Raw genomic sequence first — 60816 nt, 5'->3', positions numbered from 1 at the left:
GCCAAGGTCATGGCCTTAGTGGACCCCGATTTAAGTTCACGGCATCTCGCGGACCCAGGCAGGGCACGAGCCCTGGGTCCTGCGACCACTCCTCCTTAGCATCCCCTCTGATTGTACATTCTGGGAGGAGGAGTGGACTGAGAACCTCTCCCGGGGCCTCACTCTCTTTCCTTGGGAGGTGTTGATGCCACATTTAGGTTTGGGGAAGTGCTCGGGCCCCCTGAAGCCGACGCTCCATGTTCCGGGTTCTGGCCGCTCAGCGCGCTGTGCTGGGCCTTAGGCATCACGTGTCACGTAGCTGTGAACACAGCAGGGCTCTGATCTGTGCTGTGCTCTCGCTCCCCCAGGAGTCCCGCCAGGAACTGGAGGTTACGTAGGGTAGGATGCAGGCGTTCCTGGGTCCCTGGCAGTAAGCTAACAGCACAAAACCTCACCCTTAACCTAGAATGGTTATTAACATATTAATTAATATTTAAAAACTCGTTATGCCTTGATGATGGCTTCCTTAAGCTGCTTTTATATTAACTGCAGCCATCCAGGAGCAATAACCGTACTTATGTGGCGAAATGGAGTCATTCTACTTAATTACCGAGGAGGTTTAACAGTCAGTCTTCAAAGCCCACAAACAATCAGAGAGTTGATGTCATGTCTTCTTTTTAGATTTTCTTTTAAATTGGATGCTGTGATGGTTAGGAAGTCGTTTCTTACATTGAGGAGAAACCTTCCTGTCAACACCCTGCTTTCCTCCCACTATGCCAGGCTGGGGCACCTGGTCCGGTCAGGCACAGGGCCCTGTGAGAGCCTGTGGACACAGTGCGGCTGGGGGGCACCCTAGCACCTACCTTGCACCTTGGGGGTTACACCACCGGACAACCCCACAGGCTGGGGCCCCAGGTCTGGAAATGCTTCTCTGTCTCCCCCTGGCAGGGTTCTGCCTCTGAGCCCTGGGCTGCAACCCTAGCGTTCTGTCTGTGGTTAACACCAGTCTTCCGGGGGGCTGTGCCTTCAGCATTTTCAGGTCCCAGGGGGTGATCCTGTCAGGCTCTGTCACAGCGTCCCTCCTCCCTGTTACCTGCAGGCTTCTTCCTGAACCCCTTTCCGCCACACCAGCACCCACCTCTGCAATGGGTCACGCAGCCACCAACCACCCACTGCCTGTGGGGTCCCGTGACAGCAGTAGAGGCAGCTCATGGTCAGTCTGTTGGGACAGTTGCAGGTGGGGAAGGCGATGGGAGAGAGGCCACAGCAGGCCCTGCTTATGTCCCTCCTGCCTGTGAGGACGGGTGCCTGAGCACCGCTGAGGATTTTAGGATTTCTGTCACCTTCCTGAGGGGCTGGAGGCACAGTGTGACAGGGACCCCTGGTGGTCTCTGCTTCACCTGCCTCCTGCACGCGCCAAGGCAATGGGGATGCTCATGGTGACATGGAGGCCTCAGATGAGCCAGGAGTGCTGGGGCTGAGGCAGAGGGGGCCTGGAGTGACATCTGTCCAGGAGGCCAGCAGAACGTGTGACAGCTGATGCAGCCTGCCTGTCCGTGTCTGCGAAATAATCGCACCAGGCTATCCCTTCTAGGTCCTGGCCCCAAGGAAGCCCTCTGGGGCAGGGACGGAGTCCAATGATGTTGAGAGATGGCATTAGCTTACTGTGCTTTAGAAAGTATGACGAGGTGACAGGCGGGGAAATGGGTGAATCCCTCCCGTGGTGCTGATGATGGCAGGCGTGGCTGGAAAACTTCAGAGCCCCGACCACTCTAAGGTGGTTCCCTGCAGCGCTCAGGGTGGGGCGGGCAGAGGCTGGTAGCCGCCAGGTGCCAGGCACAGTCCTTTTAAACTACAGTAAGTCCCCTACGTATGATCCTTCAGCTCTACCATCTCCCACTTCCTTTCCCCCCTCCAGTCAGTACCTCCTCTTGCCTCTTCACTCGATGCCGGCCCCTGTGTGCCAGTTGTTGTACCGTACTACTGTACTCTTCAAGGTACTGTACTGTAAGACTGAACATGTTTTCTTTATTTTTTGTGTTTCTTTTTTATGTATTATGCGTGTGAAAAGTATTATAAACTTATTACAGTACAGGACAGTATAGCCAATTGTGTTGGTTGGGGACCTAGGGTAACTCTGTTGGACTTACGAACACATTGGACTTACAAATGTGCTCTCAGAAGGGAATGGGACCCTTTCGTATGTAGGGGGCTTACGGTAACAAAGCTGTGTCCCTGGACGCGCACAGGCCAAGGCAGGCGTGGAGCTGTCAGGACCGAGGTCGTAGGCTCGTGGAGGATGTTCAAGGTCGGGGCACAGCAAGAGTGAGGTTTCCAGTTGGGTCTGCACTCAGTCAGGGTAGGCTGGACGTAAGGCTGGATTCAGGTCAGGGGTCAAGAGAGGCTTCCACGGGAGCTTAGGAGAGAGGTCAGGTTAGGGAATAGAGCTGGAGTTTGGTTTGGGGGAAAGGATTTTTTCCTGGATGAGGGTGCAGTTGGGATTATGTATGTGTCAGGGTATAGGATTTCCTCATTTGGGGGGTACCATCTAGGGACCCAGACAGAGGCCAAGACCAGGCATGACATGCCCAGAGTCCACTCCAGCTCACCCTCGGGGAACACCCAGAAGTCTCCTCTTGCTTCTAGCCCAGTGTTCTGTGCTTTCTCTCTCCTTTCCCTGTCCCCTTTCCTGCCCCAACCGTTTTCTGAGACTAAGGGTATTAGGGGCTGGTGATGCCATGGAAGCCCTGAAACTGAAGGTCCCCAGTCACTTCCATTGCTGCCGGTGTGGGCGGTGCGGCACCATCTCCAAAGGACAGTGATCTTGGGCTTCCTTCTTCTCTCTCTCCTGCCCACAGCCATGGCCACCCACCCACCCCTGCCATTAGCTGTAAGCCCTGTCCACAGCTCAGGTGGAAGCTTGGCCCCAGATCTTAGGAAGGGGAACTTTGAACTCTCGGGTTGGCTGCACTTGACTTATAGCCACTCCTGCGACCTCCGAGGTCTTAGGCAGAAGCTGCTCTGTGACAGGTCCCGTCGTCACAGGAGGGGAACATAGGGCCACTCCTGTCTTCCCCTCCTGACCCTCACTGCCCAGCTGAGGTCCATGCTATTCCCCTGGCTCCCTCATCAGGGGCTGGATCAGGGTAATCCCTCTCCCAATTCAGATCCAAACATGTCCTGTAGGGGTTGTGTTTCCAAGCTCAACCCAGGACCCTCTCTGAGCAGACCCTCCTGCCCTGGGTCTCCCAGTGGGCCTATCCCTTCCTCCCTGGGGGCTGGAGCCATGCTTGGAGTGTTCTAGTACAAGAGGAGGTGGCCGAAACCAGGAGAGTGACGTGGTGTAACCAGGGTCTCTGCAAGGGAATGGTGACGTGTGAGCTGTAATCCCCCGGGCGTCCCTGGTGTGTCTGTGTCACAGTAGCGCGTGCACATGCCACGCTGCGTATCCTGGTGGGGGCGTGTGTGTCGGTGTGGGCGGGAGAGGGAGCAGTGTGCAGTCTGACGCTTCTTTCTTCTAGTGCCCGTGGGCTGGCTCAGCCCAGCCCCTTCCCAGTCCCACGTGCTGGCTGGGGTCTGCCTCTCCACCCATATCCCCACTTTGAGCTCTTTCTGTTTTGCTCTTCCATAATTCCTCCAAAAAGGATCTTGGTCTTCCCTCACACTAACTACCTTACCTCTTGTCACGGGACTCTCGGCTGTGTTCACCCACTGTGCATCCTGGGGTGGGGTGTGTGTTAGGGAGGTTGACTACAGGGTCCCACAGCCTTGGATCCCAATCCCGTTCCGCCATGTACTGGCCAGATGGCAGCGAGTCACATGACTGCTCTAAGCTTCCGTTTCCTCATCTGTAAAATGCGGATAATAATATCTCCTAGCTGGAAGTTCAGTTGTGAGGATTAAATGAGACACGCACGTGAAGGGCCACGCACACTGTAGGCGCTCAGTAAGTAGCTGGTATTCTCAGCCTTACCTGTGCCTGCTTACAGCTCTGTGGGGCCTGTACTGTCTCAGGCTGGGTTCTCAGCAGTGAACCCTGAGATGAGAAATCGTGTACAAGTGGTTTATGAAGTAGGTGCTCCCAGGACAAGCCTGTGAAGCGGAGGAGGGGGCAGAGGGCCAGGAGGGAGAAGCCAAGCTGGTGTGTGGGAGCGGAGGACGGAGGCTGGAGGATGTTACACAGAGGAAGTTCCCCTCCACAGGCAGAGGGAGTTAAGGGACGGGCACCACTGAAATGGCGAGTAGGAAGAGAGGCAAAGTGTCAACACCCTGGTTGCTCCCGGAGTGGAAGCACCAGGGAAGTGGAGTTGGTCACCCAGATGGGGCTGGGAGTCTCCGTGTATGCTAATCTCTAGGTCCGCCCATGTTGCTGCACATGACATTATTTCATTCTTTTTTATGGCTGAGTAATGTTCCATTGTACGTATGTACCACATCTTCTTTTTTTTAATTTTGTTTTAGAAGGCTGATATTTTTTATTGAGTGCAGTGACTTTATGAGGTAGGCGCTATTGACCCTGGTTTACAGCTGGGGAGACTTACTTTTTTTTTTTTTAAGAAGATGTTGGGGGTAGGAGTTTATTAATTAATTTATTTATTTTTGCTGTGTTGGGTCTTTGTTTCTGTGTGAGGGCTTTCTCTAGTTGTGGCAAGCGGGGGCCACTCTTCATCACGATGCGCGGGCCTCTCACTATCACGGCCTCTCTTGTTGTGGAGCACAGGCTCCAGATGCGCAGGCTCAGTAGTTGTGGCTCACGGGCCCAGTCGCTCCACGGGACGTGGGATCCTCCCAGACCAGGGCTCGAACCCGTGTCCCCTGCATTAGCAGGCAGATTCTCAACCACTGCGCCACCAGGGAAGCCCTACCACATCTTTACCCATTCATGTGCTGATGAGCACTTAGGTTGCTTCCATGTCCTGGCTATTGCAAATAGTGCTGCTGTCAACATTGGGGTGCATGTATCTTTTTGAATTACAGCTTTTGTCTTTTCCAAATATGTGATATCACTTATATGTGGAATCTAAAAAGTAGTACAAATGAACTTCTTTACCAAACAGAAACACACTCACAGACAGAGAGAACAAACTTATGGTTACCAAAGGGGAAGGCGGGGAGGGAGAAGTTGGGAGTATGGGATTAACAGATGCACACTACCATAGATAAAATAGATAAACAACAAGGACTTACTATATAGCACAGGGAACCGTATTCAATATCTTCTAATAAACTATAATGGAAAGGAATAGAAGAGAAGAATATAGATGTATACATATACACGTATAACCGAATTACTTTGCTGTACACCTGAAAGTAACACGATATTGTAAATTAACTATACTTCAATAAAAGTAATACATACATACATTTTTTTTAAAAATGGCCAAGGAAGGTACCCGGGTGACTAAGCCGAAAGACAGCCTCACAGGACCTCCAGCACTCTGTCGGGGGCGGGGGGGAGGTAGAGAAAGCCAGTTTGTGTTCCCAGCCCACAGAGGGCATGCTGGGGAGAGCGATGGCACATTCAAGTAGGTCTGGTGTTGGTCACGTACTGGAGCTACAGAATAGGGGTCTTAAGCATTCCAGTTTCTTTCTTTCCCCTTCCTGGCATGGGGCAGGTCTGAGATCCTGGCTCCATGGTGGGACCACGTGTCTAGTGCTAGTCAAAGCGTCACGAGCAAAAGTGCCTCTTCTAGGACAGAGCACTTAGACCCTGAAGTGAAACCCTCCGCAGCACTCGCTTCCCTCTGCTGCGTCGTTCACGACGTTCTGGATGGTGGCTGCTCCATCGGCCTGGGTCCTGGAGGGAGGACGGTGATGACGTGGATCAGGGCCCGTGGCTGACTTGTGATGGACACGTAACACAGTGAGAAATACGTCCCTGAGATGTGGGGGCTGTTTGTTGTCATGGCGTAACCTAGCTTATACTGGCTGATACAGGCTTCATGACTAGAAGCCAAGATGGGACTCAAGGACTCAGCACCTCAGTGAACACCAGGAGCTGGTCACACCGTCTGAGACCAGTGAGAGAACAACGGGCAGCATGGGTTCCTAATGCCTTTCCCTGTGCCCCCATGAGAGGTGCCAGCCGCCCCCTGCAGTTGGCTGCCGTCTTTGCAAGAAGGGAGTAGAATGAAGACATAATGAAAGAGGAGAGTGTCCTGAGAGCCTGAATTTTGGAAGACTGAGTATTTATGCAAAAGATATTGAGTTAACCTGAAAGAGACTGTTTTAAACAGGAAAAGGCTGAGCTATCTTTAATTGATGAGTTAAAGGATCTCCCCTACTCCTTTCCCAGGCATCAGTGGGAATACAAGTGCAAGAGCAAGATGAGATGAGTCATAGAAAATAAAGGTCTGTGCTTTTGCACATCTGAATGTATACAATTCTGCCATTTTGTGCCTGCCCAGCTCAGTTCTGCCCGACTCCAGAGGCTGGGCCCTACTCTCCCCAGATAGCTCACGTTCCCTAAAACATGGCTCCACGTGCCATGTGCCAGCCCAGAGTTGTGGCAGCAAGAAAGGTGGGAGCTGGGTGGGGGGACATGAGGAGACCATTTCAAGTAGCTGGTTAAGTGCTTTGTTTTAGAAAGAAGGAGACCAGGGATAAGACGAGGCAGGTCCTCCGCGCCACAGAGCCAGTGCAGGCCATGTGGGAGCCTCGGGGTGGAGGCAGGAGCGTTCCCGCCACAGAGGTCCTGCCCTCCTTTCCCTTTGACTCTGTCTCTGAGCATCACACCACCATCTGCCACTAACGTCCAACCAGAAACTGGGTCAGCCTTGACTCTGCATTCAGTCCCCAGGCCCTCTGGCCTTGACCGTGTGCTCCAGCCCTCTAGGCCTGTCCTCTCCCACCCCATGCCCAGGAGGCTCGTCACCTGGTCTGCCTTCATGTGGTTGTTACATTTCTCCTAGTTCTCCTTCCTGCAGGGTCACCACGGGCTCACCGTGTCCCCCAGCTGAAGCACCCCACCTCCACGGTGGCACCCCACAGCTCTCCTCTCTCTGGGTCCCAGTAGCTGCTCCCTCCCCATCTCCTTTCTGACCTGGGCTGGTAATGGCTCCCCATGGTTCCAAGCTCTAGGGTACAGCACCATTCTTTAGAGCTTTCCTTCACCCTGCTCACATCTGTGAGACAGTCCATTGATTAAACTCTTCTCATGGTGCCGAGTCTGAGGGTGCTATCTGCTTTCTGCCAGGGTGTGGCTGATAGATCCTTGGTGGGAGGATTCCTGTAAGGATGGAGATAATGGATATAAGGCACAAAGGTCTAACCCCGAGGACACAGTTGTCGCTCGATAACTAGAAGCTATAATTAACTGTAACCTACTAAACACTGTCGAAGAGTCATTTATCTCCAACCTGGTTGCCACTTTGCTAGGAGAGGTGGCCATTATCTCCCTCCTGACCATTTTAGTTGTCCTCCTTGGTCTGCCTGCCTCCTAGGACAGAGCACTTCCTTCCTAGAACAGAGCACTTCATTGAGCACCTTGGTGGAGTCCAAGCTGCTCAGCCTGGCCCACAGGCCCTTCCTGCCTGTCCCTGCCCAACACACACACACACACACACACACACACACACGCACACGCACACACACACACACACACACACACACACACACACACGCGCGACACCTCCAGGTGGGGGACTGTGTCCTCAGCTCTCTGGGCTTCCCTCTGCTAGTGTTCTCAAACCTCATGCCATGGATGGATGTTAACCACAAAGATCAGTGTTCTGGCTTTCAGCACTTCCCCCAGCAGCCAGCACAGGCCCTGGCTCACAGCAGGTGCTCAATATATAATTGTGGAAGGAAGGAAGGGAGACTAAAGTTTAATGGCATCTTCTCTGTGCCAGGCCCTGGGCACATTACCTTCTGTTGGCATAAGAGTTGCTGGCCTTTAACAGTGGTAACATAGATGTAGTGGTTTTATGACTAATATTAGCCATAACTTTCTAAGGGGTGTTAAGATTACAAGGTTGGGATTGTAAATAGTTGGAATTAGGACTAGAGCAGGATAATAGATTTTGAATTGAACTCTGCAAGGCCTCTTAGGGAAGTTCTGGAGATGCCTGTTGTCTTGGGTTCCAACCTCACCCTTGTCTGGGGCTGAACATGGTGAAGGGTAGAGGTGAGAGAGTGAAGGGATTTGGAGGGGAAAGTTTCTGGACTGACCCTTCTGCTAGAGAGCCTGAGCTGATTTGAGGACTATCAGATCCAACAGGGGGGCCTTTGCCAGGCAGCTCCAGAGACACACAGGAAATGCTGTGAAAAGCCAAGTGCTGGGAGAGAGGGATGGAGGCTGAAGATGGTGCCCGGTGGGGGGGACCTGCCCTTATGGGATGCTCTTAATGATGCAGCTTGGCCTTGGGGGTGGGGATCAGAGCCCCCTGCCCAGCCAGGTCATCAGCCAACTGTGGGATTCAGTCCCACTCTCAGGCAAAGGGCTTTGCAGTAAAGTAGACATAGGCCCAAGCACTCCTCTTCATATCCTAGAAGTAAGCAAAGCCTATAACCAACACCCCAACCTGTGAGTCTCAAATAATGGTTAAGACTCTGGAGCCAGACTGTCGAGGTTTGAATATCAGCTCCACTCCATACAAGCTGTGTGACCCTGGGTGCATTACTTAACCTATTCTGTGCTCAGTCTTCTAATCTGTGAAATGAGACTGATAGAATATTTCCCTCATACAGCTGTAAGGGTGAAAAGAGTTAGTGGGGTAAAGCTTTTGGAATAGTGCCGGCACAGAGTAAGTGCTATAGAAGTGGTGGCTGTCACTTTTGTACTTATTGTCTGGAAGCTCAAGGGAGGAAAAATGGAGATTGGAACTGGCTTCATGGAAGGAGCAATGGGTTGGGGCTTTGAAGGACTAATACAATTTCCCACGGAGGACAAGAAGGGCCTTCAAAGCTGAGGGCAGAGTTTGAGTTGGTAATTAGTTTGCCCTTTAGGGGAACGGTAAGGGCGTGAGGTGATGGGGGCCCAGGGAGGGAGAAGAGATGTGGTGTGAGATGAGACCAGGCTGAGGGATTGGGCTCTCCCCTCGGGGTGCTAAGAAGCCTCCAGAAGGCTGTTACCAGGGTCAAGGCATGGGCAGAAGTATGTTCTGGAATCAGTCTAGGGCAGTGGAGAATAAGGGGCTGTTGGGTGAGGGAATTATGGAGTAGGGGTGGGACAGGGAGGCCAGTTAGGAGGCTTGCCCCCAGCTTTGGTGAGGACAGGGGCCCCCGGAGTGTGGAATGGAAGCAGCCCTCTGAACTGGGATGGGGAGGGTGCTTCCTGGTGCCCAGGCCTCCGACCCTTCTCCCTTTGCTTGAGGCGTAGCCCAGGGCTTAGCCACTCTTCTGCGGAGCTGCCCTCGTCTGCTCTGGTCCTGGGCATTCTTTCCTTCCTGGGTTGCAGGGTGAGAAACTATCTGTTTCCGCAACTGTCACTTTTCTTCATAACCCCCAACAAGACCCCTGGCTCAGTCTACTCGGAGGGCTTTTCTGCAGACAGTGGCAGAAGTCACAGCGGAGACAGCCACAGGTTCCCAGAGCCCTGACAGGCCGGCTGCCTGGCTACAGCTCTGCTGGCCCCTGACGTGGAGGTTGAGACCCCACTGGGCCTCGCCTTCAGCTACCCTCCTGCAGAAGGAGCCCACCCTCACTCCTCCCAGACCCGCCTGACTGTGGGCCGTAGACCCTTATCCAACAGGAAGAGGCCACCTAGCCAGGACAGCCAGGGCCTTCTTGGCCCCAAGAGGACACTCCGGAGGGCCCCTCTCCGGTCTGGGCCCCACCCAGGTCTCTAGGCCTTAGCCCAGCCATGCAGGACCCACAGGGGCACTGCCCTATGCGTTGGAAGGCAGCCTGGAAAGGGGCTGTGTGGACCTGGGGCCAGGCCACCTGGGTCTGATCCTGGTGCCACCACTTCCTAGCAGTGTAATGCTGAGCCTCTCTGGGTCTCAGTTTCCTCGTCTGTGAAATGGAGCTAACAATACCTGGCTGATCTGTCATGAGGCCATGAATGGGTCAGGACCTGCAGAGTTGTAGCACACAGTTCCCCTGCGTAAGTGTTAGCTCACTGTGTCTGTCATCTTTTTGTGCTCTGTGGCCATACAGGGACCCGATGATGCATGAGCAGTGAACCTCTGGGAGAGAAGAGCATTGGGTGGGATGAATCAGGAAGGTTCATCTTACACCACTCTGGACAGGACTGGAAACCTCTCCTCAACAACTCTGGCAGACAGTGGCTTACCCTCTACTTGCATACTCCCAGCGATGGGGAGCTCATTCCCGTTTCAGGTTGCTGGATTTATTGTTAGACTCTCTGAAGTTAGCAAGTTCTTCCCTGTATGTCCCAGGCCTTAGCAAAACATCTGGATCTCATGGCCCCATTCCAGTTCAGGTGTCTGTAGACCTCCCTTTCACAAGTGTTTTGGGGGAATCTCTGGGAGTACGTCACATGCTTTGTACTCACAGGGGCAGCCAGCTGAGCCAAAATCCTGGCCAAGATTTCACTGCCTCAGCCACCACTACTGTCACCTTGGAGCTCATTGTGCCAGGCATTTGCTGCTGCCCTACTGCCAGTCACATGGGAAATGAAACCTGTGTCTTCTGGGCCTCCCTTTCCAAGTGAGGGGTGCCCCGCCTCCAGCCGTGTCCACCTAGGGGTCCTACAGCTGGTGGCTTGGCTTCAGGGTATAAGTGTAGCGACTCAGTCTGTGATGGTTTTCTCCGTAAAGGGCACAGCACACGCGTGCTCCCCGGGTGGCCAGCTAAGCTGTATTCCTCCCCCAGCTGCAGGGCCAGACCCCACATCCCCACTGGGGCTCTGATCTGGCTGGGCTCGCCCTCATTCCAGCCACCATCACTTCTTTGGGTGAGCTCTTAGTACCATTGCTCTCTGTCAGGGCCCTGGAGTCCATAGAAAATGATTGTATGTGGTCTAAATTCAAGGCCTTTTCCCAGTATACTTCTTGGCTCTTACGTAAATCTTGGATGAAAATGCTTCCATGGGGATGTGCCTCAGTGCTCCCATCAGAAGTATCAGAGGTAGCTCTTGCCTCCCCCCCACCTCCCGCCCCTCCCCTGCTCTATTACACTTTCCCTACCACACAGCTTCCTCCCTTGACCTCCCTGTGGCCCTCATTCTGCTCTTTGGACTGGTACAAAGAAAGTCAAGTCTTAATGATAGCAATAATAATATTTATTGAGTGCTTACAGCGTGCCAAGTCTATTACATCCATTGGAAGAATGCCTACTAGCTGTGTGACCTTGGGCAAGTAACCTAACCTCTCTGGGTCTCATTTTCCTGATCTGTAAAGTGGGGAAATAATAACTACCTTCTTCTGTGTAGTGCAGATCAAATGAATGAGTAACAGTAAAGTGTTTGTTTAGAATAGTGCTTGGTACGTAGCAAGTGTTCAAAAAAATGTTAGCTCTCATTATCAAACAATTTAATGACTTAGGTGCTATTTATCGTGCCACTTTCCAGGCAAGGAAACAGTCTGTGAGAGGTGGTGTGACTTTCAGAAGCCACACAGTTGGTTAAAAGAGGGGCAAGGGTTATTTCAGGACCCACTCTCCGGACCCCCAACTATTGAACTGCTTCCCCACACAGCCCGCTCTGCAAACATTCTCTTTGCATTTGGTCTTCGTAGCAAAATGCCTCCAGTTCTTCCAGCTGTTGCCCTCAGGTTGTTATTGTTGAACAACTTGTTTCTTCTCCCTTACGCGAAAGGTGAGGCCACATTCACCGAAATCCACAAGGAAGCCAGTGCTGGGCGTGGGGGGAATGTGGCTGGGCAGGTGGCGGGGGAGCTGGTCTGGGAGCCCAGGGGCAGGAGCAAAGAAGGTTTTGGGGAGACCACGGGAGCCATGTGGGAACGGCCCCCTTAGGTGCTCCAAAAGCCGCCTGGGATGGGATGGGGACAGTAGAATGACCCAGGAATTAGAAGCCAAAGAGGCAGCCTCCCTGTCCCATGGGGTCCCTGTCCTCTGACAAAGGGGCCTTGCTAGATAGAGGGGCCCAAGCCTTGTGACCCCCAAGAAGACCCAAGGTGGTGATGGGGTGCCTGGCCCTAACTCCTAGGCCGCATGTTGATGTCTAAGAGTCTGGGAAACAGCCCCCTCAAGGTGTGACCTGGGGCAAGACCCCCCACTCTGTGAGCCTCAGTTTCCCTGTTAACCAGAGGTATGTAGCCAAAAGTGCTCTCAGGGGGCCTGCTCACTGCTAGGGCTCTTTTGATGCTGTTTGCTGTCTGATGGGGCCGGGCTGATGTTGGGAGGCAGCCTGGACTCCAGGAGGGATGGGGCTCTGGAAATTGGAGACCCAGGTTCTAGCCCTGCTTCCACCTCTGACCTGCTTTGCCGTTGGGCCTAATACTTAAGTCTCTCAGAGCTTGCTTCCCAGACTGGAAGAAAGGGGAAGAGGAAAAATGACAACACTCAAAGAGTCTTTCCAACTCTGGCGTCTTGTCAGCTCTGCTTTGCTCAAGGTCTGAAGACAGGCTGTGAGAGGCAGCTGAGGAGGGGTGCTTGGCCTCTCCACAGGTTAGGTTCTCTAGGACTACATCTCTGTAAACAATATTTGTTGCACACCATCTCCTGGCAGGCACTGTTGTGGGCACTTGGATGTATCAGTGAACAAAAAGATCCCTGGTAGAGACCCCCGTTAGGCCAAGCATGGGTTTGGAGGCACTGAGTTATACTATATGTGAAGGAAGCGACCTTGATCTTCCAGGAAACCAAGTTGGAATCCCTTTGTAAGTCAAGGGAAGTCCCTTTATGACGCTCCTGAAAAAAAGAACCCAGTTTTTATCAACTGTGTTTGCTTAACAGGAAGGGACCAGAGCCCAGCCAGTTTCCGTGCTGTTGGAGGTGCTCATTTGCATTTGGATATGCTATTTATAAACGCACTCCTATTCATTAAAGCAGGTTCCCCAAGGCCCTCAGCTGCTCAACAAGGTGGGGGCTGGCCTGCGGTGCACCTTCTGCGTGAAAGGTGCATTCACCGTGCAGGGCTTTGCACAACCTCACCAGGTGTGCAGAGAAGGGGGCGGGGCCGGGTCTGGGACCGGCAGGGCTGGGAGGGTGGAGATGAGGACAGTCTGGTGAAGGGATGCGGAGGGATGTGGTGGGCGGGTGGGGAGCCCCGAGGGGGAGGCTTGAGCATCAGGGCTGCACTGGGCTTCAGGCAGGCCCAGGGGTGGCTGGGGAAGTGTGAGCCTTCTCTCCCCAACCTTGTGGACCATGGGCGGGTGACCATCTCCAGCCCAGGCCTCGCAGCCCCCCTGCAGAGAAAGTCTGCGCTGGTCCTTGTGGGTGCACCCTGGTCTGCCTGGGAGGCTCCCACCTGTCCAGGGCAGGACAGCAGTGACGCGGCTGGGTCGTCCCTCTCCACCAAGGCCCGCCACCCTCTAAGCGCACATCTTTCTAAAGGGATTAGGCTTCACACGGGTCAGGGAACAATTTGTTATTCTGCTGGCTAGAGCCAAGTTTCCCTTTGAAAAATGGTTACTCTTGGAGTCGGCGATTACTTCAAAATAAATTTACCAAAGACAAAATTGTGCCTCTTGGGTCAGTAAATGACTTGCCTGTTTGGGGCTGAGGAGACAAGGTGTTTATTAAGGACCGCCTTCGTTTCCTGTGCAGGTTTTTCAGTTTGAATAATTGTCCAATTAAATATAATTTGGAAGTCAGTGCTAACCCAGTGCCTTGATCACAGGAGGAAGAATCACTTGGAGGCGTGCATTAATAAATCCCTGGGAGCCCCATCGCTCCCCAGACCCCTCCTCTGGTTTAATTTTGAGAAATTTTTTTGTCTTCCCATGGTCTATATGCCTCCCATTTGGAAATGAGCTGCTTTTCCCCAAAGAATTCCTCGGCCTCACTCGTTTCCATCTGTCTGTCTGCTTCTCTCTAGCAAGAAGATACATGAGGCTTCTCCTCGGGATGGTTCCTTTATGGGCCTGGGGACTTGTGGGTTCTTCTTTCATTCCTCCAGTCAACAAACACCTACTGAGAACTTACTCTGGGCCCTGCCCTGCGCTGGAAAGGGGAAAAACCAGATGTTGCTCTGGCCCTCAAAGATGACTCAGCCCATTGAGAGAGAGGGACCCAAAAATGGGCCTGAGTGGTTCAATGTGGTTCGTGCTGTGTTCTGCTCCCAAGGGGGCCCTGGTCAAAGGCTTACCTGGAGAAAGTGACAGCCAAGTGAGGCCTAGAAGGACAAAAAGAGACAGCCTTAGGAAAGGAGAGGGTGCATCAGGAATGTGCAGAAACGCAGAGTGGGAGGGCACTGAGCGGGATAGCCCTAGGTGCTTTGGTGTGGCCAGGTGCAGTCATGTGGGGTTTGGTAGGAAATAGGCAGGAAAGGGCCGGAGCTGGGATGTGGTGATGCCTTGAGCCTAGAGAAGGAATCTGGAGTTTATCTGGATTTAAGGGTAATGCCAGGCTAGGACTGGGTGAGTCCAGCAGAGCCCCTAGGGATTTAAGGAGGCATTGCTATTTAAGGCTGACCCTACATTGCACAACCAGAGGATGAGTGCATTCTTAAATTTTGCACCCTAGTCTGGGTCTTGGGGCAATGGAAGGTTTCCAAGAGAGAGAGATGGGAACAAACTGTTTTAGAAAGATCATTGGCGGCTGTATGCTAGAACTCATCCTCCCAGCCCAGTGCAGCCCAAGGGTTAGGGTTAGGGTCAGGGTCAGGGAGGCCAGTTAGGAAGTGACTGCAAGGGTCCCAGGGAGAGGAGAACACCTCAATCAAGGGGAGGCAGGGAGAATGGGGGAGGGGCCGTGCTCAGGCAGACCAGACAGGAGGAATCACGATGGGCCTCACTGGGAGAGTCCACAGACTAATGAGAGACGCAGGCCTTCTGGAGCCTGGGGGGTGTGTGTCACTGTGGGCAAAGCTGCCACCTGCATGGCCTCAAGATGAAATCTGGTGGAGATGGATGCAGGGAGACAGCCATGCTCCCTGCAGCTCAGCTCAGCCAGGAGGCTGGCAGCCTGAAGCGTAGCATGGCCACTGGGCTCGGAGGTCTTGGCTGGGCCTGGTCCAGGGTCAGGGTCAGTGATAGGGCCAAGCTCAGGACTGAGCTGGTGACCAGAATTCTGTTCAACCTATTCGGGCTGGTCGAAGGGGAGACCCCAGGGTCATGGGCCTAAGTCAGAGACCCCTGGCCACCACCCCGTGAACTCCTATCCCTACCGTGAAGAGCTGATCAGAGTAAAGTCCCCTTGAGGGCTGCGGTCAGGTTTGGTGGCTTTTCGATGCTCACAGCCCTACCACCTGACCTTGTGGCCCATTTGAGGCCCAGGAACAAAGGGGAACGAAGTAAGGACTTGGCGTGTGTCCCTCACCACCGCCCTGCGACCTGTCCAGAGCACTGCTCCAGACCCAAGGCTCCACCCTGCCCCAGGCTCTCAACCCATCCTCCTGGCCCAGTGCAGCCCAAAGATGCGAATTGCCCTGAGAAGGTCCATCTAGCTGGTGGGCTTGCCCTGCCTGTAGCCCCAGTACCTCCAGTTGGCGGGTCTGATTTTCCCCAGAATGAGCCAGAGAGGGCTCTGACCTACAAAGGGGTCCTCAGGTTCTCTGGATCACTCCTCCATATTGCAGATGGGGAAACTCAAGTCAGGAGATGGAAGAAAGTCCCTCGGGGCCATACAGAGAGTAACTGCAAAGCCAAGGCCAACCCCAGGGCTCCCAGTGGCCAGCCAGGGTGTTTATACAGCATCTTAGTCTCTTTGGGCTGACAGAACACAATACCACAGACTGGGTGGCTTACACACTATAGAAACGCATTTCTCACAGTTCTGGAGGCTGGGAGTCCAAGATCAGGGTGCCAACGTGATCAGGTTCCAGGTTCCAGAAGACTGCGACTTCTCGCTGTGTCCTCATGTGGTGGAATGGGCTAGGGAGGGGCCCATTTTATAATCACCTCCCAAAGTCCCCTCTTCCTAATTACCTGGGGAATTAAAATTTTTGCATTTGAATTTGGGGGGAACATAAACATTCAGACCGTAGTGTACAGTAATTATTATACCACTTGCCCAGCCTAGGGATGTAGTGAGGGAGATGGGCGGCAGCCCTGGGGTCCCCACAGGAGGATCCGTCCTCTGGGAGTGGCTTGGGGAGGGCAGCTAAGGACCCAGAGCATTTCTGTGGTACTGCCCTGGTCAGCTGCATCTGATGGGGTGAAATATCCTCACACAGGGGCCTGTCCCCAGTAGGAGGAGACTGATGGGCTCAGAGGTGTGGTCATGGGCTTAGAAACTATCTGTCCTGAGACCAAAGCCTGACCAGGCAGTGTCCAGGCCAAGCTGCAGGCCTAGGGAGAGGATATTTTTGTCTGGGAGCCTGAGGTCACTTCAGTAGAGATGATGGTGAAGTGAGGATGCGGTCCGGACATACTGCGTGGTGTCCTCTGGAGGCTGGGGACTGGATCAGAAGGTGGGGTGCTGGCGCTGGCTGGGCCCCTGCGTGGCCTGCATTGAACAATCATTTATAGAGCATGTTGGTATACTGAACACTGTTCTAGGTGGCGGTGACACTGTAGTGAACCAAAGGGGCAAACAGCTCTGTTGGCATGGAGTTTAGCCTTTAGAGAGGGCAGATAACCAACCAACACAAGCAAGTAAAACGTAGAGCGTGTGAATTATGATAAGTGCCACGCAGGAAAGTGAAGTGGGGAGGGTGCGGGGGAGCCTAAGGGGATGGGTACCGTTTTACATGGGGTGGCCTGAGGAAGTTTCACTGAGAAGTTGACATTTGAGTGGAGACTTGAAGGCGGTGAGGGGAAGAGGCTTGAGGGTCCTTCTGGGCGTGGGAACAGCAGTGCTAAAGCCCTGAGGTGGGCATGTGTGTGGCTTGTTCAGCAAAGAGGTCAAGGCTGGAATGGAGCGAGCAGAGTGGGGAGCGTTTGGGGATGGGAGTCACAGAGGACAAGCTATAGGAAGCCAAGGACACCAGAAGACAGGCTGAGGGCAGCGCGGGGTGAGTTCAAGGGTCCCTGGAGCTGTCCTCCCAACCCAGGAAGGATTGGCGAGGCCCCATCTGCTGGCTGTAGTCACAGAGCCTCCCTACGGGCCCGCCGTGCCTCCCCAGCTCCCCCAGGAAAATGCTGCTCCGGGCCACTCTGCTGACTTCTGTGGGAAGGCACACAGGGGTGGTGAGGAGGGTGCAGTGGCCCCCATCTGCTCTAGCTGCCACCCCCATTCTTCCTCAGCCCCACCAGGAAGGAAGGAGCGGGATTTGTCTGCCCATATTCACAGCGATGGAGGTGATCCAGGTTGAAAGAAAATCAATAAGATGTGTCCATTTATGTGGCACAAAGGAAGAAAGGTCTGCAGACAGAAATAGGCCGGGATTCACACGCAGGTGACTTAATAAGACTTTTCGCCAGTTTGAAGAGGACGGTAATTTAGATTTGCCTTTGAACGTCTCTTTTTTTTGTGCCTCAATAACTCTCGGGATCAGCCTGCTTAGGAAGCAAGGGAAAGGAGATTGGCCGCCTTCTTAGAAGACAAGCCCGTTTGGGAAGGCCGCTTGCTCGGAGAAGTTCAAACACCGGCCTTGAGAAAAGATGAAAGTGCCGCTTCAGCACATCCTTGGCCCATTGATCATGATTGAGGCCTGGGCCTGGTGCATTTGGGCTGGAGCGGGACAATGAGAACAAGGCTGGGCTGCCGGGAGGCCTCCTCTGAGCCGCTGTGGAGCCGGAGGTGCTCATTACCGGCTCTGGGGCTTCGTGGCCAGGTGGGGGGCAAGAGGCAGCGAAGCCCTGACTGCAGACTGCAAGCCCCACAGGCCCCGTGGGCTGCCACCCAGCCTTAGCCCCGGAGGCAGCTCAGCTCTCCCCGCAGGCGGTGGCTTCCCTGGCTTTTGGCAGGCAGGACTCAGGCTGCCTCTCTGGCTCCAGCTTGGCCCACGGGCAGACCCAGTTCATCCCAAAGAAGTCTGGAATGCCTGAAGGAAAAGGCGAAGGGCCGAGGCCGGACTCCTCGGGGCTCCCCTGAGGAGGTCACGGCACCAGCCACCTCTGAGGCTGGGTGTCGCCTGATGGGCAGGGCTGGGCTACCTGAGTGGGCTCTCCTCACCCTTCAGGGGCAGCTGGGGTCCCGGGGTCTTAGGAAGCTGGGGCGTTGGGGCGGTGTCCCAGCCTCCAGGTAGATCCTGTGCTCCTCTCCCCAGACCCAGTTCAAGTTTTGCCTCTCCCAAACACCCTGTCCTCAGTGCCTCCATAGGGCCCCGTGCTTGCCCCACTGTGGGCCTCATCACCTATGCTGTCACTGTCCCATCCCCACCCGCAAGCTCCTCAGGATGAGGACAGCCCACAGCCACCACACGGGGCCGGGCACAGAGCAGGCGCTGGAAATGTCTGCCACTCTGGTGCCTCTTCATTTGACCTCCTTTCACAGCCAGCAGGAGGTCCCCACGTTCAATGCAGTTCCTGATCCACCCAAGGCCATGTGTGGGGAAGGTTAGCAGCAGACCCAGCACATGATGCCCGTCTCTAGCCCCAGCCCAGTGTCTTCTGCTTCAGTGCCCTGGGCCCTCTCAAGGTCCAGCAGGACTGTGGGAGGGACAGAAGTTGGAGTCAGGGGACTTCCTCCCACAGCCTGGTTTGCGTTTAATCCTGAGCAGGTCTGCCTTAGCTGTGATAGAATACCATAAACTGGGTGGCTTATAAAGAACAGAACTTTGTTTCTCACGGTTCTGGAGTCTGGAAGGCCAAGATCTGGGCGCCTGCATGGTTGGTTCTGGAGAGGGCCCTCTTCTGGGTTGCTGACGGCCAGCATCTCACAGGGTGGCCAGCAGAGAGAAGAAGCAAGCTCTCTTGTGTCTCCTGTAAGGACACTAATCCCACTCCTGAGGGCTGCACCCTTGTGATCTCATCTAATCCTAATTACCTCCCAAAGGCCCCACCTCCTAATACCGTCACACTGAGGGTATGGTTTCAACGTATGAATTTTGGGGAGACAACAAACATTCAGTTGATAGCAAAGTCCATTCCCCTCCTTCCCAGTTTCTTCCTCTGGAGACACGCTGGGCTGGTCTCTGTGCTGTCCAGTATAGTAGCCACTAGCCGCTTGTGGCCATGGAGCACTTGAAATGTGCCTAGTTGGAATTGAGATGTGCTGTCAGTGTAAAAGATTATACACTTCAGTAATAATTTTATGCTGATTACATGTTGAAATGATAGTGTTTTGGGTTACATAAACCCAATAATAATATGGGGCTAAGGAAAATATATTATTAAATTAGTTTAATCTTTTCAGTGTGACTACTAGAAACTTTAAAAATCATGTATGTGGCTTGCAGTGTATTTCTGTTGGACAACACCAGTCTATGTGGGTTCTGAGCATGAATGTTCTAGAAATCTATGATGAGATATGGGTGGGAAAGTGCTTTGAACAGAGCCAGTTTTCACAGGGATAATACAGGCAGCCAGGAGGGACCAGGCCTGCCTCGGAAACGGTTATTGCCCAAAGCTGGGCCTTTTGGATATCTCCTTCAGGCTTTTCTAGTACCAGAAGCCAGTGACCACTGTCATGGATGAGGCAGTGCTTTCAAGGGGTCTCTCTCATTGTGGCCTAGGGTGTCATGGGCACTTCCTTCTTTCTCTGAGGTTCACGTGCTGTGCAATACTGTTACTAGAACAGGTGACCAGGACCTCGTGGTCTTCACGAAGGGCCTGGGGACCCGGGCTACGGATGAGGAAGGGGTACTGGTCTTAGAGTCGGGGTTCTGCCTCGTTCCCAGGCTTCCCTGGCCTCTCTGTGTTTGCACACCACTCCACCTCCTAGAAGGCCCTTTGCTCTTTTGCCCACCTGGTGACTTCCTGTTGAAGCTCATTAGCACCTCCTCAGGGAGCCCCACAGATGGAGTTCTCTGATCCGTCTGTACTGTGATGGACCAGCATTCCTATTTGGCTGGAAGCACCCCAAGAACAGAGTCTGGTCCCTGTGCTCCAGCACTCACACGGGACCAGGCACAGAGCAGGTCTACACATTGAAGGAGAGTTTGAGTGAATGGACAGAATCTGGTTCCAGATCAGCCTTGGAATGGGGCACAGTGCTTAGTGGGGACTGGGCAGGTGATGGATAGAACTTGGGGGTGATGCAGAAAAGCAGTGTGAACTGGGGGAGGCGGGGGAAGACTGAGAGTCCAGGAACTTCTATTAACAGTCTTCGAGGTGTGAGGTCCTCCCTGGAGGGGATGACACCAAACAGGCTTAGGGCAGCCTGGCTGAGGGGAGTGGGAAGGTTAGGTCCTGCCCCCTGGCTTCCTGGGAAGGCCAAGCAGGAGCCAATAGAGGAAGTGGGGGATTTGGTCCAGGATCTGAGAGGGGCCTAGGAGGTCCTGCAGGCACCTAAGGGACTTCAGAAAGAAAGGGGCTATAGAGACTGGGAGAGAAGAGCCCCCTGTCTGGAGATAGGGGCCTCCTCCTGGCCTGGGAATCTGGAATCTGGAACAGGAGGGTCCCTTGAGAGATGGAAATGCCAGAATGACTCTGATGAGGGAGACCTTCTGGGGTAGGCTGGGTTGTGGGGTGGGACAGGCCAGGGTGAGGCTGGGCTGGGGGCACTAGTCCAACAAAGGGAGAGGTCAGGCCTGGGGGTGGCAGGGGGCTCACTGGGTTCCAGAAGAGAGGCTGCTGGGACTGGAGGGAATGTTAGGACCCTGCAGTGGCTCCAGACATGGCCGTAACATGGACAGGTACGTTGGCAAGACCGTGGGGCTCCACACTCTGCCACTGAGCTGCCTCAGGACACCTGTCAGCCTCTCTGCACTCCTACTAGTCCTGTGAGCTGCGAGCAGCATTGAGGCCTCAGGCAGGCAGACCCGAGGCCCACCTGGGTCCAAATGCCTGGCTGTAGCTGCAGCACTGGTAGCTGATGGCCCCGGATGCTACCTCCCTCTCTGAGACTTGAACTTCTCATCTGCACAGTCCTTGGGGTTTGCCACTTCCTGCCCACCCTGGAGGGCCCAGGCTACGGCCTAGCCTTTGCCTCTTTGGGGAGGGGGCTTCAGCATCTCAGCCAGCAGGGGCAGATCCCCAGAGCTCCTGAGGGTAGGCAGATGAAAGTCACTGCCCCCACTCCCTCCCCCAGCCTCCCGGCCAGTCACTTCCCCTCTCCTCCTCTCCTCAGCAGAACTGTAAGAATTATTATTTTTTAAATCCTCATTGGAATGCTAATTTTGATTTTGAGTGTCTGTCATGGGCTCTTTGAAGTTTTTCAGACAAAATAAGTATCTCCTTAACAGAGGGGATTAGCGCCTACTTGTTTAGAATCCTCAGACCGAGAGTGACAACCAATTTCAGAATCTGTGGGGTTTAGGGAGGCTGCAGGAAGAGGGGCCGCCTCCCTCCCTGGTGGTCAGCTTTCCATAAATGGCTTAATGGGGTTAGAGTTTAACCCCTCAAACAGGGATCAGAGCCCCCAGCTTGAAAGCCAGTGAGCAGTGAGGCAGATCTTGCTATTTAAATCCAGCAGGGCTTGGTTAGAACTCTTTCATTCTCTAGAGTTTAAAGAAAACAAACCCACTTCCCTTGCAGAATGTAGGGCCCGCTCCAGACATCCGTCCCAGGCTTCCTCCCCAGAATGCAGGCCTTCGTGCCGCAGGTAATTCCTGGCCCAGGCTCGGCCCAGGCTGGGAGGCTCCTGGCGTTAGAATTCCGTTCAATTCAGGAGTACTAATGGGCCAATTTGTAAAGAAAGAAATGTAATGAGTTATCACAAAGCGCAGCAAGGACTCGACAAACCGGGCACTTCCCCTGCATCAAGCATCCCAGCGTGCTGGCAGACCAGCCGCACTAGAAGTCCTGGGGGTCCCCTGGGAATGCAGCCCTCCCTCAGCTGCACAAGCAGCGGCAGCCCTGGCCGGTTTCCTTCCCCCTTTACTCCTCCCCCAAGTCATAGTCCTTAAGGGCCGGGTGGCTGAGGGTGATGGTGTGAGGTATATGGAGGTACAAGGAGTGGGGAGACACTTAAGGATTTATTTGCCAAAGCAAAATTATCATTCAGGACATTTTTAAAAAGAGCATTAATACCACATGAGGGCCTGTGAGCCCCCGCTGGACTGCAGCATTTCCCCGGGACTCCCATGGCTAGCCCGCACCCAGGATCTGAGGCTGCGGCTTGGTCTGTCATTAAGCCTGGGGTCATGGATGGTGTTGGGCTGCCGCATCCATCCAGTCTGTCACACGAAGCCAAACTGCACCCAGCCTGGACTTGTGGGTGGGCTGTGGGACCTGCTCTGCAGAGAACAGGTGAATGACACGCTGTGTCCATTCTGCTGAGATAACAGGCTATGAACTTGAGTCATAGACCCCTAGGCGGGCAAGACCCTCCTGTTCTTCTTTCAGATGTGCAAAATCAGGTCCCCAAAGGGGAAGTGAGCTGCCGGAGGACTCACATTAAGGCACTGGCAGCTGTCACACGGTGGACGTGATGAGCTAGGACAGACTGTCATTGAAGCTGGTGAGGGGCAGTGGGAAGGGCTGGGCCTACAGGTTAGCCCTGGAGGCCTAGAGTGAGGCTCTGGGCTCAGCCTGGCCTGGCCTACTCACCCTGCAGGCTGGAATGCCTGGAGTCACCCCCACTCTTCCTTCCCTGGCCACCCACTGACCTGGTCTAGCCCAGGTCTGGGGACCGGGAGGACAGAGATCTTGGCCAGCTTGGGAAAGAGGGCTGACCCATGCAGAGGGTCTCTCTGGGCTGATGTGCCCCTATGGTCTCATTCCTGCCCCTTCGGCCTCTGCTGCCCGCACTGCTGGCCTGTACCCCAGAAATCTGTCCCATCAGGCACATCAGGAGGTTCTTCCAGAGCTGCAGGTCATGGGAAGGTCCCATCACCCACAGATGGGACAGGTGGAGGTCTGGCCACTGTAGGGACTGCTTTATCTCAGAGACATGTGCTCCAGACTGGTCCTCAGTGAGGTGCCAGGTAGCCTGGTCCTGCCCACTCAGATCCTGCCTCTTTTCCTCCTATTTTTGTAAGCTACCTAAAGATCCCTCAGGCTCAAGGGAGGTCCACCTGGAGCCGCAAGTTCCACAGAGAGGGCCACAGTCATCTTCCTCATACGAATAATAAATAACAATAGCCAGCACAGCTAGTGTTTACTGTGTGGCAGGCACGATTCTGAATGCCGTACATTAACTCACCAAATCTTAACAGTACTATGATGAGATACTATTGTTATGATTCCCATTTTGCAGGTTAGGAAAACTGAGGCCTAGAGAGGCTAAATAACTTGGTCAAGGTCACCAAGCTAGTGAATGACAGAGTAAGAGTTCACATCCAGCCAGCGTGGCCCCAGAGTTTGTGCTCTAGCGGCCACTGATGGCTGGAGTCCAGTAGAGTCCTGAGATCCATCCCTGGCATCTACCATGAGGGCAGGTTGAGTGTCCAGAGGCTGAAATTTCCCTGTGCTGTGAGAGATGAGACACAGGGAGAGGGCAGTGGATGCAGGGCATTGACTCAGGTTTGGGGAGAGCCCAAGGAGCATGGAGCTGACAGAAAAAACACCTGCCATGTGCCAGGCACTGTGCCTGGCACTCCACCCACAGTATCTAATAAAAGTCTGCAGCAGCCCTGTAAGGTAGGAATGACTGTCTCCATTTAACTGATGAATAAGATGGAGACTCAGAAAGGTTAAGTTACTTGTCCATGGTCACACAGCTTGTAAAGAGCATAGCTGGGTTTCAAACGCAAGTTCATATGGTTTCAAAGGCGGGTCTAAGGCCATCGTGTGCCAGAGGGTGGGGTGCGGATGGAGGGAGAGGGGAGGGAAGGGGAGGACTGAGAGTGACGTACCTGGGCAGCCGTTCTGCAGCTGGCCAGAGCTGGGTACGCCGGGAAGTCACACTTAGAGCCAAAGGATGCTGAGTCAGACTGGCTCACGGCCAGATGGGGATGCTTAAGAGCAGCAGGGACCCTTCCTGCGTGCGGGGGGGGGGGGGGGCTGCAGGGAGTGACCTCAGCTCCTAGTTAGGTCATTGCTCTGAGCTTCCTCTAGGGCAGGGGGGAGGTGAACTGTTACTAACCAAGGGGGGAGACTGCACCCTATGGACCAGGGTGGGGCAGGGGGAGAGGCCAAAGCCCTTGCTCACATCACCCCAGGTTTTCTAACTCCTGGGGGTTCCATCGCTGTGGCAGCGTCCCCCACCCCTGTGTCCTTTGTGTTCCCACACCTTCTGGGTCACCACCTGCCACGTCCCAGGCTCCCACATCCTGCGGCCCGTCCTGGGAGCGGAAGGGTTACGGCTTCTGCTGCTGAGTGGAGGCCGCTGTTCCCCAGCATTAAGCAGCTTTAGTGTCTCCTACCCCAGCCCTGATTTAAAATTCATAAATGCTAATCCTTCATAATTTACGGTTTAAAAGCAGCCCCACTCACAGGCCCCATGGCTACAGCTCTGTCAGAGTAATTATGCCGCCAAGCTGAAATTGGACTACTAACTGAGATATTAAACAGGGGGGGAAATCCTCGCGCTGGCAGCCGACCCAATTATTCCAAATAAGCAAACAGATTAGTGAGTAATTTTCCAGTTAAATTTGGTGATTGGTGCCAGAATTGTATGTTAAATATTCAGAAGTAAATAGATTAAAGATGAAATGTGCCCCCCTCCTTTTTTTCTGAGCTTAACTTACTGTGTATATTAAAACTTTTTCATGAGGAGAAAAAAAGTAAAAATGATAATTAAAAAATCCAAATAAACCCCTCTGGGCCTCCCCAGTGCAGCTTGGCAGAGGCCAGAGCCGGGTACAGGCCCCTCCAGCCTCCTTGACTTCCCAGCCCTTCCTGGGCAGGGCCGGCCAAGCTGCCACCAAGCGCAAACTCCAGCCCTCCCCAGGGAAGGGGGGGCACGTGGGATTCTGGGCATCTGGGTGGGCTAGGGACCTCCCCGGCCTGGTGCACTGGGGTTGTATTTCTTTACAAAGAGAAATCACAAATCTATTAGTTCTACAATCAGAGCTGAGAAAACCCGGGCAGGGGTGGCAGAGGGAGGGGCAATTCGTGGACCCGCGATGCCGCGGGGGTGCTGGGTTCCTCCAGGCACAGAGCAGCCTCTGGTTCTTAGGGCCCCGTGCCTGCAGCTAGGTCCCCAGCCACCATGCTCCCCCACCGTGCTTTCCTGGCCTGTCTGTCGCCTCTGGTCGGCTGTCCTCGGGTTGGGGGTTACTGAGTGGAGGCACACACACCTGCTGGGGCCTCCCCACTGCTTAGCCTCCTACACTCCTTCCTGGCAGCCTGAACACTCCCTTCTCCACCTCCTCCTTAGATTCTCTGCAGCGGCTTAACCACAGCAGAATACCCGATAGGAAGGGGCCTGTGAGTCATCTCCTCAGAAAAGCCACTGTAGAAACGGAGGCCCAGAGAGGTCAATGGATCGTCCCAAGGCACGCAGCAATTCAGAGACAGAAATGCATCTGGAACAGGGCTCTTTGGCCGCTCAGCCTGTTCATCCTCTCTCTGCTGCCCCCTAGAGGCCCAGGGCTGCTGGCACAGGCTCACCAGGGCAGGTGCAGAGACCTGCGCAGGAATAGGGGGAGAACAGGGCAGGAGCCCCTGTGTCAGCCCAGAAGTGAGAGGCTGGGTCTGCAGAGAGGACAGAGGGTGGAGGGGGAGAAGGTCGTGGGCCCAAACTGGGACAGTCAAGCAAGGGGAGCTGAAAGAAGGGGCCTGGGGACGGTAGTCTGTGGGTAGGCACGGGCGGGTAAAGCCTGCAGGCCCCAGGAGGGGGGACGGTTTCGGGACCAGGACCTCCTGTCTGGTTCCACCCCACCCCCCTGCCCCTCAGCGTTCCAATTCCAAGTCCCAAGACCAACCTTAGGCACAGCTTCCTCCAGGGCAGGCCCCCATTCCCCCTTTCTCTTAAGTAACCCCTTCCATTAGGTTCCAACTCCCAAAGCACTGAGAGGGTAGATGGGGGAAGGTGGGGAATCCAGGGGCCGAGTCACTCTCTGCAAAGGTCCCCTTCCTTGTCCTGAGGAAACTCCGTGGCCCCAGCCATGGGGGACGACTCCCTGTCCCCTGGGAGCCCCCTTGTCTCTCCTTCAGCCTCTGAGAGGCACACCCGAGGGCAGGGAGGATGGGGTGGAGGGTGGTCCAACCACCTCTCTCCAACACGACCCACTGAGGCTGCAGTCATAGGAAGGCCTGCCCAGGCCGCCAAAACAGCGCCCAGATAAGCACAAGACAGGCAGGCAGGCATCAGGCCCACATCCAGTCAGAGGAGGATGGTGTGAGGACACAGAAAGGACATGATCTGTGGGACCCACCCAGCTTGGCCTTCTCTGACCCACTAGGCTACTGGTTCTCACACAGGGCAAATCAGGGCCCCAGAGAATCTTTTACAAAATACACACAAGCCCTCCACCCCCATGTGGAATCCCTTAAAGGTTATTAACAAACCTACCTAATGAAATTGCTACTCCTAGAACAATGATTTGCAATTCTTAAAAAGTAGCTGAACCCTTTCTTCAAACAAAATCTTTTGTATAAGCAAGGCTATTATGCAAAGCAGATAACAGAACTCGAGTTAAATGTCTTAATTGCCACTCCCCTACCCCCTATTCTGAGGCATCTGGGAGAACCCCCAGAATTCCACCAGGGGGCAGCCACCTAGGCACCAGGAATCTGAACCTCTAGTTTGTGGTTCCCAGGGACTCCTCCTGAGGGGCTCCCGTCAGTGGGTACAGCCTGCTGAATGTGGCTGAAATGCCTGGGATGGTCAGGGAGTGAGTGGGGACACAGCCAAGTTCCTCCAAGTGCTACTGAGGACAGCTGCTGCGGCCAGGAGGGCTGAGAAACTTTATAAGGTACCTTTCTGAGAGTTCCCCAGAAGGAGGGGCCAGTTAAAACTAGAGAGTGAGAGGGTCCTGGCCTGAGGTCCCAACCCTCTTGGTCATCCATTGTGCAGGTAGATTCCTTTCTTGGCTTCTTTCCTTTGGGGACATAGCAACATAGTCCTTCCCTCTCAGAACTTCACGGAAGATGGGAAAGGGGCCTGAATCATTATCTTCACATCCTGGGCTCCAGCCAGTGACCAGGAGATGAAGGGTATGCAGACATATTCAGTCGTCATCTGAGAGAGAGAGAGAGAGAGAGAAAAGGAAGGAAGGAGGGAAGGGAGGGAGGGAGGAAGGAGAAAGAAAGACACCCCCCCCATATAAAAGAACAATAAAAAACACTGATTGAGTACCTTCTGTGCCTGGCCAGCACGGAGACATGGCAGTGTTACTTAATTGTCAGCCTTCCCATCTGAGGTGCACCCAGGTCTGCCTCATGACCTCTGTTGACTGAGAGAAACAGTCCCACCTTCTTCTACCAGTGCCTGGCTGAGCTGAGCCCCAGCCCTGGTAGTGCACTGAGCTCATTTCATACACTGTCTTTTTCCTCATCAGGCTGGAGTTGCCCATAGTACCCGGTCCTTCCAGTTCTTCCTTCTCACTGGTCTTCTCTGGATTTGGTATGAGCATAACTTTGCATGACAAGCTAAAGATTATCTCCTAACTAACTTCTAGTAGTTTGTTGTTTTGTTTTATTTTGTTTTTAACTGTTTCAGACTTAAGACTTTCCAAAGGGGCCAAATTTTGTTTTCTGTCAATATTAAAATGAAATATAAACAACCAAAGGAAACAGAACACAGTTTTTGAACAGAGCTACACCAGGTGCAGGGATTCTGGGGCTGCTAAGGCGCTTATGTGCACAGAATCCCCAGCCCTTTACTCTACAATTCAGGTGGGGACCTGAGGCCCCTGGGGTCAGGCAGGAGAGCCTGCATGGTCATAGAGTGGAGCCTCTTGCTGGCTCTCTGGGGGACATTTCCCCTACAGTGGGAAACTCTTGCTACATGGGCAGTTTTGGTTGTCAGAGAACCCACACTGCCAGTCCCAGTCCCTGTGCTGAAACATACAGAAGGACACACACACCCATGTATGCACATGTAAACTCCTATAGAGACACGCACAAGAGCAAACACACACATGCACATATGTACACACACACACACACGCACACACGCACACATACTAGGAATCACCCTAGGCCTTTCCAAACACTTGGCCCCTGGGAATCAGGCCCCCAGGCTGTGGTGAGTTAGTAAACTGCTCTCCAAGGGAAAAACAGGCCCTGATTTGTAGTGTTTGCCAGTTTCCTCGATGGCAGATTTTAAGCTACCGACAGTTTAACAACTGACTTGCAGAATTCCTGCATATTTAGTAGTTGGCTCTAGCAGGCTGCAGGACCCTGTGTCTTCCATCCCAGGCCTGGCTGCTGTTGGAGTGACTGTTTGAGGGGGTCTGAGGGGACGGAACCGGGAAGGGTGTTGGCCTGGAGCAAGCTAAGTCTCAGGAGCAGGCTTTTGAGCTCTAGTGAGTGCGAGAGGCTTCAGAGGACCCAGTTAGCCCCTGGGGGGAGGAGCTACAGGCAGGAGGATGGTGGTGCTGGACTGACCAGTGGCATTCTCACAGCTACCCCAGGAGGCAGTGTGCTCCCGGTCCCTGGAGGTGTGGCGTCAGGGCCAGAGGCCCAGTCAGCTGGGACGTGAGGAGAGGTTCACGCCTCCGCCTCTTACTCCCTCCGTGGAGCCCACACTCGGGACTTTTGCCCTGAATCACAGCACAGAGTAGTGAAGGCTTAGGTTGTGACGGCTCCCGCCTGGGGTGCCAGGGGTAGGGAGCAGGTCCAGAACTCGTTCCCGGGGAGGGGGTCAAAGCTAGACTGTGCTCCAAGCCCCTGGCACATGCGCCACTGTCCCAGTAGCCTTCACACACAAAACACAGATTCATAGATAGAAGAATTCCAAGACAGCAACCACAGAGCATTAAACCCCAAGCATGGGGCCCTTCTGAGCCTGGGCCACTACGTCCAGGACACAGCTGTCTGTTCAACAGCCAGGTCCCACGGATCCACATCCAAATGCCTCTTCACCAGGCCTTCTGCACAGTCATTTCCCTCCTGACTAGTTGGAAGAGTCCCCTTCAACTCCAGGAGGGAGTCCTTGCTTACTGGCCTTCTGTGACCAGAGCCCGCTTCCTCCCCAGCCCCGCCTGTTGCCCCTGCACCTGTGCCCTGGTTGTGTCAATCTACTTACACTCTGTGGCCCTTTTCTGTCTCCCAGCCTTTGCCTGTGCCTGTGCTCAGCGCCCTTCCCAGCGCCACCTGCAAGCTCTGAGTCAACACTTCCAAGTTCATCTAGCTCGTCACCGGCCTCGTGAAGTCTTTCCTATCTCCAGGAAGAGGTAAAGAGGCTTCTTTTCTTTTCTCTCCTTGTGCTTTATCCTGCAATAACCTATTGTGGTACTTATTACATTTGTTCACTTATTTATTTAATACATATTTATTGAGCATCTATTATGTTCAGTTACAGCCTCGCTAACACTCTCGTTTGAAGGTTAACCAGCCCCCAAAGATCACTGTCTACTCATTTCTATATCTTCAGGGCCTAGAAGCAACTAATAAATATTTGTCTAATTAAAGAAAGAGGGAAGGAAAGAAGGAAGGTCCACCTGAGGCCACTCCTGGCCCCATCGTCTACTGGTATTTGAAGCCAGCTTTTTCAACCTGCAACTGGTGACACAGCCTGGGAGGCATGAAGCAGTGGCCTGCTGGGAATGGGGTGGGCATTGGGGAGGCAGAAGCAGAAGAATAGGTGGGCAGGGGCTGGATCATGAAGGGCCTGGAATGTTCTGGTAAGGGTTTTGCGCTTTACTCTGTGGATGATGGGGAGCCATTGAAGGGTTCAGACACTCTAGTGACTCGATTCCATCTCACTGTGACTGCCGTCATAGGATGGACTGGGGACAGTGACATTCACTCCAGTGCTGACATAGGTGGGTGAATAGTTTGGGCTCAGTGAGGTTAGCTGCCAGGGCATGAGAGCTGCAGGGTGGGAACATTCCAGACTCAGAGGGGTCAGTTCTTTACCACGGTGGTCCCCAATCTTTCTGGCGCCAGGGACCAGTTTCATGGAAGACAGTGTTTCCACGGACGGTGGGGCGGGGGCTGGTTCAGGCGGTAACGCGAGCGGTGGGGAACGGCAGAGGAAGCTTCGCTCGCTTGCCCGCCGCTCACCTCCCGCTGTGCGGCCCAGGGGCTGGGGACCCCTGCTTTACCAGTTGCCCCCCACCCTATTTCCACCAACTGGGAATGCATCCTCCTGAGGCCAACAAGGACCAGAGCTCTTCTTTCTCCACGTGGCTTCCAGAGCTCTTCAGCCTTGAGAAGTCATCAGGAAATAGCATGGGATGTTTGGCCATAGCTTTTTTTTTTTTTTTTTTTTGCGGTACACGGGCCTCTCACTGCTGTGGCCTCTCCTGTTGCGGAGCACAGGCTCCGGACGCGCAGGCCCAGCGGCCATGGCTCACGGGCCCAGCGGCTCCGCAGCACGTGGGATCTTCCCGGACCAGGGCACGAACCCGTGTCCTCTGCATCGGCAGGCGGACTCTCAACCACCGCACCACCAGGGAAGCCCCTTGGCCATAGCTTTGAGGGATTTGTATCTAGTTTCTGATTATAATCCTCAGTCCGTTGTGTGCTTTTAGAAAACATAACATAACCACAGATACACTATACAAAATATGCACTCATGTGCCACGCCCACAAGTGAGCACACACATACACTCGAAAAGGGCACGTCACACATGTGCACACATGCAGGCCATGTGCTCTGGGCACACATGGTAGCCTAATGTGTACCTATGCACATACTTGGGGGTGGGGACAGGGACGGGACGGCTCTCATCGTCATCGTTGTCACCACCCAGCATCACCACCCAGCGTGACCACGCCCCCATGCTCCTGCTGATGTCCCACTGGCCTGATCCCACCCTGACCTCACTCCCTCAGTGGGCGATTCTGACCGCATCCTGTTCCCACCGGGATTTCATGCGCCCAGATCTCACTCCCTCAACACCCCGACCCTCCAGTCTCTCCCCCTCATTGTTTTCATCTGACCGTGACCTCACCTCCCACACCAAAGTGACCCGTCCCTGACTTCACGTCTTGACCTCACCTTGACCTCATGTAACTGATTTTGTCCTCATGACTCAGACCCTCATGACTAACCAAGGGGGCATTTCAGTGCAGGCCTTTCTCTGAGGTGATCATGGAAGACGTGGGCCTGGCCACACTTCTATGTCCTTCCCTTGCTCTAAATAAGGTCACATTTTCCTCAGCTGTCTTAAATTGTTTTAGAAAGGAGGCCGATATAAATTAAAATCAATAGGTAACTATATATGCAAGTCTCCTCAATCATTACACACACAAAAAAATTTTTTTTAAGTATTTCATCCCCTCTGGCATCCCGCCCAAGGCATCATGAACCTCTTCCCTTCTCGTCAAGGTTCTGTGGGCCACACGGCTGACCACGCTTCCATGAATTCTTTTCCTCTCATCTTCCCTGACCCTTCCTTCCTCTCTGGCTGCTCGTCCTCACTCCCTTCTCTCTCTTCTTCCTCCAGTGACCTCCTAGATGTCAGTGTTCCCCAGGACTTTTCCTCTCATTAAACACACCTCCTTACAATCTGGCCTGGCCCTGACTTTCTTCCACTGTTGAACTGTACACTGAGGGCCCCTCACCTCTGTCTAAAGCACTGAGCTGTCTCCTGGGCTCCAGACCCTCATAGCCAAGAGATTCCATCATCTTCACGTGATGTCCCACATTCAAAATTTATCCCATCACTTTCTACCCCCAACAATCCCTGGTCCAAACTGCCCTTTCCTCCTGTATTCGGCGTCCTGGTGAATGACACTAACCATCACACAACTGCCGGGTAATTCTCCTACTAGGCCCCCCACTTCTCTTTCTCTTTTCCTTCAAATACAAAGTCACCAAGGTCTATTGATTTTACCTCTTTAGTGCCTCTTGAATCTGGTTCCCATTCTCCACTACCATCACCACCCTGATCCTGTCTGGTCTTCCTGTTTCTGCTCCACATGCCCCCGATCCAGAGCAACCTTTCTAAGACAGGAATCAAAGCATGCCTTTGAACTGCCTGAAACTGTCAACGGCTCCCCCATTGCCTACAAAGTAAAGTGCATAACCCTTACCAGATATCCCAGGCTCTTCACGATCTCACCCCTGTGCACTATTTCTTCTTCCTCTGCCTCTCCCACCTCTGCAGCTCTGCCCCAATCACCCTACTCCTCAATGCCCACTCCACCCACAAAAGGCCACTGCTTCATGACTCTAACACATAGTGGTCCGTTGCTGGTCCAAAGTGTTGACTTTAAACATCAGTAGAGATGGGCCTGGGGAGGTATACATTCATGTATTCACTCAACAATCATTCCACGAGCCTGTTTCATTCCAAGCACTGGGATGGGCACTGGGGTTACAGTGCTTAAAAATCCAAGGGTTCTTCCCTGGAGGAGCTCACTGGCCCCCTGGGGGAGATAGAAGGGAAGGTAAGCAAGTACAGAATAAAGAGGAGCCACTGAAGACAGAAAATCAGAGTGTGATGGAATCCTGATTTGCTTCAGACTTTGGGCATCAAATGCAGTGGAAAGGGCAAGAGTGGATTTGGGGAGGCCCGTCTGGAGCTACCGCAGTCATCCAGCAGAGAAATCACGGGGCCTGGATGGGCGAGGAGGCCACGAGAATGGAGGGGTGTCCAGAAAGTGGAATGGGCAGGACTGGGTGACTAATTAGCCTGGGGTACAAGGGAAGAGTCTAGGATGACTGCAAGGTTTCTGCATCAGGCAATGAGGGGATGGTGGTACCACTGGTGAAGCGAAAACCAGGCAGGGTGGGGAACAGGTGTGAGCCTCAGCCCTACCCTGAATCCTTGATATTTATCGTTGCTGTTGTTTTAGCTAATAATCTGGAACACTACTAGAGCCAAGCACGTGCCAGGTGCTTTACTTGCTTTATCTGATGGTATCCTCACGTTAAACCCTTAAGGAGACGACTAGAATCCCCATTCTCAGTAGATGGGACGACTGAGGCTGAAGAAAGTTAAATAATTTGTCTGGGTTCACATACTTGGCGAGTGAAGGAGCCAGGATGCCAGTCCAAGCCTGGATGACTCCAAACAGCCCACTCTTAACGGCTGCACTATGTCACCTTCTCAGCTGGTGACCCCTGCTTATGGGTGTGAGCCTGTGGGGCTGCATCGGCCTTGTATCCAGGGCCACTCGCTGTAGTTTCTGCCTCTATTCCTTGCTTCTCGCTCTAGGGTAGAGCTTGCTTTTCCTTTACATGGCTCTCGATCTGTGTAAGGACAGGCTCCAATGCTGGGCGCTCACCTGAGTGCCTGGACGCCACAGTGATTGGTGAGGGTAGGGATCTAAAGGAGGGCAGCAGCCTGGCCTGTGGGCAGTGGCCTGCCCTCTGGTCACACATACCAGAGCTGAGAGCTGTGTCCTCCCAGGCCTTTTCTGCACACTGTCACCTGTCCTTCCACTGTCTGAGCTGAACCCCTGGGACAGAGGACAAGGCATTTCACGGGGTTTGCAAAGGCTGGGCTGGGGAGCTGGCCTCTGTGGAGTGGAGAAGCAAGGCAGGCAGGGGGCGCCACAGACCCCTCTAGGGTGGTGGACGCCTGGGAGGTTGTACCTGATGAGCTCCCCTGAGCAACCAAGCACTGGAAAATCAATACCGTTTTCCACTTTCAGTGCTGGGCTACTACTTCTCATTACATGTCGCGCTTCCTCTGTGCTGCTGGGGACTGAGACGTTTCTCTGGCCATGGTCCCAGCCCTAATCTCTGTATAGGCTGACAAGCCTGGTGAACACATGGCTCTGGGGCCCCTGGTTTGTTTCACGGTACCTGGGAACCCGGGGCCTGTCACCTAGCCCTTAGCTATACGCGTCCCTGCCTTCCCTTCTCTCTCTCTCTCTCTCTCTCTCTCTCTCTCTCTCTCTCTCTCTCTCTCTCACTCACACACACACACACACACACACACACACACTCGACCCTGACTCATGTCATCCACATTTTCCAGATAGTGGAATGTGTCACCATACAAGCACCCACTTTATCATTTTAACCTTTTTGAATGAAAATTTTTCCTAAATCTCCTGACATTAAGTAAAGACTAGGGCTTCCCTGGTGGCGCAGTGGTAGAGAGTCCGCCTGCTGATGCAGGGGACATGGGTTCGTGCCCCGGTCCGGGAAGATCCCACATGCCGCGGAGCAGCTGGGCCCGTGAGCCATGGTCGTGAGCCTGCACGTCCAGAGCCTGTGCTCCGCAACGGGAGAGGCCACAACAGTGAGAGGCCCGCGTACTGCAAAAAAAAAAAAAGACTATATCTTTATCTCTTTTTGTTAAAATAATAAAATTCATTATACAAAGTCTGGCAATTATAGGCCATTATGAGGAGAAATGATTTCATTCAGGAGTCATTAATGAAGAAGAAACTACACACAGGTGTGCATGCATATGGAGTCTGTAAGGATTTGCATGTGGGCACCAGGAGAGGGTGTGTTTATCTCAGCTCAAGCATCATCTCCTCAGGGGAGGAAGGAGATTCTGTGACCTTCAGGGCCCAGAACAGTACCCAGACCACAGCAGGAGCTTAACACATAAAGTATTTGTAGAATGAATTAATGAACATGCTTCAGTGTCAGGATAGAGCTCCTCCTAGCCTCCATCCAGGCCCTTTCTCAGCTCCAACTCAGCTGAGAATCGGGAAGGAAACAAAGAGCTCTGAATAAAACACATGTCCTGACTCTTACTTTGAGGAGAGTCTCCACGCTGTCAGCCAAATCTATTTCCTCTTCTTTTACAAATAATGTATAAAGTTTGGTTTTCTAGTCTTCATGCTGCAAAGTTGATTTCCTGGTCTCCAAGCTCACCAAAGATTAGGAGTAGCACAAGAAGTGAAGATGCTAGGGACAGACACCCTGGCGGCTACACACACCGTACACATCCACACCGTACACATCCACACCGTACACATCCACACCGTACACACAGGGCTCAGAAACCATGGCGCTGGGGCATTCTGCGCAAGGACTAACAGCCTTCAGAGCCTCTGAGTGCATCTAGATATTCCACTTTCAAATATAACGGTGACCTTAGGCATCTCAAGTAGATGAAATCCTGTCTAGAATGCCGTCTTACAGAAGGCATCAGAGGCGTATGATATTCGAGGTTTATTCTTCCCAAGCGGCTCCCCACCCTCACCTTTCTCCCCTCTCTGGCCGAGAGGGCCGCCCTAAACTATGTTGGGGACAGAGAGGAACCCACCTGTGTTGTCTCCAGTGACACAGGATGATCTGGAAAGCACAGCTGTGGCTCCTGGCCCTCCCCATCCCCTGCGCCCTCCCGATTTTAGATTTTTCGCCTCCAAACTTGCGCCCCAGTCGGGTGGATTCTGGCGCACCAGGAGCAGACCGGACTTCGCAACAATGATTAATTGAGCCAAGCACTTTAAGAATGCTTATTTGCACACAGTTATGAAGTGTCACATATGTCTCAAATGCAAGCGGCTTCCATTAGAAGCGGAACGGCAGAGCAGGAAGCACGAGCAATATTTCCTTAAAAGTTCATCGTAGGCAATGGGCTAGTGTGCCAAGCCAAACAAATCCAGGCAATAATGGAAATGTAGCATGAAATTACTTCTGTAAACAACAACCATTCATTATGTGAACATTTTTCATAAGCGAGCAGGCAGGGAGAGGGGCAGGGGCTGCCGGTGAGAGGGGAGGGGGCCGTGGCGAGCACGGCCCATCCACCCACTGGAGTTTCCGGGCGGAGCTTTCTCGGGGCTCCCCGTGCCCATCTGTCTTCGGAAGAATGCCGAGGCGAGGCTCCATCCTGCCCGGCTCCCGCCGTCAGGTTCCCTTTCTTCATTAAGCGGGATTGGCGCAGGCAGAGGGAATGTATGATTTAAGGAGGAAAGAGAGGCCCACTACTTAATGTTGATTTGGCGGAGTGTATAACCCCGGAGAGAAATGTAAATAGCAGCCTGCAATAACATGACAGCCCACTAATCATATTTACAAACGATATTAAATCTGTCCGCACGCAGGCCTGCCTGTGGATTGGCCCGGCCGTAATTGTCATTGTAACCAGCGCCGGCTTATGGGAGGATTTAACTGCAGTGATATAAGGTGAGTCGCGGGCTTATTATGACTTTATTATTACCCGGTTTATGTTTATTAAAACAATTTGTCATGCAGAGCAGGAATGGAGGAATGGGAGCATTAAATCGTGCCATACTCAACCTGGAGAGATGACTCCGGGGATGAATGGTAGCGGGTCCCAAGCCTCAACTCGGTTGCCTCTGGAGCTGGGACCCGTTGGTACCAGCTGCCCAGGGCCCTGGCCTGGCCGAGGAAGACCACTCCACCAGAACCTCAGAGCCCTGCAATGCACGGCCGGGGTCTTTTCTGTGGCTCTAACTGCCTTTCAAATAGGAGTCAACTCAGGGCAGCCATGGGAGGGATCTGAGCCTGAGTTATTGCTGGACATTTGCAGGAGGGACCACGAGAGCCAGGTTTGGGGCTCCCCTCGCCCGCAGGAACAGAGCCAATCCTGCGAAGGCTGCACCCAGAGAGCCTGCAGAGGCTCAACACAAAAGGTCTTGGAAGAAGTTTAATAAAAGCTGCTTTATTTTCTCTGGGGGTCCTTATTGGTTATTATCGAATTCATTTCATCCCCAATCTTCATTCTTTGGCAAGGCAGAGAATGGGGGCGGGCTGAGAGGAATAGGTCTAAGCGACTGGTAAATAATATTCCCTTTCCCCAATCCAGTTATCCAAGGACAAGTGGCATTGGGAGGTGGGAGGCCTGAGGTGGCAGCTCCCGAGGTCACTGGGGCTGAGGCCTTGTGTGCAGACATGAAAGTTACAGGCACCAGTTCTTGCTGCCAACCCCAGCATGCAGGAAAGGCCCCATGTGCTGGGGATGCACCCATGATGCACTAGAGCTGAGCCTGTGGCTATCACAGAAGCCTCAGAAATGTGACCCTTGGTCCGAGTGCCCTGGAGAGGAAAGGCCAGTCCTCAAGAACCAGGTGACTACACATTCAGGGTCTCCACTAGCCCTTACAGGGTCTCTGTGTATCTTAAAATTAGGAAAGGTTCCCCTTCCTCCAGGCAAGGGTGGGCCAAGCAGGGCCCACAGGTTGTTGAGCAGAGCAAAGTCTGGATTCCAGCCCTCATTTTCTCCCTTTACCCTTGTGCAGTGAACAACCTACACAACTGTACGTGCTGGCCCTACCCCCTGCCAGCAACATCGTGGTCTGAAATGCTACTGTTTAAGCAACTTACTGTCTGCACGTCTCCAAAGCTATTAACGTTTTGGGCAGTGAAGCAAGGCAAGTCTCCAGAGGGGGCGATGGACAGCAATAAAGGATGTTCCCATCATCACTATCTACCGGGGTGCCCACGGATCTCAGGCATCATGGCAGGTGAGGGCAAGCAGGACAGAAACCATTCAGGCTCCCTTCCGGATGCCTGGGCAGTGCTGCCTGTGGGCTATGGTAGCAGCTGCTTTGAGTAAAGGGTGCTCTGGGACATGGTGCCACATTTCAGCCTCCATTCCCCAAGGGTATGGGATACCTGGCTCCCAAGTGTGTGCAGCACCAGGTGGTGGCCTCAGGTTCAGAGTATCTCTAGAAATGTCAGCACACCCCTCTGCTCCCCCCATTCCTGCCTGGCCAAGAGGGCTCGCTTGGGGATCCTGAGTCTGGGCTTTTGGGCATTGGAAGTGAGCTCGTTGTGCAGAATTCAGCCTTCATTCTGGACACCCTCCTGGCAGGTGGGCTTCTGGCCTCGGCTTACACACCTCCTGCAGTGGGGAGCTCACTCTCTCCTGTGGTGGCCTCTCTGGCAGTGGAAACCTTTCCTGGAACACCCCTACCCCCAGGAGGACTTTGAAAATGAGGCTTGTCCCCAGCGTCCCATTAGCTGCTCCTCTGCTGGCTGTGCAGCTCCCCTGCAGGGGGACTTCGGGGCCCCTCCTTGTCAGAGTCCCGCCTCCCGGAGCTCTAACGTCCCCTGGAGTCCCCACTGGAGTGTGGATCCCATGGTCAGCACTCCCGGCTTGCCCTCTCCCGTGAGTGCAGTCCAGATGGAGCCAGAGTTGGGCCCTCCACGCCAGACCTGGCTCTGGGGTGGCTGTGGGGAACGCTTGCTAACTGTGGGTCCAGCCCCCCAAGCCTGGGGAGGCCAGTGGGCCTTGGGTTCCCTTTGTCTCACTTAAGAAAGGAGTCACCAAGCGGTGGCTCAGGGGAGGAACAATAAGCCTTTATTGCAGCTGCCCTTCTCCATAAACGCTCAACCTGCCGGCCGGCCGGCAGGAGTGGCCGTGCTGGCAAATTAAAAGTCTCTAAACTTTCTTTATGTCTCCTTGGACACTCCAGCGGCTTTAACACTGCACTGGCCGGCCTGGCTCAAAGATAAAGAGGCAGGCTGGGGTCAAGGAGGATCTGCCTGGGCAGTCCCTTCCTGACCAGTGGATGCTGGGTGGGTGGAGTGGTCGTGGGTCTGGGGAGCCCTGGGGTACCAGAAGGCCTCTTGGGGGAAACTTGCCTTCTGACCGTCTCCATCCTGTGGATGGCAGACACAGTCCCTGCCAGCCACCTCTGAGGTCCACCCTCAAGGAAAGGGTAGCCTGGGCCCGGCAGAGCTAGGTGAGCAGGCTGCCACCAGAGGCAAAGGAAGCCTCTCCCAGGCCTCCGGGGTGTCTTGGCTCCGCACCTACCCCCACCACCCTTCTTGCTGAGTCCCAAGGCTGATGGACCCCCAGAAGGGGTTGGTGGGCCAGGTCTGGTCCTACTACAGGTGAGGGCCTCCACAGCCTCCACCAGAAACCTTGCCTCAGCGCCTCTAGGCTCTCCCTGAGGGCCGAGAGGCAGCAGGCCTGGGTAAAGAGAGAGACTGGGACAGTCCCTGTTAATACTTGTCGTCCTGACATCATTAACTCTTTTCACTCCCCAGAGTGCCAGGGTTTCCTCCTATGTGTCAGTCGGGGGCTGGGTCATGCCACCTTTCCAGCAACAGCTGAGTCATAGGCACCAGCGGGGAGCCCTGCTGGGCCAATCGATCCTCTGGCTCACAGAAACATGCCAAGATATGCAGAATAGAGGTGACGTTTGTGGGAGTGTACTGACTGGAAGGGGGCACGAAGGAGCCTTCTGGGATGCTGGAATCTAGACCTTGAATCGTGTGACGGTTACACGGTGCACACGTATGTGAAAACCCATTGAGCTGCACTTGCACGCTTTGCTATGTGTAAATTTAAATTTTGAGTAGTAACAACCAGATAAACATAGGCCTTGCCCTTAAGGCCTTCAGTTGGAATCCCAACTCTACCACGCCCCAGCTGGGTCACAGGACACATCGGCCAGTCTCTTCATGTATGGTAAACGGTGGGGGGGGGGGGGGGGATATCACCTACCTCTTTCCACTGGCCTGTGAGCTCCATGAGAGTAGGAACCACAGAAAGTGTTCTCAGTAGAGAATAGGGACTCCCCTCTGTGTCCTCCCTCACCCCTACTAAGGGTCTAGCTTAAGAACTGCCAATATAAGAAGACCCTCCCCCACGCCGTAGGAAGGGCCATGGGTCTGAAGGGAACCCGCAGCTCCCCAGCAAACATCTCACCTTGTTCTGCCAACATCCCAGTTATGATGTGGCTTTTGGTGTGTCCCCACCAGCCTCTAGCTGCTCTTCCACAAGGGGCTTGGGGTGGCCTCTCTCTCTCTCCCTTGGAAGGGGAGGGCCAGAACTGGGGTGCTGAGGTGACACGGGCCTGGACACTGGAAATGAGGAGCGGGAGCCCTCAGAGGTTTTGGGGCTGCTGGGTTCGGCTTGGAGAGGGGCCAGAGTGGGCTTTGCTTTCCTGGGCAGGAAGGGGAGCATTGAAGAGCTGTGCTTAGGACAGAGGCCCTGCAATGAGACTGGTAATGGGACTGGTTCTCTGGGAGAGAAGAGGAATTGGCGATGATAGGGAAGTGCCCTGGTCTCTGGCACTGGGCACACCCAGGACCAGACCCTGCCCACTGGTTTACCTTGCCTCTCTCGGGGGGCCCCCCTCGGCCTGGATGTTCCAGGCTGCTTTGGAGGGGAGGCTCCTTTCCCCCCATCACTCTATCTGATCTTCTGCTAGGCTAGTTCGTGGCAATTTCTTGCTCTGTTTCTTTAATCCCTGATTCTCTTCAAGCGCAGAGGGAAGAGAAAAAAGCAAAAGCCGAAGGCCTGTTGGGGGGAGGGTTGGGGGAGGGGTGAAAGGAGCTGAAGGAGTGGCTCCAGCCCTCGGCATCCAGGCTTGATACGGGGTGGGGATAGCGAGGGCCTTCAAGGGTCCTCGACCAGAGCTGTGAGACCCAGGACTGAGGCTACCTCCTCTTCCTTGACCTCCCCATGATGGGCAGGGTCAGTGTTAAGTGGGCTGAGACTGCTGGGCTGCAGTCATCTTTATAGGCCAAGGACGGAGGCCTGGGGTGAGCAGCAAAAAAGGCAAAAGCTAGACCACGGGGGAGAAGATACTGTCAGCTCACTGCAGCTCTGCAAACTCCCAGGCCTGAGGTGACACCCAGGCAAGACTCCAGTCAGGGCTCAGACACAGTCTAGGCCAGTGTTGGGGGTCTGCAGACCCCAGAATGGCAGCTTTCCCACTGGCTGCTGGAGCTGGTGGCAGAGGAGGGCCCTGTGAGCTCAGGTGAACCCAAAGCTTTGTGCTCCCCTCCAGGGGCTTGCCCTGCCCCCCCTCAGGCCTCTGAAACCTTCCTGCTTCCAGGAGTGGGGTGGGAGGGGCAGTGGTACAAGAATAAGCCCTGGAGAATGGAGCCCATGCGGAGCCTGCAACTTCTTAGAGGAAAAACTTACTGAGACGCTCAAATGATGGCAGTAATTAGGCCACTTATTTTGCAGAAGTCCAAATTAAATGGAAAATTTGGTGCTAATGAAAATGTTCCATTTTCCCCTTTTATTAAATCTAACTCTGTGCCTTCCAAGAGTTTGGGAATAGCCAGCCCCTGATGGCTTTCTCACAGCCAGTTCATATCCTCCGACTGTAGAGCTGCTGAGATAGAACACACTCTCAGAGCCTCCAGTTACTGGCTCAACTGAAAAATGTCCTTCATAAGGTAGCAGCGTTAACCCACCCCCAGCCACCTCCTCTGCTACCAGCCTTCTGCCTGTCACCATCCTCTGCGTGGGCCTCTAGGAACCCAGGCCCAAGAGGGAGGGGCCCCATGCTCACTGCAGAGCTGGGCTTCTGGTCTACTCCTCCTGGATCCCGGGAAAATCTGAGCTCAGCCTCTTCTCCCAAGAGACCCCGGCCTCTACCACTCCAGGCTGCCTGCCTCCTGACAGCAGGAGTAGGCGGAAGCGCCCAAGATTCTGATTGGACCTGCACTTTGATCCCCCACTTACAAACTAGGGGCCTCAGGCAACCCCGTTTGCCTCTCTGGCCTCCAGTTTCCTCATCTGTACATTGGGGACAGTGCTAGTGTCTGCCTTGTAGCGCATTGTGGGTGTGAATGGAGGGAGGGCCTCGCAGAGCCCTGTCCATGGTGGGGTAGAGCACCTGTCTGTGGTCACGTCCCTCCTTGAAACACCCTCTCTGGCTGGGCTTAGGACATGGCTTCTGTCACTCCAGCCTCTCCAGGATTTCCTCTGAAAGGCTTGGCAGAGGTGGGAAGGGTGGAGCTAGAGGAGGAGCAGGTTAGGGTCGGGACATTCCCCACACCAGGTTAAGCAGCAGGGGCGGAGCAGCCTACCCTGATCCCGCCAGCAGGAGGCATGGGCTTGGAGGCCTGGCTGTCCCGGATGGGGCTGTCAGTGGGAAGGAAGGTCATCTCCCACAGACACACAGGCTGGCTCAGCCCCAGCCCTCCTCAATGGGGCTCTCAAGCACTTGGCAATGGGACCTGAAGCAGAGCTACAGCTTGAAGCACAAGCCACAGTGAACACCTACCTTTCAATGCAACTTCCAATTTGTCTACCCATAAAGGTTTCTCAGGAAACTAGTGTGTACCCAGCACTAGGCTTGAAGAAGTTGGAGACAGGAGCTTACTTAAATACAGCCATCATTTAAAATACTGGGCTGATCCCACTCATGCTTCCCATCTGGGTGATGAGCACCCCGACACAGACACCTGGTACCCAGATGAGAAACATGGCTGCCACCTCGACTCCTCTCTCTTCTTTGTCTTCCCATCCTTTCCTACCCCATCCTACAGTTTCTACTTCTTTGTTAGTTTACTATCTGATCACTCTCTGCCCTCTGCCCCACAAGGTTTCCTTTTCCTCTACCTCATTTCAGGCTCCTCACCAGAATTATTATAACAGTCCTTGCTCTCAGTCCCTCCCTCCCACAGGTCCCAGGGGGATCTTTCAAAATGAACATTTGAACTCCTCACCCTCTGCTTCAATCCCTTCAATCACTGTAAAGTTCCCATCGTGTTCAGGATAAAGTAAAACTTGATAGTTCACATATTCTGCATCTCCCCCAGTACGTCCCTCTTCGTCACACCCTCCAGTCATACCAAATAGCTTGTCGTTTCTCATACTTGGCGTGAACTCTGGTTGGTTTTGCTTTCTTAAGATTTCTTCTCACTTCTGAGACCCGAACCAGTTCTGTGTGGTTTGGATGAAGATGGGTAGGCAATCTAGGTCTGTGATCTAGGACGATAACAATACCCCATCCTTCTAGGCCCAGTGATTAATGCAGGAAGTGAACTTGATCCAAGCAGGGCCTATTACGATGCTCCCTGGGAACCATGGCTGAAACTTATGAAAGAAAATACTTCCTACTAATAATGTTATGATGAAAGTAAGTGAGTCTAGAGCTTTTGAGGACTGTCTGATCTATTACATAAAGAAAGCCTATTTGAGTGATATAGAGAGAATCAGAACCTGGAAATCAGTTAAGCTCCTGGATCCAGCCATGCCTGAACCCACTGCATATGACTTTTCCATTATGTAAGTTAAAAACAGTTTTTTTTTTGGCCTAGTTTGAATCTTGACTAAGACAATGGCTTAGTTTGCTTTACAAACTTTGTAAACTTTGTAAACTTTACAAAATTTACAAACTTTACAAAAATTGCTTTACACTATGTGTTCAAAACTGTCAGTAATTATCACCCCCCTTGTCTTGGAAAATAAGACAATTCATTTTGAGACTCATCTCAAATGTCAACAGCTCCAAGAAGTCTCTCTTTTTCCCATTCTGATTATGATAATACCCCTTCTGTGTGCTTCCGTATCTTACTTCATATTGTGTCATAATTACCCATTCCCACAACCAGATGTGATCATGTTGATGGCAGGATCCATGTCTAAGCCATCTCTATAATCCCTTTGCCCAGCACATGGTTATAGACACCAGGCAGAGTGTAGGCAGTATGATTCAATTAGTATAAAGATAAAAACCAGACAACTAATCAATATTTTTTTTAAAGATTTTTTTGATGTGGACCATTTTTAAAGTCTTTATTGAATTTGTTACAATGTTGCTTCTGCTTTATGTTTTGGTTTTTTGGCCGCAAGGCATGTGGGACCTTAGTTCCCTGACCAGGGATCAAACCCACACCCCCTGCATTGGAAGGTGAAGTCTTAACCACTGGACCACCAGGGAAGTCCCTAATCAATATTATTTAAGGATGCATACATAAGTAGTAAAACAGTAAGAAAAAAACAAGAAAATTATTATCCTAAACGTCAGGATGGTGGTTATCCCTGGGAAGAAGGAAGAGAATGCAGCTGGAGAGAAAGAGTCTGGAAAAATAATATTTTTAAATCTGAGTGATGGTTGCACAGATATTCATTTTATTATATTTCCTTGAATTCTATATATCATATGTATACTCTTTTACACACATAGTATAGTTCACTACAGGAAGAAAATGAATGAGATTTTTTAGATCTTTTTTACTGTTTTCTAATTTTATTGCACTGGAGTCATAGAATGTGCCATTAATTATATCAAATATTTAGTGTCTGTTAAGACATCCTTTGTGGCCTATTATATAGTCAATTTTGTTAATGTTCCATGTATACTTGAAATAAAGTGTAGTCCTTAATTATTGGACACAGGGGTTTAAACAAATGTTAAACAAATGTTTAATGTTATTAAACAAATGTTAATTGTGTAGTTCAATCATATGTATTCAACTGCTTATGTTTTTACTAATTTTTTCTGTTCCATCAGTTTCTGAAAAAGCAATGTTAAAATTTCCCATTATGATCGTAAGTCTGTCAGTTTCTCCCACAATTCTGTCAATTTCTGCTATGTAATTTTGCTTAATATACTGTCAATTTTTCCTCGTAATTCTGTCACTTTAAGGTTATGTTATTAATAGCAACCAGGTACAGCATCAATATAGATTTCTACTGAATTTTTCCTCTTGTCAGTAAATATTCACCTCCTTTAAATCTCAAAACTTTTTTGTCTTAAAAGCTCTTTTACTTGCTATTAACATGTCTCCTTTCTTTTGGTTAGTATTTACAATATATTCTTCTATCCTTTTACTGTCAAGCATTCTGCAAAATTATATTTTAGTTATTATGTCTCTTATAAACAACTTATGACTAGATTTTTAAAACCTTACCTTAGAATATCTCAGAATAAGTGGGTTTAATTCATTTAAATTTGTTGTGATTACTGATAAACTTGGACTATTTTATACCGTCTTTAAAATTTTTTACCATGTATTTTTCTTTTTTTTTTTTTTTTTGCTTTCCTGTATTCAATAGGATTTACTGAGTTCTTTTTTTTTTTTTTTGGCGGTACGTGGGCCTCTCACTGCTGTGGCCTCTCCTGTTGCGGAGCACAGGCTCCGGACGCGCAGGCTCAGCGGCCAGAGGCTCACGGGCCCAGCCGCTCCGCGGCATGTGGGATCCTCCCGGACCGGGGCACGAACCCGTGTCACCTGCATCGGCAGGCGGACTCTCAACCACTGCGCCACCAGGGAAGCCCCTGAGTTCTTTTTATAACCTGTTTTCTTCTCTCTACTGGTTTGGATGTTATATCTTTTTAAAAAGTCTAAATTTAGTCAATATCTTTATTTGCCTCCAACAATACAAAGATCTGTAAATGTTTTAACTCCAATCCCCACTCCCATCTTCTTGCTATTGTTATAAAATATTTTAGTTCTACCTTGTTTTTTAACACATTCTAAAGATTAGTCGTCATTTTCTGTAGTCAATGCTTATTTAAATTAACCAAACATGCTTTCTAATTTATTTGCTCATTGTTCCTTCCTCTTGGTCTCAATTTTCTTCTAAGTTACACCCCTTAGTTGTTAGTTCAGAGAGAATTGTGCGTTGTAAACACTCTCTGACTTTTTCTAATATCTTTTACTTTGACTTTACTCCAAATAAATTATAAGTGGCCAGTTATTTTTCTGTAGTGCTCTGAAGATGTTATTCCACGGTCTTCTGGAATTAATTGGGCTTCTGAGAAGTCTGCTGCCAGCCCAACTGTTGTTCTTTTTTAGGAATTCTGCTGTCTCTCGTTGCTTTTCTCTGTTATTTAATGTTTTGAAGTTTCCCCATAATGCATCTAGATGTGGATTTTTTTAATTTGTCCTCAGGATTTAAGGTATTTAATCAATTTGAGGACTCAGCTCTTTCTTCAATTGTGGAAAATTCTTAGGCATTTTCTCTTCTAGGGTGCCCGCCTCCATTCTTTCTACTCTCTTCTTCTGGAACGATTGGGAATCTTTGAACAATCTGATTTCTCCTGATACTCCCTCATGGTGCCTCCTTTCCTCACGTGGTTGGTAACTTTTCGTTGAGCTTTTGTTTCTCTGAGCTTTAGCAGGGGTTGTGCTTCTAATGGAGTCTCAAGTACCGTATTTGTCATAATATTCCTTGCCAACCAGCTTCATGCTTCTTGTTGTTGGTTCCCTAGACCCATCTTATTCTCTCAGCTTGTGGATCCTAGGCCCCCAGGTAGTGTACATTTGGACTTCATACCTGCTTCTGGCCCATTCCCAAGGCTGCAACTTCTTGTGGACTTTTTTTCTCTCCCATCCACTGCCCCAGACACACAATACGTTTTCTTGTTGCTTGCTACACTTGTGAGTTTAGTTTCTCTAGTTCCATCTTCATATAGATGGCAGACTTTCAGTGCCCTCAGCTGTATGCAAGGGGTCTTAATTCTGTTTCTGTGGCTTTTCATGGGCAGGAGGCTAAATCTCCTGTCCCTACTTGGGTGTTAAAATGCCACTTCCTGTATCCAGTATCACTTCCTGCTTACCGTCCTAGCAATAAATACACTCTTTTGCTGGTCCTGGAGATTTCCCCTTTTTTTTTTTTTCCCCCATGTAATGCTATATTGAACATGCCCATCCTTTTCATTATCTTTGTTTAGGGGTTTAGTTTAACCTTTGAAAAATATACAAAATATGGTTATTGTTATTTTTTATAGTCAACACTTGATTGAATTTACCAACATGTTTTAATCACTTCCTGTGGTCATCCATGGTCCCTTGCACCCCATTTGCCTTACCTTCATGTTTACTTCTCTTCTTACTCAAGGGACATCTTTATTTCAGTGAGGAGCTGTAGGGGCATAGTAGCTTAGTCTTTGCGTGTCTATAAGGGGGTTTATTCTGCCTGCACTCTTAGATAATAGATTAACAGGGTATAAAATTCTAGATTGATTGTCATTTTTTCTCCAGTATCGTGAAGATATTATTTCATTTTCTTCTCTCATGGGTCACTGAAGACGAACCTGCTGTTGATCTAATCTGATTTTTGTAATAATCTGTTTCTTTCTTCTGATAGCTTTTAAAATGATCTTTTTACCTTGATGTTCTGAAGTTGCACATGATGTGTCTGAATGTGGATCTATTTTTATTTTTCCAACTCAGTACACTGGGTAGATTTTTTAATCTGAAAACTCACATCTTTCTTCAATTTTGGAAAATTTTTGACAATTATCTTTTTAAATATTGCTTCTCTACTATTTCTTTCATTCTCTTATTAGATAACCTTTATTAGATGCATGTTAGAGCTCTTCAATCTAATTCCATGTTTCTCAATTGCATAATATATATATGCATTAGATATCTATCCTATCTTTCTACATGCAATCTAATATATATATATATATATATATATATATATATATATATGCCTATGAGCTTTTGGTTTTCTCTTTATATAATCGATTGTCATTGCTCCTTGTATAGACCAGATCAGACCATTAAAGTGTGAACCACCTATGTAATTCTGAAGTTGACAATCCCTCTCTCTCTATTCAGAAAATCTGGATAAAGAGAGTGATGGGTCCAACTTGTGTCACTGGGTACAGGGCATGCAGTGCAATAACTTAGATCACATGCCCACCTTGTGGTGGAGGTGGTGCCGGACACCTGGACTGAAAGCCTTATCATAGTCATATGGGGCAGAAAGAGGTTTTTTTCCCCAAGGCAAGAAGGAACAGTTCACCAAGGAAGGGAGATGGGATGATACACTGACCAGAACAAAATCATGGCTACCACAATCCACACTGGGACCCTTTCTCATGATCTGGAGTACCCGAGAAGCTTAAACTTACCCTTATATTTCTATTTCAACCCTTTGAGTTCCAGATAGGCAGGACCTCAGCTGGATGAACAGGAGAACACATTAGTACAACCCAGGAGAGGACCAACCTGGGAAAATCCTCCTTCCCTCAAGCTCTTCTCCAAGGACAGCAGAAGCTGAGAAGCACGCGGCAAGCTTGGTCAGCGTATGAAGTTCCTTCAGCTGAGACGTTTTCTCTACTTTTCCTCAAGCCCCAGAGGTGTGTAAGTAGACAAAGAGGCCTATGGTTCCAAAATCAAGGGAAGAGGGGTCTGGTGCTGAGCTGGGGCTCTGCCGTCTGTTGTCATGGTAGGAACAATCATTTGTTTGAGCCCTAGTCTGAGTAACCAGCCCAGGGTCATGGGATACTGGGCAGGTGGGCAGCCCACCAGGGGGCTTTGGTAGGAAGACAGGTGGTCCATGGATCTTGGCTAGCCAGGGCACAGACCCCTGCCTCCCACACCAAGGCTGCTGGGCTGGAAGGGAGATTAGAGGGAGGTTGGTGGGTTCCCAGGCAGGGGCCCTGGGTCAGTTTCTACTCTGTACCCCCAGTCCCCCCCATTGAGGCCTGCTCAGCACTGCCACTGCTGCAGTCACATTTAATGGCATCTTTCATTGCATTTAGAGCTTGATTTGTTTACAAACTAATAAATATGATTTATAAAATGTGCCCGTGGTTTGCTAATTACTGCACATATGGCGTTTTCATTTTGTAAAACTGGCATTTGCATTCTTTGTAGATTATGACTTTGTGTCCCCAGTGCTAATTAGTCTGATTAGGCAGATAACTTCCTGGTTACTAGGCTAAGAGGCCGAAGGCTGTGGCACTCGGGGAGAAGGGCAACTGATATGGTCAGCCTTGCCGGGAGGAACCAGGGAGGCCCCAGGACTGTGCTGAGGACCCTGGAATGTCAAGCAGCCCATTTTGTGTCCTTCCCCAAATCCAATTAAGCACAGTTCGTTAGCATGAATTTCTTAATCAGGCCTAATCTTCCCAGTGAATGCACAATTTCTGAATTGTCACAGAGCTGGGTCCGCCTGCAGGCGATCAAGGGACTGGCAGGGCTTTGGTAGGAGAGTGAAGGGACAGCAGGCTGCCGGACCCTTCCCAGTGGCCAGTGAGAAGGACACACAGTGCTGGGCTTGTTGACAACCAAGACCTTGGGTGACCAAAGGGGATCCCAGAACACTAGGCCAACTTATGAGCCTCAGACAGGAGGAGCCATGGCCGCTGAGCCTGCGCGTCCGGAACCTGTGCTCCGCAACGGGAGAGGCCACAACAGTGAGAGGCCCGCGTACCGAAAAAAAAAAGAAGAGGAAGAGAAAGCACACTACAAATGACTGGCATTGGATCTCTCACGAACATTGGTGAGCTTGGGCCGGCACCAGATTTAATTTGTGTTAGAAAAATAAGATAAAGTTCCGTTGCTTGTATCCTGAGCATCGCAGAGCAATTTGCACCTGCTCCGTTACCTCCAAGGGAGATGATATCCCTAAAGCATTTAGTATAAGGTGTGGCAGGCATCTTTGAAGTGTTAGTTATATTTAAGCAGTTCTTAGAGAAGGGCCCCCTACTGATGAATGTGCAATGGAGGAATTACAGTGGATGTTCTGTGGAATCGGCGTCGGTAGACTCTGGGTGAGGCCAGGCGAGGGCTTCCTAGTAACTCCGTGGCACTCCACAGAGGCAGTCCTGGGCCCCAGTCCCCACCCCCACCCCCTACCTTTGCTCCCAAAAAACATCTGGAAAGAACTTGGTCATACACTGTCCAACCTCCCTCCTCCCTGGGAACGTGTGGCTAGCTCTTCCATCTGTCATGGCTCAGGAGGCTGGATAAGTGACATGCCTGTGCCTCCGCCCCCCCACCCCCACCCCGCAGCTCCCTGTACTTTTCCGGTCACAATGCTTAACACGCTGGGTTGCAATGACTATTTTCCTGTCCTCTCACAGATCTGCGAGCAGCTTGAGGGCAGAACTGTGGCTGCCTTACTCTCTGCTGCAGCTGCGGTGTAGCTGAACTTGTTGGGTGGATGGAAGGACGGATGCACGGGTGGATGGATTTCCATGGGTTCTGGAAACCATCTCCTCCTGTACAGGCCTTTGTCCCAGTTTGGTGCTGGGGCCTGAAGGGGCTGGTTCAGGAGAGGGACGGGGTGGGGTTAGGGCAGCAGCATTAGCTTGGCCTAATTCTCTGTCTCTTTGGGCAGGAGAGGACCGGAGGCCTCGCAGACTCAACAAGGGAGGAGCTAGGGACCCAGGATCACCTGGGCCCAGGTTGGCCTTCCTCACGGAGTCAGGAACCTGGGAGGAGCCGCAAACCTACGCTTGGAGGTCTGGGAAGTTCTAAGCGGAGAGTCCTGCCCGTGGAAGAAGAAGACTTCAGATCTGGTCCTGCTTGACCTTGGAAGGGTCACTTCCGCCATCTGAGCTTTCATTTTCTCCTTTGAACAGCAGAGATCAAATAGCCTTCCAGGCTTCCTCCCTGATTCAAAGAAGTAACTGCAGACAGGGAGGGACCAGTGCGTGCACACATGCTTGTGGGTGTGCTGGTGTGAAGGTGAGTGTGTGCATGCGTTGGGGAGGGAAGCGAGTGCAGATTGGCCCAGGCAATGCCAGTCCTGCCACGGCCTTCAGGAGAGCAGCACTTTGTACAAGGGTCAGAAGTTTCCTCAGAACTCAGAGGGGTGAGCCCGAGCCCCCGCCCCATCTCCCAGTTTGACGTGAAGGAGGCAGTGTAAGAGGATTGCCTTGGCCCGTCCATTTGACTTTCATAACGAGCATCCTGGTGTAGGGATATGATTCTTTCTCTTTCTTCGAAAATCTTAATATATTCTGCTTTAAAATTGTTTTGAAGTAATAAAGGGATTTTCACAGGCAACAGATGAGTCTCTGGACAGACTTAATCTGAGGCCAAAAGCCAGAGACGGGGATTTACCTCCCATAATGACTCCTTTCAAGTGAGACAAAGGGGAAGAAGGGGATCCACAGAGGGGCAGCGCCCCAGAAACCCCTGCTCCTGGCCCAGAAGCCTTGTTTATGAGCAAACCCAGGCCAGCAGCTCCACGAACCCCACTTCAGCCAGGTGTTCGCTGCCACCATGGCCACGGCTCGACTGCCTCAGCCTACCTTAGGGGTAGGCTGATCTGTCCCGATCCTGGCTGCACAGCCACGGTCAAAGCTGGGGAGGGGCACTGAGGCTGAAAACCACAGCGAGGTGTTAATGGGGCAGGGCAAAACCCCACAAGCCCAGCTCAGAGCTTCTCCCCAGGCTCCAGACCCACACATGCAACCGCCTGGACACCTCCCCTTGGATGTCCCACCTGTGCCTCCAACTCACTGTGTCCACAGCTAGACTCATCACCAACTCCCAGGCCTGCCCCACCTCCTGTGGTCCTCATCACCAAGATGGTGTCGCCCCTTTCCTGATCAGGGCACCGAGCCGGGTGGCATTCTGGAAGGGAGTGGGATGCTCACTCCCCAGAGACTCTCCAGACTCAGAGAGGGGCCAGTGGGCATTCTTCACCTGGTCAGAAGTCACCCCCCACCCCCCGCTGGGGACCAGGCTGATGGGAGCCTTCACTGCAGGAAGTTCTAAGGAATAGAAGGATGAAGGGTCCACAGACAACCCCCAGGGGACCCAACTTCTCTCTATGTTTCCCGTTCTCTTCAAGGCCTTCCCAGAGGGACTGAAACTGAGTCCTTCGTGATTTTGAGGCACATCCCTTTGTGCCTCCACACTGGCCTTCTGGTCTTTAGATTATGTCTAATGGCCTGGGTAATAAGGCACACTCTGTACAAGCATCCTTATACCTCCTATACTCAGCACATATGTGCACAGGTGCTCACACAACACCCTCCCCCAAACAAGTGCAGATGTCTGGGCACCATGTAGCTGAGCAACTGAAAGTCCACATGTGCACATGAAGGTAAACCCTCATACACTGGGCTGGGAAGTCTCACTTTGCAGCCCAGGGTAAAAAGACGTGATGCAGGCCAGTAAGTACTCCCAAATTTCTAGGGAGAACCCTGAGATGAAAGGAAAAAGAAAAAAGGAAATGATGTCGCCTTTTTCATGAGCTGGGGCCACAGTCCCAGAGGCCTCCTTTGGGTCATGGGCAGTGCTGCTCTGGGGGTTGGTCAAAACTCCTGAAACTGGGGCAGAAGGACTCTCTGCCTGGATGCGCACTGAGGGTATCTTCTGTGTCTCAGGTCCCTTCTCAGGCCTTTAGGTCAGCTATTATATTGTGGGAAAAGGACTCACTAAGTCGGACTTCAGTGCTGATTCTAAGACCCCTCTTATAGGCTTTATGACCTTGGGCAAGTCACTTAACTTCTCTGAGCATCAATTCTCCCCTCTGTCAGGTGGGCATAATGATGCCTGCCTGTCTAACTCTAGGATGATATGAATCAACGACAGTGAAAGTTCTTCAAAGCCGCGAAGGCTTGTATATATTTGAAGCGTTATTAATATGTTCTTCTGCCTCCAAAGCTGGCCTTCCCCGAGGAGACGATGCAATGTTTTTGAACATAGAGTGAATTCCTAAACTGTGCCCTCCCTCTCTCCACTATTTCTGCCTTGGGTTGTCAAAAATGGTAATCTTCTCTCAGGCCTGAAATTATGAGCCTGCTTTATTGGTCAAAGGCCATAATAATTTGAGCTCTTATTTTATAAACTCATTTCTGCACAGTGATATCCTGATAGGAGCAGGAATAATAAATCACAAACATGTCCCCCAAGATTGCATTGTAAATGTCAAACTAGACAGGAAATTGTAATTAAAGAAAGGAAATTGCTACAAAGAAGCACTTGATTTTAAAATGAGCCAAGCATAGAATTTTCTAAGCATTTAATTATAGTCCAATTTCAACTGACTTGGCTTTTGCAGTCATATTTCTTATTATAACTCTTCTACATAATAACCCAATCTCCCTGCTCACATAGGTCCGGCCCATCAGAGGGTAAGGACACTGCACAAGTACAGGGATTTAGAACTTTAAAGGGACGGTAATCATGGTGGAGGCTGGGGTGATGGACACAGGTGTCAGGATTTTAAATCAACCACAGTCGAATTTCCAGCCAAAAGGGAAGCAACCTAACACCTGGGAGCTAGCAGATTTAGCCTGACTTCCGCTCAGTTAGAAATCCACTCAGGCGCTTGCTTCCGTCAGGAGAAGAGAGGCCCAGCCTCCCATGTCCTGTTCCTCAGATCTTCAGACGTGCATGGAAATGGCCCCCACCCAATCCACCCACCTACTGGCCATGCTTTACCCAGGTAGTACCTCGGGACTGGGCGCGGTTTAACATCCACGTCTGCACCTGGGTGCTGGGAGTGGAGGGTGTATGCATATCCAACCAGGTGTTCAGTGGCCACAGGCGCTACAGGAGGGAGGGCAGGGTGGCTGAGAATGTAGGACGTGGTGCTAGATGGTCCTGGGTTCAAATCCTAACTCTGCCACTTAACTACGAGTTGGGCCTAAGTCACGAAACCTCTATAGCCTTGAAGTGCTCGTTTGTAAAACGGGCATCGTGATAGCCTCCATCTTGTCTGGTGTGTGGTTAACAGTCATAAATGGGAGTGACTGCAATGGTTACTGTTGCTGGCCCAGGAATGATCCCCAAAGTAACCTGCGCACCGGATCTCCTTGTCTCTCCATCAGGTTTATAGGGCCCAGAAACTGGTTAGCTACTGGTTCAACTCCCAGTCCGTGGAGGCTGCTGCTCTCAGCTGGGATTCCTCATTCCCCTCTGCAGGCTTAGCCTCTCTCACAGGAGGGAAGGGAGACTCAGAACCAGAGCATCCTTCTTTCTCAAACCTTCCTCTCTCTTCAGACAATTCAGCTAGGTTGTGGTCAGCAGAGTGGGTAAAGTCTGACACGAGTAGAACAGGGCGTGGCCCCCAGAAAGGCCCAAAGACTGCTGTCTCAGTGGAGATGTTACCCAAGGAGTTACTATGAGTGGGGGTCCAGCAGGTCTGCTAGGCTGGTTGTGCTATTTGGCATTGCACAAGCTCCAGGGAGTGGTATTTACATAGACTACAATATGAATGCCCCCTTTAAATTGTGCAGTGTACAACTTCTACAGCTGAACATGGTGAACCTAGACTCTGGGCCCAGAGCTGAGCTGGACCTAGATTGGTGGGAAGGTAAGGGTCAGGTTGGAGAGAGGTACAGAATAGTTTGAAGATTTGGACTTGGAGTGAAGAGTCAAAGGTCCCAGGGATCAGAGGAGAAACCAGAGGAGCAAAGTCCCAGAGAACTGCAAAGGCACGTCTGGAACCACAAGTTGCAGTAAAGGGGTGGGGGGCGGTGCTGATGAATCCTCTCCCCTGGGTACCTCTGCTCTGTGGGGTTTGTCTCATCTGAATCTGCTGGGCAGCAGGGGAGCTTGGCTTCTGACAGCAAGTGATGAGTCGGGCACCAGTCTGTCCTCTGGCAGAGTATCCCCATCCCCACTTGTGATGAGTCAAATGCAGGGATCATACCACACAGTACAGACGGTGCGTGTAGTGGGTGATATAGGACCAGCTTCCTGGGCTGCGAGCATCTGGGGGAGCCTGGCTCAAGGCTTCCTGACAGAAGTGCAATTGGAGGTGGTCACAGAGAGGGCACTTAGGAATTTGGGGGGCACCATGGGGAAAAGGCATTCCAAGGAGGTGGAACAACCTGGACAAAGGTACAGAGCTGTGAGAATACTTTCATTCGTTCAGAAATATTTATTGTGACCACCATGTGCCAGGCATTGTTCTGTGTACTAGGGATACTGCAATGAATAAAACAGACAACAATCCTTGTCTTCATGAAGTTTCCATTCTAGTGGGAAGAGAAAGATAACAAATACTATAATAACCAGATTGTATAATATGTCAGAAGGCAATACTAAGGGCTATGTAGAAAAATCAAGCAGGGCAGAGAAATAGGAAGTATTGGGAAGAGTTGCAGTTTTAAGTAGAGGGTTCAGGGTCCTTCCTGGGAAGGTGATATTTGAGCCAAGACATAAAAGCAGTGGAGGAGCAAGGCAAGCAGACACACAGAGAGCATTCCAGGCAGAAGGAAGAGGAAGTGCAGAGGCCCTGAGGTCTGGCCTGTTCGAGGAATAGCCACGAGGACACTGTGTGGTGAGGAAGGGGGAGTGAAGGGGGCAGAGAAGAAGGGAGAACCAGGTTGCACAGGGTCTTGCAGGTTACTGAAGGACTCAAACATGATTAGGGGCTTACTGACTGCATCATTGAGAGCAGACTCAAAGGGATCACAGAGGCAGAAGTGGACGTAGTCTCGGTTCAAATCTTGGCTTAGCCACTACTAGCTGGATAACCTCAGGGAAATTACTTAACTTCTCTGGGCCTCAGTTTCATGCATATAACCCTGGGGATTCATAATAGTGTCAACTTCAGAGGATTGTTACAAGGTTTAAAATAGTTAATTCACCTAAAATGCATAAAGCGGGTACCTGGCTTGTAGCAAGGGCTCCATGAGTGTTGGCTACTGCAATTTCAAAGAGGAGAGACAGGTCAGATCTCGGATTCATAAAACTCATCCAGGCTGGTGTGAGGAGGTGGGATGCGGGGCCTGGAGAGGCAGGGAGAGGGGCTTTGCTGTAGTCCAGGGGAGAGATGGTGGTGGCCTGGGCTGAGGGGTGGGACATGCAGAGAACTGGGAGGGTTTGAGAGAAACTTGTGGGGTACCCTTGGTGAAATGTACCTCATACTCCGCCTCAGAGGACGGGAAGTTGAGGGAGAGGGCAGAGCAGTGAGATCAAACCTACCTCGTGGCTGACGAGGTTCCCGCAGTGGCTTTCTTCTCACTCTCCCTCCTGGAGCCCACTGTTCCCCTCTGCCCCCCGGGGGGTTCGTATCAAGAAGGCCCTTCCCTCCCCCTGTCTCCTGACTGGATCCAGTCCAGACTCCTTGGCCTGGTCATCAAGGCCCTTCCCACCCTGACCCTAGCCGGCTCCATCTCTCACTGCCCCTTCAAGACCCCTTGTGCTGCCCCCATCAGGCCCCTCCACTCCAGCCTGGCCCCTCAGCTTCCCAGGAGTTCTGTTTCTGGCCAGCGACTCAGGGCTGCCTCCTGGTGGCCACAGGGCCATGACTTACCCGCATTCCACCTCAGGAAATAGTTCTCTGGCCAGTACAGCTTCCCGCTGACTAGCTCTGCCTATGCACAGTGTCCTCAGCGGCTGCATGTTGGAAGGAGTGTGCCCCTGCCCCCGGGGGCCTCTACCAGGCACAGGCAGGTCCCATTTGTGAAGGAGGCACGTGTGTACTCAGGACTATAACTTTGTGCCCTAGACCTTGTGACCCTTTGGTCAGGGAGAACCCAAAGGCTTCTCCTGTGAAAACAGACCTTCAGGAAAGCACCCCAGACTCCCAGTTAAGATGACATTTTAATGGGGGAACTTGAAGCACTCTGGGGGGGGCCAACCAGCAGAGGCAGCTGGCCCGGCCTGCCCTCAGGGCATCCTGAAGCAGTTCTTCCTGGCGGAGAGAGAGGGTCCTCCAGCTGTCAGGTTGTACTGTCACACCAAGGCTCCGTCTCATTCTGGCTAAGACAGAAGACCACATCCAGAGTCTCCTCCTGGCCTCCAAGACCCCCTGCCATCCACCGCTGCCCATGGAGAACTCTGTGGCCTGGCCATGCCAACCTGCTTCTCCTGCCCCGTAGGCCCACCTCCCTGCCCTGCACACTCCAGTACGCTGCCTTCCTAGCCAGCTCCTGCACCCCGTCTTCCAGGGAGCAAGGCTGCCCTGAACTTCTTGGCCCATCTCTGCTTCTCCCTCTTCCTTTCTCCTTGAACCACCACCAGGCCATCTCAGAGGGCTCAGGGCCGAGAGAGCCTGAGGCTCCCAATCTCAGCCCTGCCAGCCCCAGGCCTTGGCTCCTATCAGGCTTCCTCTAGGCCATGAGCGCTCCAGGAATAGGGACCACCTGCCGTTTCCTTCTCTGTGCCCCCTGTTCCCACCGGGCACTAGCACTGTGGGAGAACAAAGTAGGTGCCTGATCCCCACCCACCTACAGGAAAAGGGGACAGTTGTTCCCCTGAGGCCTCAAGCCCAGAGCCAGGGCTGGAGAGAGAGGAAGGGGCAGGGCTTCAGGCAGCAGAAGCTGATGACAGAGGATTCAAGGGGTCCAGCAGAAGCCCCTCATGGTAGACAAACAGGACCTCCAGCAAGGAGCCCCAAGCCATGTCTGAGGGGAAAGCAACGTCCATTAAGTCCATTAGCTTTAACACTGAAATCAATGTTGCAGCCACCAGAAGTAATTAGCGTAAGTCACATTTCAGATCAGGAGATTTTTTGAAAACCAAGTTTAATTACATTGAAAAAAAATGACAACTTCATTTTCCTTCCCTCGCTAGGTTCCCCTGATGATGCCCACACTTTCATTTAAAAAAGGACTGCTTGCAGTTTGTTTTTTTTAATGCCATTAAACAAAAGTAGTACTTTGGCTATTTCAGAGGTAATAAATAAGCTTGGATGCCCGCAACAGAGTTCCCCTCCTTTTATCAGGACAGAGCGTGTGGTTTTCGGCCTGAGAGAATCCAGTTGGGGCTTTCGGGCAGACAGAGTGGCTCTAAGAGATCACCAAGCCCATTTTACAGATGAGTAAACTGAGGACCAGCCAAAGGAGGAGACCCATTCCAGGCCACCTTGTCCAGCCCCGTGCTAGCTACAAGGGATGCAGAGATGGCCGCTGCCATCGAGGAGTGGGGAAGATAGAGATGTAGGCTGTGTCGGGGTCAGCCAGACCAGCTTGGGGAATCAGGAAAGGCAGAGGTGACATCAGATCTGAGCCTTGAAGGGTCTAGGACTTAGCTGGGGGAAGAAGAGAAGGCTGCCATTCCAGATGGAGGAGAAGGTGACAGCCAAGGCCAAGCAACGGGCAGTAGACTTGGGAGTGTACCTGGGCTTGGGTAGAGGTTGCTCACTCAGGCTCTCATGGGAAATGAGGCCTGAGGATGCCACGTCTCACCTCACTGATTTCCCAGACAGAAGGCCCTCACATCCATATGAGGATATCAGGGTTTCCAATAAATTGAAGATGGCAGCCAGGAGGCCACACTGTCCCCACCTTTATCCCACCCCACCTTACCACCCTCCCTGCATTTCCTGCTCCTGCAGCCCTCCAGTCCCTATCCTACCACCTTACCCCATTTCTTTGTCCCACGCTCAGATCTGCCCACCCCAGCATCTTAGCCTGACAAGTCTTATGTTCAGCTTCCCTCACCTCAAGCCTCATCTTTGTAGCCTCTGGCCCCTCTGACAGATGCATCTCCCCCACCCCTGACTTGGTCCCATGTGTTTGTTTAAGAGACTGCCACGGTGCTAATTGCTGTGTTTATTCGCGCTCGCCAAATGCGCTCTTTTTTGCAGGCATTTGCTTGAGTGGCTCCGGATGCCTGATCTTGCTTGTTTTTCTTTTGGGGTGGGCGGGGGCAGGGAAAGAGACACATCATTCTCATCACTGCCTTTCTGGGACACGCCAGCACCAGGACTAGGGCCTGTCCCCTTGTCTTGCCTCTACCCCTCCTCTCCAGGAAGGGGCCCCTGGGCTCGGAGTCAGCTTCCTGGGTCAGGAGAGTTTCGGTTTGCTGCTGGGGGGCTGGGGCAGCATTCTCTCCGTGGAATCATGTCTCTGTTTTCCCAGCGACCCCCATGGCCAGAAAAGCAAGCCTTAGCTCATTGGTTGTGCAGTCTGGCCTGGCCTGTTCTCTGAGTAAAAGAACAACCTAGATGAGAATGTTGTGCTTCGCTGGATCTCAGAAGATGAGGCAATAAATGTGAGCCATCCCGGCCTCCAGGGATCCCCGCGAGGGCTGCTCAGCCAGGCAGGGCCGCACTCCCAGCACCTCCTCCTGTGCCAAGCCGCTCCATTGTGTGGGCTGGCAGGCCTGGGGTGGGGGGCGGCGGGAGGGTCACGCCTGCCAGGGTCTTCGCATCACAGCCCCTCGCTGAAAGGCCCCACCCCCTCCCCTGGGCCCCACCAGCCAGGCCAGGGTCAATGGGATTAAAGGCTCAATTCACGCCAGTCAGTTCTCTGGTAACATGATTTCATTAGAGGCAGGCAGGGAAGAGAATGGACGGAAACAGCTGGTGTATAAATTATAAAGTCTACTTTGTACTGAGTGCACACACCTTTCCCCAGCCACATGACTAATTAATGTGGCGGGGAGTGGACTTGAAGTCAGATTGCCTTTCCCCCTCTCTCCTGGGGCTTGGTTAACAACAGGTCCCTGCAAAGCTGGGAGAAGGGAAGATTATGCAAAGCTATCATCATATGAAAATAGCGTATTAACATACTGCCTGTGAGCTGTGTCCAATCAGTTCCCTCCCAGTGGCGTGTGTACGAAACAATTAGAATGGCATTTCTACCATGCTTCTTTAATACATTTTGGCGTTAATATAATCAAGGGATGAGGGCCTAGACATCTTGCAGGCACAGTTTTCTGTAACACCCATGGGACATTTGGTGGGGGGGGGCAGGCTGATGGGATCTCGGGGGCGGGGGTGGGATGCGGCAGCGCTCCTCTGGACCAGAGCCTCAGGTGCAGTTCTCTGGTGAGTTGCCCTGCCTCTGTCAGCCACTACAACCTCTGGCTGCCTGGGAGCAAAGGCTTCCTTCCCCCTGGGCAAGGGACCACAGATTCCGGAGGCTTCTCTACTAGCGACAGCAAGAAGTTGCAGAGTTAGAGAGATCCTTTAGAAACATCGATTATGTCTTTTCATCCTTTACCGAAACCCCCCAGAGACTGCCCAACTCACTTCAAGTAACATGCAAACTCCTTCCCCGGGCGTGATCTAGCCCCTGCCTACTTCTCCGGCTCACCTTGCCCAGCTGTGCCCTCACGTGTCTCCTTCAGCCCCTCCAGCCTTCTTTCTTTTCCTCATACACCCTGAGGTCCTCCCAGCCTCAGAGCCTTTGGACTTTCTCTTCCCTCTGCCTAGTGGGATTCTCCTTCTTGTCCTGCAGGTCTCAGCTCCTCAGAGAGGCCTACCCTGACCGCCTGATCTCAATCAGCTCCACCCCAGTCACTGTCTGCCTCTTTGTTTTGTTTCCTTCATAGGTCTTGTCCTAATCTCAAATTGTTCTGTGTCTGGATTTGGTCCTTGCTGATCTGCTACTTCCCACTGGAACATAAGCTCCTAGGGGCAGGGACCTTGTCTGGCTTGGTCACTGCTGGATTCCCAGCACTCTAGTGGAAATTGGCACATACCAGGTAATTGGCAACTGTAGTTTGGATGAGTGAATGAATGACTCAAATCCTAGCATCTGGAGTCTCTGGCGGAACCAGTAAGACCTGGTGGGGATCTCGGCTTTGCCACCATCTCCCTTGGGCAACCCAGCTCTTTCATTTGCCAAGCCTTTATCTGGGACCTGTTGGTTGCATAATCCTGAAGAACTGGGAGAAGCAGGAACCAGCTGTGGTTCCTGCCCTGAGGGGCTCGAAGCCTAATTGGGAAATAAGTCTTGATATGAGAAGAGAAGACCAGCTCTCTAAGTCAGAGCTTGAACACAGGGGTACAGGGGGAGGAAAGGTGGGAGTGAAGGGCCTGGGGCCAACAGCTCTATGACTAATGCTGCTGTGCGACTTCAGGCCAGTCACTGAACCTCTCTGCTCCTCAGTTTCCTCATCTGGAAGGCAGATCACAGTCAAAGTCAGCCTTGGAGCTTACTGAGTCCCATTCGAGAGACAGGCAGGCTGAGGCCCAGAGAGGGACAAAGTCTTGCCCAGTGTCCCAGGGTGAGTTAGTGGCAAAGCCAGGACCAGCGCCCAAACCAAGGCCTGTGTGTCTCAGTGGGATGCCAGACCCCTGCTCCCATCTGTCACCAGCCACCTGAACCATTCCAGATTCTCCGGGGGCCCAATTAGCACCCAGCCCTTAACCCGCAGCTCAGAGAAAGAGCTGAGAGCCCTGAGCATGTGCCTCCTTCCTTCACAGCAGGTGGGGATCGTATCTGAGTGAAGGCATCTCCAGGCCATGAGACATCTGGAAAGTGGCCTGCTGCCACTCCCCAGACTTTGTATGAACAAAGCCTCGTGTCTGTGGGAAAGACCCAGCACAAACAAGTCCGGCTCAGACCCTTTCTGCCTTCTCCTGTTCTGGCCCCCCTGGGAGGTTGCTTCACTGAACTCTGGTGTTCATATTCAGTGTAACCAACAGGTGTTTACCAAGTATCTACCACAAGCCAAGCACTGTCCTATTGGCTGGAGGTGCATCCGTGAAAAAAACATAGGTGCTCCCATGGAGCTTACATGCGATGGGAGAGACAAACACACACACTACTATTATATAATATTTTAAATAATATTATGCAGTGCTATAATGATAAGTCCTATAAATAATAATAAGTACCATAAATACATTTA

At 52.1% G+C, this 60816-nt stretch overlaps 1 long non-coding RNA gene across 1 annotated transcript; it reads left to right on the top strand.

Annotated features, from left to right (window-relative positions):
- Positions 1-36017: 36017 nt before the first annotated feature.
- Positions 36018-48067, top strand: LOC309825572. Its single transcript, XR_014297051.1, has 3 exons — positions 36018-36036; positions 37113-37337; positions 47470-48067. It is a non-coding gene; the product is annotated as an uncharacterized lncRNA (long non-coding RNA).
- Positions 48068-60816: the final 12749 nt, after the last annotated feature.

This window comes from Grampus griseus (assembly GCF_964374135.1).
Source record: "Grampus griseus genome assembly, chromosome: 8".
Lineage (NCBI taxonomy): Eukaryota > Metazoa > Chordata > Mammalia > Artiodactyla > Delphinidae > Grampus > Grampus griseus.
Note: the sequence above shows the minus strand (reverse complement) of the source record. Positions and strands in the feature narration are given on the sequence as shown.